At 33.7% G+C, this 72,089-nt stretch overlaps 3 protein-coding genes across 5 annotated transcripts; 2 read left to right on the top strand and 1 right to left on the bottom strand.

Moving 5' to 3' along the window:
- The first annotated feature begins 1,973 nt into the window (after positions 1-1,973).
- Positions 1,974-2,971, top strand: LOC107925397 (zinc finger protein ZAT3). The gene has a single exon (XM_041093298.1). It carries the CDS (start codon positions 1,974-1,976, stop codon positions 2,886-2,888), a length of 915 nt encoding a protein of 304 aa, XP_040949232.1. The 3' UTR covers positions 2,889-2,971.
- A 12,617-nt stretch (positions 2,972-15,588) lies between these two features.
- Positions 15,589-20,262, top strand: LOC107925447 (protein NLP2). 3 transcript variants are annotated; one of them, XM_016856135.2, is made up of 5 exons: positions 15,589-15,879; positions 16,449-17,314; positions 17,602-17,649; positions 17,741-18,761; positions 19,172-20,262. In XM_016856135.2, exons 2-5 carry the CDS (start codon positions 16,475-16,477, stop codon positions 20,056-20,058), a joined length of 2,796 nt encoding a protein of 931 aa, XP_016711624.2. In that variant the 5' UTR covers positions 15,589-15,879; positions 16,449-16,474; the 3' UTR covers positions 20,059-20,262. The 3 variants fall into 3 exon arrangements, with proteins under 3 accessions (XP_016711624.2, XP_016711623.2, XP_040968709.1); XM_016856134.2 differs by having other exon boundaries at positions 15,591-15,879; positions 16,320-17,314; XM_041112775.1 differs by having other exon boundaries at positions 15,640-15,879; positions 16,268-17,314.
- A 16,246-nt stretch (positions 20,263-36,508) lies between these two features.
- On the bottom strand, positions 36,509-58,968 carry LOC107925446 (NPC intracellular cholesterol transporter 1). Its single transcript, XM_041112787.1, has 39 exons — positions 58,815-58,968; positions 58,184-58,260; positions 57,775-57,874; positions 57,432-57,539; positions 57,186-57,302; positions 56,916-57,066; positions 55,950-56,197; positions 55,583-55,771; positions 49,640-49,716; positions 49,400-49,517; positions 48,802-48,885; positions 47,924-48,019; positions 47,711-47,812; positions 47,500-47,568; positions 46,911-47,006; positions 46,729-46,836; positions 46,476-46,589; positions 46,254-46,337; positions 45,789-45,917; positions 45,015-45,213; positions 44,768-44,911; positions 44,168-44,211; positions 43,893-43,976; positions 43,743-43,811; positions 43,567-43,643; positions 41,519-41,588; positions 41,216-41,365; positions 40,882-40,947; positions 40,536-40,680; positions 40,370-40,434; positions 40,194-40,259; positions 39,426-39,519; positions 38,982-39,018; positions 38,803-38,860; positions 38,518-38,628; positions 38,165-38,232; positions 37,553-37,619; positions 37,397-37,465; positions 36,509-36,793 (listed from the first exon to the last, which is right to left on the bottom strand). The coding sequence occupies exons 1-39, from the start codon at positions 58,854-58,856 to the stop codon at positions 36,749-36,751; spliced, it is 3,837 nt and encodes a 1,278-aa protein (XP_040968721.1). The 5' UTR covers positions 58,857-58,968; the 3' UTR covers positions 36,509-36,748.
- Between the last annotated feature and the right edge of the window lie 13,121 nt (positions 58,969-72,089).

The following is a 72,089-nucleotide window of genomic DNA, read 5'->3' on the forward strand; positions in this document are numbered from 1 at the left end:
CAACCCCGTATCAAGCTACCCTGCTTTATTGGTTGTTATATTTCTAATCCATCTCAATATTTTTATCCTCAAGCTTTATGTAGTCAGTTTGCATGTAGACATTGTCTGATATGAGCAGAATGCGTTGTGTTGTATCCTATGGACACTTTTGGTTTCACGTTCATTAATTTGTTAGTTTACAGGTGGATGGTCTTTCTATCACTTTTAAGTTTATAAAAGGTCCATTGCTTTCTTTTTGTTGCTTTGCTAGAACCATTGGTGCATTAATTTCTGATGCTAATGCCATCTTACTAAATTCAAGTCTGTTTTGTGTTCATCAGGGTTCAATATTTTCAATAAACAATTAGCATTTGGCATAAATTTACTCTGAAAAATGGTGTTATATTTTTCATTGTAAGTTCATAGTTGTATTGACTTTGGCCTGCAATGCAACAGGAAACCAGCAGCAAATCAGCATGCAGACCAGCATCCAAGCTGAACCAGATAAGCAGCAGCATTTTTTTATTTTGTTCATTTGTAACTTGATTTAGTTGCAGTGTAATTTATACTTAAAGTTAGTAGGAGTAGTTATTGATTTATGTTTGATGTTATAGCTGGTATGTCAGCTACATTTTGTTTGTAATTCTATCTAGGCTTTAGTCATGTATTAGTGGGAGCAGTTATACATTAGTTAACTGCCATATTTCATTGTAACATAAATGCTTCTGTTTTCTTGCATATTGCTTATTCAAGTAATGAAGTTAATCTTTACATCATCCGGGTTACTTGTTTCTGTTTTCTTCCTCTGCTGTCAAAACCCCAACAGATGTGATTCTTAACTCTTCCCTTTAGCATTGATGACCAGCTCAAGGCTCGACATTGCACGTTCTACATGGTGGCCATAGGCTATTTCAGTTACTAGCCAACGGTTGGCTTTAGTTTTAAAGTTATTTGGTGCTAGCAATGTCTTGCATTGAGTTACTGATGACAAACATTTGAAATAACATGAATTAAGACCCTTATTCTAGAGTTGCTTTATTATTTTATCTTTCAATAATGTTTTATTTTTCTAAAGGCTCAATAATTTCAATAATCTTTCAATAATTAATTGAGCCCCTATAATTAAATATATGATTAATTTTGAAATATTAAATAAAATAAAATTTTGAATTTGTCTCTAGTTTTAATTCATTTTTAATTATTTATTATTAAAAATAAATATAATTGTAATAATTTTAACCATTTATTAATTTTGTAATTGTTAAATAATTTTAAAAACTTCTATTATATATCATTTTTAATCTAATGTCCTTAAAAGTCATTTTCTATTTTCACCTCACCGCTACAGTTGCGTTTGAATCCAAACACACACTCCACCGCTGTTTCTAATCTCACCGCTACAATATCCAATCTCACCGCTACAGTAACTAATCTCACCGTCACCGCTGTTTTTAACCTCACCGGAGCTAAACACACCGCCCATCCAAACTAAGCCTTAATCGAATGGAATATTGTTTCATGAACTGGAAATTAGTGATTTGAACGGTTTGATCATTAATCTGATTATTAAGACATTGGTAATAATTGTCTTTTTTTTTTAAAATATAGTTATCTTTGTTAAATTTACTTTTTTTTAAATACAATTGTGACACTAGGCTATTTTTGAGGTGTGTTAAATATACTTTTGATTCCTTTATAAATAATTTTTTTTTTTAAAATAAAGAAAGTGGCATGATTATAGGGTCTACCGTATGCACCAAGTAACATATTATACTTGGTGAAAGCATTGAAGCATAACCCAAATGTAAACCACCCCATGTTTCCAACATCCTAACTGAAAAAAACCGCTCACTTGATAACTTCCCTGTCCCATAACCTTAGTAACTGCCCTCACTCCTACAAAAACACCACAGCCTCCATTTTTACAATTTTTCCTTCTTTCAACTCTCCATTGTCTCTTTGATATTTTCTTCTCTCTTTTCTTTTTACTGAAAATGAACGAAAACATTGATTCTGATCATGGGTTTCGATTCCTTTCTTCTGTTACCCAACATAACGTCCTGGACTTGCCTTCTTCTTCAAGCAATACTGTGAATTATGATCCAAAACCCCGCAAGAAACGTACAAAAGTAGTAAAGGTCGACGTTGGTCAATTCCCGACTTGTTCTAGCACCACCGTTTCCAGGCCTAAATATGCCAAAAAACCTGACCCTGCTGCACCAAAGATTACACGTCCTTGCACTGAATGTGGCAAGAAGTTCTGGTCATGGAAAGCACTTTTCGGACACATGCGATGTCACCCTGAGCGACAGTGGCGTGGAATTAACCCCCCTCCTAATTATTGCCGCCCTGTTAAAGCCGCAAGTAATGTGGAGACCTTGATGACTGAGGACGATCATGAAATTGCAGCCTCCTTATTGATGCTGGCAAATGGTTCCACCGCTAGTGAGAGCGAATGTGGTACAAGTTATCGACCCGAGGTTCAAGAAACCGAAGCTTTTTCACAACATTTGGGTGCAAATATCCGTTTCGAATGCTCGAGTTGCAAGAAAGGTCTCGCGTCACACCAAGCATTAGGGGGTCAGTGGGCTAGCCACAAGAATGTCAAGGGTTGTTTCGCGATAACAAGAAGCGAGGGCTACGATGTCAAGGATCATAGCTTTGATGAGGATAAGATGATGATGGTGTTGGGTCACAAGTGCAGCATTTGTTGGAAGTTGTTGTCTAGTGGTCAAGCCTTAGGTGGGCATAAAAGGTATCGTTGGGAGAAAAGGGATGATGAGGCATCATCACTCAACCTTTTGACAGCAAAGGAAGATTGTGGATTGGATCTGAATTTACCACCAGCTGCTCTTCAAAATGATTCATATCCCTCAGGCTTAGCTTTGGATTTGAGGTTAAGTCTCTGAAGAACTAAAGTTGTATGTGACTTGTAACCTAGGATTAGAATTATTCTGTATACTCATATATTTGACACCGATTTCCTTTTTATTTAAACACTAAACCCAACTTAGTACTATGTTTAAATAACATTTCCAAATTTTTATTTGTTTTTGATCTTTAATTCATCCAACAGTTCATGAACGTGATATCTAAAGTTGACACACTGTAAACATGGTGAGGAAGAACAAATGTTTGTTTCTTCTACCATGTAATTTCTGGGTTTCCATTTAAACACCTTGCCACCATTGATATATCTGTTATTAATAAGTGGAGTTTAGCTGAAGCAAAAGTCAACTATTCTTGGCTGATTCGAGATTTCTAAATCCAACATATAATAATAATGTTCCAGGTATCTATCTAAGCGCTTTCATGTATCAAACCACTACTACTGCATGTCATCGTCATCCTGTTTGACAGTAAATTGGTAGGTATCCACCATCATCTCCCCATATCGCCAAATATGAAAATCATTCGTCAAGGATAATAAATATATATAAAACCAAAACCTTGGGTTTCATCTCCATCAAAACTTATATTGATTATCAAAGCAGAAGAATCTCCATTTTCAAACTATAATAACAATAAAAAATGTTTTTTTGGGGGGGGGGGGAGGGGGATATCCACTGTGAATCCCTTTCCCTTTCATCGTCAGCAACAATTTTATTTTTTCATTTTTTTTTCTCCCTTCAACAAAAAAGGATAGAGTTGACTAATGAACGGCCCATTCGTCACGTAATCACTAACTCAGACTCTCCTATTGTATAAGAGAAGAATACATCACAAACAAATATTGCTTTATCCAATCTTAAATTAATTGATTCATTTGTCCATTTCCTAACCACAACCTTTTTCATATTTTTTCACTAACTCCTTTCCACTTTTAATATCAATTATCTTTCTTCTCAAATATCATCAAATACAAATTTAATCATCATTCATAAATGGGTTAAAACCTGCATATTTTTTTGAACGTTCCACTACTACAAATATATATATATATATATAAGGAACAAAAGAGAAAAGAATAGATTAATTTTCTTTTTCAGATATTAAGATATAAGGTGAATAAAAGCGGTGTCCACATGAGAATAAAGTAAGTTTACTTGGTTTTGGTCATTTTCGATAAGTTTAATTTCTAGCTCTTAATTAGTGATTAGATTAACATCAATCACTTCGAGTTGATAGCTGATAACCCCCTTTTTCTAAAAAAAAGAAATTATTAATTAAAAGTGGGAAGAAATCAACTAAAAGAAAATGAGAAACTTTTGAAAGAAAAAAAAAAAGAGAAGCTCAATTAGAAGCATATATAAAATGACCCCCACTTTTAATTGAAATGCAAAATTCAAAACCTGACAAGATGCTTGATGTCAGACATGAAAACCAATGGCTAAGCTCAAGAAGAAGAAAAATGGAGGAAAGATGTGGTTAGGGTTAGCCAACCTCAACACATCCACCATTTAAACCATATACAATAATAGAATTTTAATTTGGATTTTAAAACAGAAATATTTTGAAAGCAAGTAAGGAATAATATATAAAAGTGTGATTTGTGTTGCTTTTATGTAAATAAACAAAGGAGCAACCATGTTACAAAGAAAGGTTAAAAAAACAGGAACAATAAATAATGAGTAGCAGCTGAAGTCATCAATGGGGGTTGAGTTAATAAAATAAAAAGGGTTGGAATATTTTAGGGTAGCAGAGCTGAAGTCATCAATGGGATGTGCTAAAACATTGATTTAATTATCATAATTAAGTTTAGAGATTTGAGAATTATTAGGTAAACTTGTACTGTTTCCTGGAGAGCAAACATGGGTCTGCCTGTCTTTGCTCAAGCAATCAGATTTAAGGAACCCTTTTACTTTCTCTAAATTATGACTCAGTGGGATTCCACATCTGAATCATGATCGTAAATAAATGTTGTTAATTAATGAATAATTAGTATTAAATTGAAGCAAAGCATTATTGCTTGGATGCGGCAACCCGAGAGAGGGAGAGGTCATGTCATGGCTTCCCCAGAACGTAAGAGCCATTTTGCCGAGCTTTTCAACCATTTTCTGCATAAAAACAATGGCCCCTTCGCTCGTTGCACATTCTATTCTCTTTAACTTCCTAACTATTTCAAATCTGTCCAAAAAAACTCTGTAAATGTCTCCATTTATCAATTTCTGCACGTATCTTTGTTGTAACTATTGAATTAGTATTTTTCTTTTATATCTTTATGGGTAAGGTTAAAAATAAGACCTCATTTGAAATAATCTTTTGACTTACATTATATTATATTTTAATAATTAAGAGACATGTCATATTATTAACTCTACTTATCAGTTTCCATGTCCGCTTTATTATGATTTCTATTTTGACACTAAAAATTTTATCAAGCTTTGATGCTAATTTTGTTACTAGTATTATTTATTCATTGTATTTTAGTATATGAATTAGTAATAAATTTATTTTATTTGATAATTTTTAGCTACTTATATGACTTGTTTTGAAAAAATCAAGAAAAAATTCTACTTTTTTTTATAAGAGTTTTTTGCTTATTTTTCTAGTTTCAAATTAAAAATTGTACTCAGGGTTGAATCTAGGGATGCTCGTAGGGGTCCCAGTCCCCCTAAAATAGAAATTTTTTTATTTTTAACTTTTAAAATTTTAAATTAATAAATATAAATTTGTACTTTGCCCCCTAAAATGATAAAATTTTGATTTAATCCTTTAAAAATTATATTTTTACTATCATAATAATTACGATTTAATTTCGATCCTCTTAAAAAAATTTCCTGACTTCACCCCTGATTGTACTAACTATTTTTTTTATGTCTAGCTATTATAATACATGTGCAATAAATAAAACTTTGCCTTATATTATCACACTAGTATCAAGATTTATAATCATAAAATATCCCTATTTTAAAGGGAATTATTCGTCCAACTTTTGGATCTTCAAGATCATATTTACTAATTTATAGTATCATAACTATCTATTTTTTATTGTAAGTTAGCTATCTTAAAGAGTTGATAGTTGAATAATTGAAACTCACTTGTGTATTAGTTAGCATTGTAGAGTGACTTTTAAATACTATAATTTTCATTCTTTTACTTTATTATTTTCTTACTTTTTTTAAAAAAAATTAATTGGCATCAGAGCTATTTTTCTTAATGATTTGTGAGCATAATTGAGACTAAAAGTACTATTTTTTTTCCAAATATTTTATGTATTCAAAGATAAGAATTATCAACTTTAAACAATAACAGTAGGGACTTACTTTGAGGCTTTAGATCTTTCATAGGTCATGGAAAAGGAATATAAAAATCCTCCATTATAAAAAATAAAAAGAAAACTTATCCTAGTTGGTCCGAATCAAAAGCCATAAGAAAAAAAAAAGGCAAGAAGTCCAAGGCAAAAGCAACTTGTTTGCTATTGTTTCAACAAGTTTCACGATAATTATGTTTCTCAAATTATCCAAACAAGTGTAGGACTAACTCAAATGAAGGGATACAATGCATGCATGTGTTGAATTTAATAAGGTAATGTTTCGGAATTAGGATTTAAAAAATGGTGTAAATTGAATAGTAAACTATTTAGTAATATAACAATCATGATCATTTTTCAAATTCATGGATTTGCTAGAAGCCTATTTAATAATGAAGTTGCAATCCTTAAAATATTTTTGGATTAAACAAATCCATGTTTTTATACATTTCTTATATTTGTTAGATTTAATCTCAATAAATTTATACATAATATATGCATTTTATTCTTACCATTTACATAATAATTGAAATCTAAATGCAAATTTTCTAATTTATGTTCCCAAACGGAGCATAAAGGAATTTGAGTTGTAGAGGATAAAATTGTTTAAGACAATTAAACAATACTTATACAAATTACTTGGCATTGCCAACAAAGTACAGTTGCTTGGCACTCATTTTTTAGATTCCAAAATGGTTGAAAAAAGATCTTGTAACAGTGCTTGAAATATATGAAACTTCAACAACCGCCTCTAAAAACACAAAAGATTTATTTAAAATTACTTTGATAGAGTTGTTGCTAATCAAGCACGAGGAGGTAGGAAAGCACAAAAAGAAAAAAATGATAGAAAGACTTCGGTGACATTTGCTGAAAAGTCTGCAAACGACCAAACTCCTAGCAAGGTAGAAGTTCAAAGAAAAACTACCCACCTTGTTAGCATTGCGGTAAAATAAGTCATCCACCATATGAATGTTGGAAGACACTGGATGCAAAATGTAGCAAACGCAATCAATTTGGACATGAACATGTGTTTGCAAATCAACCTATAGAAGCACAAAGAAGCCCATGTAGTTGATCAAGACGGGGAAGAATAAATGTTTGTCACAATGTATTTTTCAACTAAAAGTTCTTCAGAAGAGCTAGTTGGTTACTAGTGGTTGCACAAATCATATGACTTTTGACAAAACTCTCTTGATGAATTTGAAGCCTTCTAAAGCCATTAAGTTAAAATAGGAAATTGTGGTTATATTTATGCAAAAGGGACAAGAAATATTGCAATTACAACAATTTAAGGTACAAAAACATAGTAAATATTTTTTATGTACCTAAAATTGATCAAAATTTAATAAGTGTTGGTCAACTACTAGAGAAAGAATTTAAAGTATCCTTTGAAGAATTTAAAGAATTTGCTATTGAAACTATGATCTATCTAGTAGTTTTATATTGAAAATTGATAATAGAAACATTAGTAACAGCAATTAACCATACATCACCCTTCAACTGTTGCTCATCATTGCCTCTACTCCCTAGGCGCAATTGATTCAATCCTACATTTATGACAAATATTCTAGAAACACTTAAGCAACTTTTCATTTTCTGCAACGTAATGAACTACCCGCTACTGTACCTTCCGAATCACACACCTTTCTCTCAATTTATAAAATTTGGTGTGTCAAGGCAAGCTATTTTGTAACCTAATTTATAATATTTGGTGTGTCAAGGCAAGCCATTTTGTAACCCATCTTTCGACTTTTGGGGAGGAGAGGAGACTATTGTTATACCTCCTTTTAGACTTGGACATATGTCAAATGAAAAACTATATGCGAAATAGCTCTTTGACTCTACATTAACTGACCTCTCCCACTTCGATGCCTTGGAGGCCAACCTTCTCGAACTTCTTCTCTTCCTCTGACCCTTGATTTAGCAAGGGACCTAAGCTACCTACTCCTTTCTAGGAGACATGGACCTTGAACTTCTATAGATAGTCCACTCACTTGGTAAGTATCTTTGACAGGCACCCGCTTTTTAAGTGTGAACACAATGTTCACACACCCTTAAAAACCATTGTATCCCACTTGAGCATAACAACCTTGTATTGCCATAACAAAATGGGCCCTAATGTGCATGTCCTTCACGTACTCCCTAATAGAAACATCTTTGCAATGACCTACCATGTCATACTAACAGACAAGAGGATCTCTCCTATAGATACCCTCTCAAACAATGGGAAAAATGATCTTTTGGAGCCCTTAAGCAATTCTTGAGCATTAATCCTCCTTAACCTTCTCCCCAACTTTCTTCTTGTCCTCTTGTCTTTTCTAGATCTCTACCTCTCAAGGTGAACCAACCTCCTCAACATCACCACATCCTCTTCCTTGTTCTACTCTTTGTTGTACATTTATCAACAATAATTATATTTAATTTAGGGGAGGGGCCCACTTACACAATGTAAAAACTAAAGTAGTTTTACACACTTCCATAACTATTTATATGATTAATATTTTAACGATACAATCGTTGAATTTATCAATATAATTGTACTTGTCATTCATGTAAAATTTCGAACCGATTTGATATCCCTATCATATCGATCTAAAATACTCTATATATTAATAAATATTCAACAGTTGAATTTTTTAAAAATAAAACAAATAGTTAGAAGTTTTAAATTTACATCAAATTTGGCATGAATGATCTACATGAATAGGCCATGAAAAGTAACAGTTGGATTGTTAAAATACTAATCATATAAATAATTATAGAAATATGTAGAATTACTTTAATTTTTACATTGTGTAAGTGGATCATTCCCCTTTATTTTAATTTTATATTAATAATTTTTTATTGAAATATGCCTATAATTTTAAGTTGATAATAAAAATGTCATTAATAAAATCGTTTTAATTATTATTTTATATTAATAATTTTTGTCATATTTATTTGAAAGAAACTTAAAAATGTACTACATATTTGGTTAAATTACTTTTTGTTATCACATAATAATTAATAATATACTAATATTTATTCCTAAATTATCTAACGAGATGCTAATAAATAAATAGATATAATAAGTTACTAATATGTTTGAATACTCTAAATATGGAGTGAATAACTTAAAAATACCCAAAATTTTAAAAAATTAAATTATGTCATTTTTTTGAAAACTTACAAGATTAGGCCAATTTAATGAAAATGTTTTCAACTGAAAACGTTTTTAACTAATTTACAAAAAAAACGCTTCTAGTTAGAAGCGTTTTTAGCGTATTTGCAAGAAAACGCTTCCAACTAGAAGCATTTCCCTAAACTGTCACTCACCCCAACGACTATTTAATTAGTCATTGGGACTAACGGCTCCCCTCTAAAGACTATTTTATTTTTCTATATAAATTTCCCCATTTCATTTTTTTCTTCAATTCAATCTCAACTCTCACTTACATTCTCAAATCTCTATCAAAATTCTCTATTCCCTCTTAATTTATCATTCAAAATTTATTTCTCTCTCAACTCTTTTTTTTATTAAAATTGTCTTAAGATTTTCGTAAAATATTTTTTTATTACAATTTATTTCGTGTTTTTTGAAATTAACAGTAGCACAATCTCTAATCCTTTTGGATGGCAAGCACATTTCTGTCGATCAATTGCAAATGGTAATAATTTTTTATTATATTTAATGTAATTTAATTTAACTATTTTCTTGTTATATTGGAATTTAATATTTTATATGTTTTTTTATATATAGGCGGAAGATCGAATTTTGAATACGTATATTTGTAATCTACCCGCTCCTCCATCACCCTTAATCGAACTCTACTAGTGAAATGCTAGATTTTTGCACGTGGCCCTTATCGGTCGGGGGTGTAAATTGGACCCCACACTTGCAAGCTTGTTGGTGGAAAGGTGGAGACTCGAGACACACACATTTCATCTTCTATACAGCGAGTGTACTATCACTCTGGAGGAGATGTAGTTACAGCTCGAGTTCACGCAGTTGATTAGAGAGATGTATACAAGCAACTTTTGGTGAGGGTTCCAAAAACGATTTATGGAGCTTGGATAGATATGAATTGGTTAAAAAGAAATTCCAATGTGCTCAATGAGGATTCGATTAAAGTCTAAAGAGAACAACGTGCTAGGACTAACATCCTTATGATTATCGGGGGTCTCCTAATGCCCGATAAGTCACGAAATCTTATCCATTTAAGATAGCTTCTAAAACTGTACTAGAGGTTGAACCAAGAAGGAATTTGACTCACAACCGTCGACCACACCGATGTGGTACACATTTTGACCGAAGATTGGATTGATTTATTTTATTTTTGTACTTGTGACGTAAATTTTTAAATAAATATGAAATGTTTTTTATTGTATCGATGTTGTACATCCTTATGTTTTAAATAAACATTATTTTTGGATCAAAATTGGTTGTCATTGTCATTTCATATTATTAAATCAAGCATGCACTAGAACAATAGAATAAAGTTGTATTTTTTTTGTATGGTATAATAAAATCTGGTGTTTACAAGTTACATCAAAATTTGAGTATGAATTAAAAAATTAATAAATATGTTAATGAGGTGTTGTCCTAATATCATTCTGTCGATGTAGACATGACGACATTGTATGCCATGGGTTCTTATACCATCTGTATAAGCTCGGTTGGTTTGACTTCTCCTGAATGTCCATGTTGTTGTGTATCCAAGTCGATGTCGGCCGACCTTTTAATTTGCGACACAATAATCTATAGAGTAAAAACTCGAATGGAGCACTCGATACAAACGTCCACATATATTCCTCTAGGATCGATGCTAATACGTTTCTCCACATGTTATACATGTGTTCTAGTTTGTACACTTCATCCATAAAGTTCATGTGATCCAAACATTGATTGTTACATGCTGTAATTGCATAAGTGCATGGAAAACGAATTGCGTCAAATCTCCCACAGTTGTAAGTTCGTTGTTTCAGGTCTACACGATATGCTCTCTCGTTAATACCTTGGTCTGGTCTATTGAACTCCATAACCCGAAACAATAGGTCTTTGCACGAGTGACACATTGGATACATACAGTTTGCTCGTGCTATAGCCTTCCTAATTTCTCTCAATACATTATTGCTGCAGATGCAACCTCCCTGCATTTGTCCAACCTATTTCTTCGCTCACTTTGGAAAAACTTCAGCCAAACAGAAATATGTTTCATTGACAACCGAGGTTATTGGCAAATGGCATGCTCTTTTCAATACGGAATTGATGTATTCTACCAGATTTATCGTCATGTGCCCATAACGTAGACCTCCATTGTACAATTGTGTCTAGTGATCGAATGACATATTAGAGAGGTACCCCGCCTCGACACTGTTAATTAACGAGCTCGTACCCTATCGAGAAAGTGAATAGTTAATCCATAATACTCAACATCTGCTAACCGGTTAAATATCAAACAATTGAAATGGTGGTGAATACATACCCATGTTGATCACTTTGCATAATTGTATTGTCCATGGTAGTTCACTGTAACATGCCTTAGATAATACCTACGGTGTGTGTGGTCTTAAAGGCTTCCCTATCGTTCAATTGTGGCCAGTATGCCATGTCCCTTGTCGGAAATGACACATATATCAGGTTGGGGCAAACATGTCTCCCCAACCTAGAAAAGAAGAAATCCCAATTGTCTATTAACTCTCCCGGCATTATTGTAAAGGCAATCATTAGGATTTTCTGATTGTCGTTCTATGCCATAACCAACAACAATCGATGGGTATATCTCCCATACATAAAGGTACCATTGATTTTTACCAATGGCTTACAGTATTGGAATGCTTGTCATTATTGTTTGAAAGTCTAGAAGAAACAATAGAACACTCAACATCCATGGAACAATCAGTTATTGTAGTACGTAGGCATCATTCTTAGATTGGTTACGCAACCTGGAACGTACCTCTCCAGTACTTGACACAATTGCCATAAATCATTGTACGACGCATCCCACCCATTATGCATATTCTCCAACGGCTTTTGCTTTGCGATCCACGCCTTATGATAGGACGACGTGTAATCAAACTGGCTATAGATATTTTCAATTAAAATCGAGACAAAAACCTTAGGACTCACTTTGATTATAGGTAGTATTATATTTGAGATCATCTCTGAATCTAATTTTGGATAATCCCATGAAATACTTGCAACAACACGAGTACGTTAAAATTAGCAATTCAACTCTTTAAATACCAAATAGTTTTGATGCAGTACTCGTTACAACACGTATATGCGGAGCTGTGTATTTCTTTATGGTCCATATCCCCATCTTCTTCTTAACAGAAGCCATGATTTTCCATGCACATCTGATGTCTCGCATTGCACACTTCGCCTTGAACTTGTCAGATCGAGATTTAACAATGTGGAAGTTCACCTTGTTCTTGATGTTGTATCACATCTTACATGGAACGTTTCCCTCTAGGAATTTCAACTCCAAACTTTTCCCTACTCAACCATGAAATATCCCGGGATTTCCAAGATATATTTTTTGAACCGATCTCAATGTTCAAAAATAATGCATTGGAAAAAATAATGCACTGAACCTATCTGAATGTTCGAAAATAATGCACTGTAAATAACTATCAAAACTTAGTTGCATTTTAAAAAAACTTGAAAAAAATTAAAAACTAAGATTTAATCAAACAAAGTAGTTCAAGTTTCGATTTTGAATCGAATTGAATTTTGCAATTCGAATAATTCAAATATACGATGGGTGTAAATACGATGCTTCTAAACATCGAATTAAATAATTATTAACTTTACATATCAAAGAATTATAAAAAATATATATATAAAAAACTTAAAAAATATATAAAAAACCCTAAACTTTAAATTTAAAAAATATAAAAAAACCTACGAAAGCCTAAATCCTAAAATCCACAAAACCATACCCTAACTTTACTTTAAAAAACAAAACTTTAACCCTAAAAAAAATGAAACGCAAGGAAAACGCTTCCAGTTGAAAATGTTTTTATAAAATCGGTCTAATCTCGTAATTTTTTTTTAAAATTTTCAGTATTTTAGATTATTCACTCCTAAATATGATAGTGTATAGATTTTTTTTCTAAAAGAATACATAAATACATAAATATGTTTTATGTCTTCTTCATTTCTTTTGCATTTTAGCCATTTTAGCCCAACTAAAAAAAAGTTCACAGAGCAATAAACTCTTCCCTTTTTTTAAAGAAAAATATATATTCATATACTGCTTGTTTAGAATAATAAAATTTATAGTTGTCTATATGATACTTTTTAGAGAAAATTTTAGAATTTTTATTATTTAAATTTATTTAATTATATTAAATAATTTTATACATCTAATAATTTTATTAATTAATAATATATGAACATAATTTATGATATATTTTTTTGGTAAAACTTTTAAAAGATAAAACCAGGTTAATTAATTTTATCTTAATATGCTATCATTTTCATTAATGGTTAAATAATATATTGATTAATTATTTTTTAATTTCAATTTAGTAATATAATAACAAATAAAGGGTTTTCTAGTACAAATTTAAAATTTTCTCAAAATTTGTCTTTTTATATATACTAATTTTTAATGTCATATGCATTACAAGTAATTTTACTATGTTCATCTATTTCATTAAATAATAGTTTTATTTCTTGGATTTACTGTAAAGTACAATTAAACTATTTTAATAATTGAAATATTATAATGAAATTCATATTTTAGAATATATTAGTTTCTAAAGCTACATGCGTTGCATGTGATTTTATTATGTCTATATAATTCATTAAATAATAATTTTATTTCTTGGCTTTACTATAAAATAATCATATGATTTTATACGTCAAATTTATAATTACTTCTTAAATAATGTGTTTTTAATCTATATAATTAGTGCAAAATAAAATCCATTACTCAAATAGTTAAACATAATTAAAATATATTAACTTATTTAGCATTTTAAATATTATAATAGTAAAACTTTTAAATAATAATTAAAATATTTTTACCATATTCAAAGTAGAATATAATTTTACTTCATATAATTAATATAAAATAATATTATTCAAAATAATAAATAATAAACATAAATAAAATATATCAATTATTTTGATCATTCACAAATAGCGCTAATAAAAAAAATCCTAATCATTATTAAAGCTCTTGTTTAAACTATAAAAAAATTGAAATATTAAAAAATTAAACTCTTCACTATTTATTTTTTTAATATTGAATAAATTCACTATAATAATTCATAATAGTTCATAATATAATTATAATATAGTAGATTAGATTATAGAGATATATTATTTATAAATTTTTATATATGAAATATAAAGTTACCTATTTTATAAATAATTAAAATTTATTATTTAAGAATAATGTAATAAAATATTTTTTATTTTTTGGTTAATGGAAACAAAATAATTGAAATATAAAATAATTCAATAAAAATATAAGTTATTTGTTTGTATATAAATTCATTTAATAAAAATGATAAAACTTATAAAAGAAAAACATATCTAAATGTCTAATTCATTAGTATAATGAATAAAAATGGTTATGTTGGTCTGTTCAAAAAAAATTCTAAACTCGTGTCTTTAAATATATTATATATTATAAATGTTGAAAAAAGTATATATATAAATAATATAAAAACAAAACAAATTATAGATTATAGTGTATAATATCTAACTCAACTCAACTATAAAAGAAAATAAAAAATCTACGCTAGAGCTTATGCTGGTTGAAAGTACATAACAAGTTACTCTATTATAAAAATTGAATCTAATTAATTAAATAGATTAATTTAATTTTAGTATTATAAAAATAAAATAAAGAAAAAATTTAACCAAGTGATTATAGTAGTTTAATATAATTATTATTTTGAAATTTTTTTATCATCTTACAAATAAAATCTATTATTTGGAGTTAAATTTCAAATGAAAAAAAAATTGGGAAATTAAAATTTGTACAAGTAAATAAAAATTTGTAATCTATTTTATAAAATAAGTAGCATACATTAATGAAATTTAGTTACATATGTGGCTGTCCGAGAACGTTGAGTCAACTGAATGAAGTTCAATTAAAGAGGGTATGGTCAAGAATCTCTTTCGCATAACCTACTTTGTTTTTAATTATTAAAAAAAAAATGAGTCCACTTATTAGATTTAAAAGCAAAATAGTACAAACACACATTAAATATATAGATGAAATGCAGGGAATCTGAGCAGGCTAAAGAACAAGCAACATAACCCCAAAATTAAAGAGAAAAAACACCCAGATTTTATGTTTTAGTTTTTACTATCCATTTTTACCCATTGTGGTAAACAAAATCTGATTGGTTGTTGAAGTGGGGTCTTATGTTTTCCATATAGAGAATACTGTTCACGCGTATGACTCCGAGAGTAGTTTTTATAATAACACCGCCACAGAGTCCAACCAAAACTGATCACTGTGTTGCAAATTGGCTTGTATTAATATATATATATTCGCTTTTGTTTTTGTTTTCTCTTTTACTTTTTAATGCCTTTTTATGTGATTGGGTGTTGTAAGAAGGAAAACAGAAGGAAGTTTCATTGAACAGAAACACATCTTTGTTTAGATTTATTAGGTTGCTTCACTCAAACTCTATAGTACACAGACAACGAAACCCAATGTACCAAACTGGGTTTATTTTTCTCAAAGATTCTTTGTAAAGTGAGTCCCTTTCTTTTCTTTCGTTGTATGTTTGTTTTTATGTATGTGTGAGGGTTTTTGCTTTTGTTTTTTCTTTTGTTTTTTTAACAGTAAGGTTTGGGAATTTGTATGAAACTAAGGGTTTTAAGAAATGGGATTCATGGTGTTTATGTTTGAGGGGGCGTTTAGAAATGATTGATAGTACAAATTCTAAGGACGATGGGTTTGATTATTGTATGGGGAAGCTGATGGTTTGACTTGTGGATTAATTTGTTTTAAGTCAACTAAAACCTGCAAGTACAATTGAGGTCTATATTTTATAGCAGTACTATTGTCCGTTTTTATATTTTAACTGTGAATGAACAACTATGGAAGGTTTCTTCCTTCTGAAATGCATTTCTGATTGCAGTTCATGATTCAAAACTAACTTTTTCTTGACGATGTTTCTGCGCCTCGGACAGATTGGGATTCTGGATTCTGGCAGAAGGAACCTTTCCTGGAAATTCCTGTTTTTATTTTTCATCTTTACTGTGCTTTTGTGTTTCGGCTCATGATGATGATCATGTTTACAATTCCAATCTAATATATAGGCTCTGTTACAAGCTAATTTGTCGACATGGAAGGCGATGGTGCTGTTCCCAGTGACTTTTCGCCCAATTCTACCTTTGTGGATGCTGCCATGGATTTGGACCTTATGGATGAACTCTTGTTTGAAGGGTGCTGGTTAGAGACTAATGATGATTTCAACTTTATGCAGCCTGCTCCTTCTACGTCTAATGATCTCAATCAGTCTATTACTGTTCCTTCTAATGCAAACTTACATCAAATGCATCAAGGGGAGACCGAAAGATCAGTTTCTCCCCCTCGTGACGGGTCAGCTGTCGGGAATGCTTCATCATTGTTACAACCTGGAACTTTTATAGTTCAAGGCACTGAGTTGGGCAGTAGATGGTGGATAGGACCAAGCGCAGAATCCGGTTCTTCTTTATCCGTGAAAGAGAGACTAATGCAGGCTATTGGATATTTGAAGGAATCTACAAAAGATAGGGACCTCCTTATTCAAATCTGGGTGCCTGTAAACAGAGAAGGCAAACATGTTCTTACTACTGAAGGCCAGCCATACTCTCTCAATACGAATTGCAAGAGTCTCGAAATCTTTAGAGATGTTTCTAAATCCTATAACTTCCCGGCCGAGGAGGATACAAAGGAATCAGTGGGGTTGCCTGGCCGTGTATTCTTGGAGAAGTTGCCTGAGTGGACACCCGATGTTCGTTTCTTCAGAAGTGAGGAATATCCACGTATTAGCTTTGCAGAGAAGTACAATGTTGGAGGATCTCTTGCTCTTCCTGTTTTCGAGCGAGCAAACGGAACATGTTTGGGTGTTGTTGAGATTGTCACAACTATTCAAAAGAGCAATTATCGTCCCGAACTTGAGCACGTCTGCAAAGCTCTTGAGGTCTACTATTCTTTTTTCTTGTTCTTCTTTATTTATCATCTGAAACTGTCATAGTTTAATCAGTTAACACTGTAATAACTAACTGTATATATAGTTTTAGGACTTGTTCTGCTTTTTATTGATAAAAGTTGTCGATAAAGTCTAAACTCGTATTGTATCTTTAGGATTTGACTTTTCATTTTAAAAAAGAAAATTAAATAGATTAAGGGAAAAAAAAAAACCTTTCAGAAGTGCCAGTTGCCATGAATCAGTTTATTGGGGTCTAAATAATTCATATCCACATGCAGGCTGTTGATCTAAGGAGCTCTCCCAACTTCACTCCTCCTAATGTTGAGGTAAATGAATGGTATCTTAAAACCGTAGTTTTTGATGGTTCAAAATTTTATCATTCGTTTCTGAGACCGAAGGAAGTTGTCTAATGCACAGGCTTGTAACGAGTTGTATCAAGCTGCATTGCCTGAGATAGCCGAGGTTCTAAGATCTGTTTGCAAGACATATAAACTGCCTTTGGCTCTGACATGGGCTCCATGCCTGAATCAAGGTAAAAGTGGATGCCGACATTCTTATGAGAACTTTTATCATTGTGTCTCCACCGTGGATGCTGCTTGCTTCGTAGCTGATGAAGAATTTTCAGAATTCCTTGAGGCATGCTCGGAGCACCACATGTTCAGAGGCCAAGGTGTAGTTGGTAGAGCATTCACGACAAACAAACAATGCTTTGCAACTGACATAACAGCCTTCAGCAAGACAAATTATCCTCTCTCTCACCATGCTAGGATGTTTGGATTACGTGGTGCTGTAGCTATTCCACTACAAAGCATTTTTACTGGATTGGTTGAATTTGTTTTGGAGTTGTTCTTACCAAAAGATTGCCATGACAGTGAAGCACAAAAGCAGATGCTGAACTCATTGAGCAGTTTTATGCAGCAGGCTTGCCAGAGCTTGCATGTAGTTGTGGACAAGATGCTGGAGGAAGAAGTGATCCTGCCTGTTAAGGAAGTTGTAGTTGCATCGGACGTTAGATCAGACAATGAAGAAACTCAATTTACGGTTTCTTCTGCAAAAGAGAACTCTCCGGAAGAGTCATCGTGGATTGCCCACATGATGGAGGCTCAACAGAAGGGTAAAGGTGTTTCTGTCTCGTGGGAATATCAAAAGGAAGAACCAAAAGAAGAGTTTAAGGTGACAACTCATTGGGAAGACACTCAATTAGAGTTACATGATAAGGAGGTACTTTCGGATTTTCAGCAGCTTCATCAAAACGCTGAAAGCAATGCTAGTGTTGAGGGAGGTGGGGGTGACTCCAGTTCTTCTGGTGGGCGTGGCATTTTACCCAGTAAAAGAGCAGGTGAGAAGAGACGAACCAAGATGGAGAAGACAATCAGCTTGGAGGTTCTTCGACAATACTTTGCAGGGAGTCTTAAAGATGCTGCCAAGAGTATCGGTGGTAGGGAAATACTTAATTAGAATTACAAGCTTCACGTTATTACTCATTCAAATAATCATATAGCTCAAGTAATGTTACCACATAAATGCAGCAATGCATCTCTTGTAGATGGAGATCGATTTAGCCTAGTATATATACATATATAAGGTGTTATATAACTTAAGACACCCTAGTTCTTATTGATACAATGAAAAGTTAATTTTCAAGATACGGTGTCCATAGAACAATGGAAGGCATCTTGCCTTCTATGATGTTTTCAGCCCGGTTTCTGCCTTTGCATTCTTACCGCCACATTTCTGTCACTGTACCTTATTTTGGATTGATATTCGCAAATGCTGTTGTCATCCATACATTAGCAGTTTGTTCCATTTTGTCTCAAAGAGAGCTTAACAGAATTCATTCTATTGCAGTGTGCCCTACTACTTTGAAAAGGATATGCAGGCACCATGGGATCACTCGATGGCCTTCTCGGAAAATTAAGAAGGTAGGCCACTCTTTAAGGAAACTCCAACTTGTGATTGATTCAGTCCAAGGTGCTAAGGGTGCCATTCAAATAGGGTCGTTTTACTCAAGCTTCCCGGAACTTAGCTCACCAAACCTTTCTGGTAATGGCCCTTCTTCGTCTTTGAAGATCAGTGGGCATTCAAAGCCATCTGAACCTCAACTTGAGAACTGCATGTTCAGCCAAGGAGCTGCTGCTCTGAAGTCTCCATCTTCTTCATGCAGCCGGAGCTCTGGTTCAAGTACCTGTTGTTCCATGGGAGTGAAACAGCATAGTACGAGTATCAGTGCATTATGTAGTTCAGATGGGTTGATAGTGGAAGACCCTGGTGGAGCACTAAAGAGAGCTCGTAGTGATGCTGAATTGCACTCGTTGAATCAAGAGGAGCCTAAGCTGCTAGCAAGATCCCAAAGCCATAAAACATTGGGTGAGCTTCCACCTTTGGAGACACAACCAGGGCCGAAAACTGGTGGCCAGAATCTACGAACCGGGGGTGCCTTCAGAGTAAAAGCAACATTTGGTGAAGTTAAAATAAGGTTCAGCTTGCAACCGAGTTGGGGTTTTAGAGATGTGCAACAAGAGATTGCAAAGCGATTCAAAATCGAATATGTCAGCAGAATGTGTCTCAAGTACTTGGACGATGATAACGAGTGGGTGCTTTTGACGTGTGATGCTGACCTTGAGGAGTGTAGAGATATATACAAATCATCTCAAAGCCACACAATCAAAATCTCCCTCCATCAAGCTTCTCATCCGAATCTAGGAAGTTCATTTGGTAGCAGTGCCCCATTATAACATCAGTTCCCTTTTGGATATATTTGATGGTCGTAGCAGTTTGTTTAGGATCATATGATTTTTATTTCCTATATTATTTGTAACAAATAATAATACATCATGAGTTATATAAGACACCATGCAATAAAAGCAAATTGGGTGGAAGGTCAATAACTTGGCTGAGGATTGTGAATGCATAATTGATATCATTTGTTGTAGTGAAAATGTTCTGCTTCGTTCAAGTGTGGTTCAATGCACTTCAAATAATAGATGGGGTCGGATCAAGGATCAAGTTTAGGAGAGGTTACAGTGCTTTTGCGAATGCTAATTTTCTTTGAAATAGAGAGTATTTCAGTTTGCAATCTTCCTCTGCACTGTTTAGACCATGGTACGGTACTTGTTTCCACTAAAGTTAGCCTTCCACTCCAAAGAAGACCATATCATTTTGAGGCCGGTGGGATCACCAATGTTTTCATTGATAGAAAACTTTCCTCTTGAGGTGGAATAAAGAGGTATTTGGAAATATGCAACGGAGGAAAGCCTTAGAAATGCTCTTAATCGAGGCTCAAGTTGACATAGTCAAAAGGAAGATAAGAAATGAGCTGAACATTTTGGAGGAATACGAAAAACTTCATTGGATGCAGAAGTCTAGGAATACTAATTTTTTTCACGCAATAGAGTATAGTGTTTAAAGAACATTGATAATGTATGGGTTGAGGAACCACAAACCATGAAACAATCTTCTTGGACCATTTCAAGAGTATATTCTATCAACAAGACACGGGTGACATCCAAAATATCAAAAGCATATTATAACACTTAAACTTTCATCATCTTCGAGAGCTTGATAAGCCATTTTCAAAGAGCAAAATAAGAGAAGCAATTTTCCAAATAGGTGGATTGATGGCAAACCTAGCTTATTCTATCAAACTTACTAGAATATTGTGGGTCCACTGACGACTGGGGCTACCTTATCTTTTCCATCCAATGGGTTCTTTCTACGAGAGCTTAACAAAACTACCATTGCTCTTATACTAAAGGGATATCCAATCTAGAGCTACAGACTTTCACCTTATTAGACTCCGCAATGTGGCTTATAAAATTATTTTCAAGGTGTTGGTCGATAGACTAAAGATATTATGGAGCTTGTCTCTCCCTTCCAGAACGCTTTCGTTAAAGGTAAAATGATTTCTGACAGTATCTAGTGGCTGGAGTAGTTCTCAATTAACATGAGCGAGGCTAATGATAGGGTAAGTAGGAAATTCATTCAGGCAGTGCTAGAGACATTGGGATTCAACTATCTATGGACCAGAATCATTTAACAATGCATAACTACGGTTTCTTATTAGGTTCTACTTAATGTCAGCCTCACTAAACAGTTTACCCCTCTTAGAGGTCTCAAGTAGGGTGATCCTATCTATTTGTTCTTTGCAAGAAAACATTCTATCCCTCTGGCCGCTTTTTTATGGAAGCGGAAGACAATGACACTGTTGCTGGTATTAAGATTGGACGAGTGGCTATTCTCGTCAATCAGCTTTTATTTCTTGACGATTGCCTTCTATTCTTCAAAGCTAATGTTCAGGCATGTTAAAGCTATCCTCACAAAATTCTGTAATTTATCAGGACAAATTATTACCTTTGAGAAATTGGAACTTTTTCTGAGCCAATCCACCAAACAAAATAAAAGAAGATGATTTTAGTTGTGAAGAGAATTGACAAGCCAGGTAAGTATTTGGGGATATTAGTAACAAGAAAGCTTTTTTCCAAGGCATCCTTGATAAAATCTAGAATAAACTAGCTCTCTTGTTTTAAAGCCCCTCTTATATCTACAATAAGATGATCAGATGTTGAGGGCCTTTTGGTGGGGTCATAAGGTTAGTGAAAAGAAACTTCACTTATGTAGTTGGGAGAAATTGCGTAGACCCATACAAGAGCGTAAATAGAGTATTGACATAAAAAGTTGATTAACGAAACTCTGCTACGCATTTACAGTTAAGACTCTAAAGGCAAAATATTGCAGGAATAGATATATTACAACCGTGGAAACAAAACCTTCCTACTCAGGGATGTTTGTACTTTGTAATTTAGGAAAAGAAATACAGTTATGGGGCGACTCGAACTTCGAGGTGGGAACGAGAAATAATGCCACATTCACAAGGGCAACTGACACGACAGCCACACAGAGCTCTCTTCGAAATTTCTTAACGAAAGATGGTAAGGCAGAGACGAAAGATCCATCAGAAGTACTTTGGGGAATGATTATTGGCAAGACATATCTAACATATCCTTCTTCTCCTTCGATAAAACAAAATGGTAAGGAAGTTTGATCACAACAGATTATTTTCTATTAAGCCTGCACATTACGCACTATGGGATCATAATTTCAATGATAGGATTACCGGTAGTGAGATGGGAAAGAAGGGGAAGGTTTTATGGAAGCTTAAGCTGTTTAAGCTCATTACATTTTTGCGGAAGATTTCTTAACTACCTCCCTATGAAGGATGAGCTTCGGAAAAGATCGATTCCAGTGGAAAGTTATTGTCCACTTTGCAATGATGATGACGAGTCCTTAGATCATGTTTTTCGTGCAATGCAACGTTGTAAGAGCTGTTTGGTTTTGAAGTTTTATGTCTTAATGTCAATCTTGACTTAGTAAAAGATAGGATATTCCGTTGGCTACAAAGAGTTTTATACAAACTTTACTTGCACACCTTGGGGTATATGAAAAGCTAGAAATGCGATTATCTTCGAAAAATCCAAACTGAACACCTGATTAACAGTTGGTCTTCTCAATTATGAATGTAAACTTTGAGATTAATAATAAGCATAAACATGGGAGATTGACAGCTCAATGTCCTTCAATGTGAAGGTTAGAGGCTAAGGATGACACTGAATATAGATGGAAATTAACCTTCAAGTTAGAAAGGAGGGGTTACTATGGGGGTGCAGCTATTCTCAAAGATGAAAGGGGCGATGCAAGAGACCATCAACTCAATCGAAGATTCAAGCCAGCATTGCTCTAATCCGTCACATTTCTCAAAATGTTTGAGCAAGGAACAAGGAAATGCAAGCTATTCAATAAAGATAAATTTTGGAGCAATATCTTTGTCGAAAGAATAAAGGTAAATTGGCAACTTGAATTGGCTTATGCTGATATACGATTTCTTATTTAAAATTGTTAAGTTTTAATCAAAGAGATTAACAAAACAAAACAAAGCAAAGAAGTTTGTGTTTGAAAGATCAAAAAACTGAAGCAAATCGTATGAACAAATTGAGAGAACAATAGGCAACTCTCATTACTTGAATAAGTAAAAATACATGATACATAAGTAGATGGATTACATTGGTAAAAAACAAAGCTTGCTTGTGCAAGTAAATAAGCTGTTAAATCAGCATAATGACATCCTAAATGACTGCTAAATCAGCTAAGAACATGATTAAATTCTAGCTGAACATTACATAAAAAGATTACAACTAAACCAACAAAAGTCAAATATTATAAAAAAGGCTCTTTAACCGAATTACACCATGGACATTTCCATGCTGCTGCTGGATTGCTTGGTCACTTGCATGCTCGTGCATGATTGCATGGTAGCATGCATGTTGCTGCTGTAGTTGCCACCTTTGAACACTCCTCCTTGGCTACTAAGCAGCTAACTCCTATATCCTTCCTTAAACATTCAAACCTTGCAACAGTCAATGGCTTGGTCAGAACATCAGTAAGCTGATCCCTCGAACAACAATGTACCAAGCAAATTTCCTTAGCCAATTCTGCTTCCCTCACAAAGTGATATTTGATCTTGAAATGCTTTGTTTTGCCATGGAACACAGGGTTCTTAGCAATGGCAACAGCAGACTGGTTGTCAACCTTAATCTCAGTTGCTTCTATCTGACTAGCATTCAAGTCATCCAATAGCTTTCTAAGCCAAATGACTTGATTAACAGCAGTAGCAGCTGCAATGTATTCAGCTTCTATAGTGGATTGAGCTACTGTTTGTTGCTTCTTTGAACTCCAACTAAAAACACTTGAGCCTAGCCTAAAGAAGTAGTCTGATGTGCTCTTCATGTCATCAACTGAACCAACCCAGTCACTATCCGAATAACCAACAAGTTTCAACTTCTTTGTTCTTTCAAACTTCACACCAAAATTCAAAGTCCCTTTAACATATCTTAGGACCCTTTTTTCTACTTTAAAATGTGCAACATTGCAGCAGTGCATGAACCTCAAGAGTAGGCTAACAACATACAGGATATGTGGCCTTGTTGCTATCAAGTAGAGCAGACAACCAACCAAACTTCTGTACCCCTTTTCATGAACTCGATCATGCTCACTTGTGCTTGACAGTTTCTCTCCTAGTGCAACAGAAGTGCTAGCAGGCTTGCACTTTGACATGCTAAATTTGCTTAGAACTTTCAGTGCAAATGCTTGCTGGCTTATGAAAATGCCTTGTTCTTTCTGGTTTACCTCCATGCCAAGGAAGTATGTCATCAAACCAAGATCTATCATCTCAAAAAATGTCTTGCATTTGCTTCTTGAAGTCTTCAATTAGCTCACCTTTGCTACCAGTAACTAGCAAGTCATCAACATACAATGACACAATCAGCAAAATCTCCTCTCCAGCCTTCTTGACATAAAGAGTAGGCTCACTTATGCTCTTTGTGAACCCGAGCCTTGACAAGTAGGCATCGATTCTATCATACCAAGCTCTTGGAGCCTGTTTTAGGCCATACAATGCCTTCTTAAACTTGTAGACCTTGTGTTCTTCACCAGAAACCTCAAATCCTTCAGGCTACTCAATGGAGATTTCTTCTTTGAGAAATCCATTCAGAAATGTTAATTTTACATTAATTGGTGTACTTTCCACTGTTTCTGAGCTGCCAGAGTAAATAGCAGCCTTATGGTGTCCAATCTTACAACAGGTGCAAAGGTTTCAAAGAAATTAACCCCTTGCTGCTGACTGTAGCCCTTCACAACCAACCTGACCTTGTGCTTGTTCAAGGACCCATCTGCATTGTTCTTAGTCCTGAACATCTATTTGACACCAATAACCTTTCTATTTCCTGGCCTATTGACTAGCTCCCAAATGTCACTCTTTTGAATCATTCTCAATTCAGCTTTCATAGCCTCTTGCCAGCAGCTTTCTTTTGCAGCTTCAGCATAGCAGGATGGCTCAACTATAGTCATGGCACACCTTTCATAGATGTCTTCCAGTGTTCTAGTGCCTCGAATAGGTGCATCATCATGATCATCTTCAGCTTCAGCTTCAATCTCTGCAGGCTGCAGGTCAAGACTATTCTGATCTTCCTCAAGCAGGCTTGCATTAGTTCCATCCCATTTCTAGTGCCCTTCTTCATTAAACTTTACATCCTTGCTTACTATGATCTTCTTAGTCGAATCAAAGATCCTATAACCCTTTTTCACACTACTGTAGCCTACAAACACCCCTGACATGGACCTTTTTTTCAAGTTTAGCCATTTTCTCTGCTGGAACCAGTGCATAGTACAAACAACCAAACACCTTCAAGTGTGAGACAGTTGGTTTTTGTTCAAACCAGGCTTCAAAGGGTGTTTTACCCCTTACTGCATTAGTTGACAGTCTGTTCAGCAAGTAAACAGATGTGTAAGCCTCAGCCCAAAAATTGTTAGGCATTTTAGCCTCAAACAGAAGGCACCTGGCCATGTCAAGAACTGTCATATTCTTCCTCTCACAGACACTATTTTGCTGTGGTGTGTAGATGGTTGTCAATTGGTGTTGGATTCCAGCATCATCACATATCTTTTGGAACCTTTGAGACACATACTCGGTTCCATTATCTGACCTTAAGCATTTTAGCTTGTGGCTGGCTTGGTTTTCAGCCAATGCCTTAAATTTACAAAAGAAGTCAGCAACATCTGACTTTTGCTTCAGAAAGCTTACCCGGCAGAATCTAATGCAATCATCAATAAACAGTGCAAAGTACCTGTTGCCATTCAGAGAGGTGGTTTTCATAGGTCCACAAATGTCTGTATACACTAGCTGAGGCCTCTCTTGAGCTCTCCAAGCTTTGTTGACAAGAAAATGCATTCTGGTCTGCTTGCCAAGTTGACAAATCTCACATACATCCTTCTTTGGTTCGATCCAGGATATGTCATCTACCAGGCTCATTTTGTGCAACAGGCCAAGTGACTTGTAGTTCACATGGCCCAGCCTTCTGTGCCACAAACTTGACTCATCAACCTAAGCCACATGTGTTTTTGGTTCTAGCTGATTCACATCTAAAATGAAGCTTCGATCATTCATGGCTACTGTTGCTAACACTTGATCACCAGCATCTTTGATCACACAAGCTTTGCCTTAAAAAATGAGAGAATAGCCCTTCTCCAGTAGCTGACCAACACTCAGCAAATTTTGGTCAATATCAGGTACATAAAGAACCTCAGAAATGGTTTTGTTACCTGATTTTGTGCCAATCACAGCCTTGCCTTTACCTTTGGCCACTATGAGCTCACCATTCCTTATTCTGACCTTGGACACAGAGGTGGTGTCTAATTCCTTGAACATGATTCTATTTGAAGCCATGTGATGAGTACATCCACTATCAATCAACCACATCTTACTAACCTTGCTCGAGCTTGCAAAGCAAGAAGCTGTGAAGACATGCTCTTCCTGTGCTTTAACATCATCAACAGTCTAATCTTGATTCTAATGGTGTGGTTGTGCTTTTGGCTTGTTTTTACACACTTTTTCAATGTGTCCAAGCTGTTTGCAGCTTCTACACTGAATTTTAGGCCTGTACCAGCAGTATTTTTCAAGGTGTGTGGTTTTCTTACAATGAGCACAAGGTGGAAACTTCTTCTTTGTAGTTTCTTTCTTTCATTTGTCTTTCTTCTCTGTCCAAGGCTTCTTTCCTTTGAAATTTGAGCTCGAGCCTGAGCTTTCTCTGCTTCTGGCTTGAAAAGCTCCTTCAGAATGCTTCTCCATTCTGTTTGCTCTTCTTTGCTCTTGAGCATATAGAGCATTTATCAACTCTGTTAAGGGAATGGTTGATAAGTCCCTTGAGTCTTCCAAAGAGGAGATTTTTTATTCATACTTCTCTAGTAAGGTTGTTATGACTTTCTCAACTACTTTGTGGTCACTAAACTCATCCCCAAGTAGTCTTATGTTGTTAACAGTGGCCATAATTCTGTCAGCATATTGCTTGATGGTTTCTGAGTCTTTCATTCTCAGATTCTCGAAGTCCCTTTGTTGAAATATGTATATATTTTAAATTTATTTAGGTAGATAAATCTTATTTGGTAGATAAGTTTTATTCATATTCTAGAAATATTTTTATTTTATCTTTTAGTAGTTTACTAGAATAAGGGAACTATTTTCTTTTTATGTTTTAGTAGTTTATTAGAATAAGGGAACTATTTTCCCAATTAGGATTAGGACTTTTTTTCTCTATTTAAGTTCAATTCTTTAGTTAATAAGAGGAGTACAATTTTATTCAAAGCTCTCTTGAAATCTTTCATGGCATCTGAGCTAGGTTAAAATCTCTAGTAACATCATGGTTAAAACAACCTTCACTGGAGATAAGAGATCCAGCAATCAAACAGAGGAAGAAAGTTTTATAGTTGAAACAACAACCGAGAGTACAATGACTCAAGAGACAGAGGCGTCTCACCTTTCTTTTCAATTGACATCTCACAAGTTGAATGGCAAGAATTATCTAGAATGGTCGCAGTCCGTAAAATTAGCAATTGATGGGCGCGACAAGCTAGGTCATTTAAATGGAGAAGTTGAGCAACCACAGGTGGGTGATCCAAAGATGAGCAAGTGGAGGTCAGAAAATTCTATGGTAATTGCGTGGCTTATTAATTCCATAGAAGCTTCCATAGGTAAACATTTTCTTTTTCTCCCAACTGCTAAAGATGTTTGGGACGCTGTGAAAGACACCTGTTCAGATTTAGAAAACGCTTCACAGATTTTTGAGTTAAAAATAAAACTGTGGAAAGCTAGGCAAGGGGAAAAAGAAGTTACTCTTTATTATAATGAGATGATGTCTCTTTGGCAAGAACTGGATCAGTGTTATAATGATGAATGGGAGTGTCCCGGAGATGGTGTAAAAGCTATGAAAAAGAAGAGAATGAAAGAGCTTATTTGTTTCTGGCTGGTTTAAATAAAGAATTTGATGAAGTGAGATCTCGGATCCTAGGGAAAAAACCGCTTCCAAAACTTTGTGAGATTTTTTTTGAGGTTAGAAGAGAGGAGACAAGGAGAAAAGTAATGTTAAAGCCAGGGTTTGAAGCTAATGATGATAATTCTGCTCTTGTAACTATTAAAAATAATGATGATAGTGAACAAAAGAAAAAACCTTGGTGCGATAACTGCAAAAAATATTGGCACACTCATGAAACGTGTTGGAAGCTCCATGGGAAACTGACAAATGGAAGAAAAAAGAATGGCAATGGTCGTGGTTCACAATCAGGGGATAGCAGAGTTTTCCAAACAACTAATGGAAATTATGAGGGCCAAAGTTCTCTGGAAGGGTCTCCATTCACTAAGGAACAATTAGAGCATCTACACAAGTTTTTTCAATCACTACAATTTCGGATGAATTCTTCTATTCCTAACTCATCCAATAATCCTTCTTCCTCTTTTGCCCAATTAAGTACTGATTTTTCTGTTTTTTTCAGTGTCAAGCCTTGTAAAACAAACACATGGATCGTTGATTCTAGAGCTAGTGATCACATGACTAGCAGTCATTTTCTTTTTTCAACTTACACACCTTGCGCAGTAAACAAAAAGATCAAAGTAGCAGATGGGCCCTTCTCGGCAATAGCTGGGAAAGGCACTGTTAAAATTTCATCTTCCTTGGTTTTACATGATGTTTTACATGTGCCAAATCTAGCTTGTAATCTCATATCGGTCAGTAAATTATCCCAGTCCTCAAATTGTCATGTTATATTTGACTCCTCTATGTGTAAGTTTCAGGACATGGTCTCGGGGAGGATGATTGGCAATGTTAAAGAATTTGGTGGAATTTACTTTCTTGAAGACGACCATCTAAGTCAACCAACAACTACTTTATGTTTAAATTTTGTTTCTGATTTTGATAAGGTTATAATTTGGCATTATAGGCTTGGACATCCTAATTTTTATTATTTAAGATATTTGTTACCTAATCTATTTAAAAATAAAAGTCATTCTTCATATCATTGTGAATTTTGTGAATTGGCTAAACATCATCGGTCATTCTTTCCACCTCAAAAATATAAAGCCTCCAAACCTTTTTCGTTAATTCATAGTGATGTTTGGGGACCTTCAAGAGTCTCGACTTTTTCAGGAAAACGTTGGTTTGTCACATTTATTGATGATCATACTCGACTTTGTTGGGCTTTTTTATTAAAAGATAAGTCCGAAGTTAAAAATGTGTTTCAGTCTTTTTATGCTATGGTGAAAACACAATTTGGTGTGAAAATAGGAGTATTTCGAACTGACAATGGTGAGGAATTTTTTAGCGACCAATTAGGTATTTTCTTAACCAAACATGGAATAGTCCACCAAAGTTCTTGTACAAATACACCACAACAAAATAGGATTGCAGAAAGAAAAAAACCGACATCTTTTAGAAGTAACTAGAGCCTTGATGTTCACTAGTCAAGTACCACGTTATCTTTGAGGCGAAGCCTAGTTAACAGCTACATATCTTATTAATAGAATGCCCAGTAAAATTCTAAATTATAGAACTCCTTTTAGTCTCTTTAAAGATTACTTTCCTAACTTTAAATTGATTACAGATTTATCCCTCCGAGTTTTTTAGGTGTAGTGTTTTTGTTCATCTTCAGAACCAAGGTAAACTAGATCCTAGAGCAAAAAAATGTGTATTTGTTGGTTATGCTTCTAATAAAAAGGGTTACAAATGTTATGATCCAATTGATAGGAAGATTATAGTTACCATGGATGTCACATTTGTTGAAACACAATCTTATTTTGATTCTAATCTTCAGGGAGGGAATTATACTAAAGAAGATTCTATAATTGATCAAGAAGAGACTAGGGAATATACAACATAGGGATTCTAATAATGGGGAAGGCGAATTTATAATTAACACAAAAATTAATGATGTTAATGTTAATGAAAATGAGGATGAAGGTGTAGAGTCTGATCATGAAAATAAAGAACAAATAAATGAGTTAATTGTTTACTCAAGAAGAAATCGAAATCAAGAAAGTGGAATCCACCAAATTCATCACCAAGAATCTGACTCGCAAGATCCTGTCAAAAGTCCAGGTAAAGCTCATAATCCAGCCAATGAATTTTCTGATTTAGATATTCCAATTGCCAAAAGAAAAGGTGTTAGAAATATTGTCAAATATCCCATGTCTAACTTTGTATCTTATAAAGCCTTATCTTCGACATTCTTAACCTTTGTTTCGTGTCTCGATACTGTCCAAATACCAAAAAATGTGAAAGATGCTTTACAAGTTCCTGAGTGGAAGGAGGCTATTTTAGAGGAGATGCGTGCTCTTGAAAAAACAGGTATATGGGAAACAATGGAATTACCTGTAGAGAAAAAAACAGTGGGTTGTAAATGGGTGTTCACAACCAAATTCAAACTAGATGGATCTTTAGATAGATACAAAGCCCGGTTGGTAGCAAAAGGGTACACTCAAACATACGGGATAGATTATCTTGAAACATTTGCTCCAGTGGCCAAATTAAATTCCATCAGAGTTCTTTTATCAATTCTGTTAATCTTGATTGGTCTTTACAGCAGCTAGATGTGAAGAATGCTTTCCTAAATGGAAAACTTAAAGAAGAAGTTTACATGGATCCTCCTCCAGGTTTTGAAGAAAAATTTGGAACTCGAGTATGTAAACTCAAGAAATCTTTATACGGTCTGAAGCAATCTCGTCGACCTTGGTTTGAACGATTCACTCAAGTTGTTAAAAAACAAGGTTACTCACAAGGGCAAGCTGATCACACAATGTTCTATCGACATTCACAAAAAGGTAGAATAGCTGTTATTATAGTTTATGTCGATGATATCATTCTTACAGGAGATGATGTGGATGAAATAAGACGTCTCAAGGAGCATCTAGCATTGGAGTTTGAGATCAAAGACTTGGGTCCTTTGAAATACTTTCTTGGAATGGAAGTTGCTCGATCAAAGAAGGGTCTTGTGGTCTCTCAAAAAAAATATGTGATTGATCTTTTAAAAGAGGCTGGGATGAGTGGTTGCCACCCAGCTGACACACCAATTGATCCAAATGTAAAATTTGGAAATAAAGAAGGTCGATTAGTTGATAAAGGGCAGTACCAAAGATTAGTTGGTAAGTTAATTTACTTATCACATACAAGGCCAGACATAGCTTTTGCAGTAAGCTTAGTGAGTCAATTTATGCACTCCCCAATGGAGGAACATGAAGAAGCAGTGTTTCGAATTCTAAGATACTTGAAGAGTTCACCGGGAAAGGGCTTATTCTTCAAGAAATCCGAACAAAGAGGAATTGAAGCTTATACAGATGCAGATTGGGCAGGCTCAATAACAGATAGAAGATCTACATCAGGATATTATACATTTGTTTGGGGAAACCTTGAGACTTGGCGAAGCAAAAAACAAACTGTTGTAGCAAGAAGTAGTGCAGATGCTGAGTTTAGATCAATGGCTCAAGGAATTTATGAAATGGTGTGGTTAAAAAGAATTATGGAAGAGCTGAGGAAACCAATAACTTCACCAATGAAGTTGTACTGTGATAGCAAAGCTGCCATTAGCATTGCTCACACCCAGTCCAACATGACAGAACTAAACATGTTGAGATTGATAGACACTTTATCAAGGAGAAGATTGAAGAAGGCCAAGTGTGCATGCCGTTTGTTCCTTCAAAACAACAGATTGCTGACATACTCAATAAAGGACTCTCTAAGACAAGCTTTGATTTTCTTGTAAGCAAGTTGGGCATGATTGATATATATACACCAACTTGAGGGAGGGTGTTGAAATATGTATATATTTTAAATTTATTTAGGTAGATAAATCTTATTTGGGTAGATAAGTTTTATTCATATTCTAGAAATATTTTTATTTTATCTTTTAGTAGTTTACTAGAATAAGGGAACTATTTTCTTTTTATATTTTAGTAGTTTATTAGAATAAGGAAACTATTTTCCCAATTAGGATTAGGACTTTTTTTTCTCTATTTAAGTTCAATTCTTTAGTTAATAAGAGGAGTACAATTTTATTCAAAGCTCTCTTGAAATCTTTCACCCTTCTCAAGTTCATCAGTTGTTACTGCCTAGTCTTGTCTAATCCTTGAAACTCCTCCTTGAGTTTATCCCAAGCCTGTTTTGGAGAGTCATGGGCCATTATCCTTATGAAGATAACATCTAAAACTCCACTTTGAAGGTATGACATGGCCTTGTACTTCTTAGCACAGTCTTCATTGTGCTGCCTGATCTGAGTAATGGTCGGATTTACTCTCAAAGGAGGTGGCTCTATGTCATTTTGGACAACATTCCACAGGTCATGTGCCTATAGATATATCTTCATTTTCACAGCCCAAATGTTGTAGTTTTCCCCAACAAAAACAGGTGGAGGAGGTGGTGAGAAGCTCATCCTTGCAGCACTTAAACAGACCAGCAAAAGTAACTCATGCTTCTTTTCTTTCAAACACGAATTAGCCATAAAACAGTGCACAACCAAGGCCCTCAAAGACAACAGGCTCTTGATAGCATTTGTTAAGTTTTAATCAAAGAGATTAACAAAACAAAGCAAAGAAGTTTGTGTTTGAAAGCTCAAAAAACTGAAGCAAATCGAATGAACAAATTGAGAGAACAATAGCAACTCTCATTACTTGAATAAGTAAAAATACATGATACATAAGTAGATGGATTACATTGGTAAAAAACAAAGCTTGCTTGTGCAAGTAAATAAGCTATTAAATCAGTATAATGACTGCTAAATCAGCTAAGAACATGATTAAATTCTAGCTGAACATTACATAAAAAGATTACAACTAAACCAACAAAAGTCAACTATTATAAAAAGGCTCTTCAACCAAATTACACCATGGACATTTCCATGTTGCTGCTGGATTGCTTGGTCACTTGCATGCTCGTGCATGATTGGATGGTAGCATGCACGTTGCTGCTGTAGTTGCCACCTTTGAAAAAAATGTTGATATCCACATGACAAGGTAAAGAGATAAGACGATACAATAAAAAGATAAATGATAGGGCCAAGATGACGGAATTTGTTTGGTACCTTCTTTTATTGGCGTAAATTTCAAATATATATTTCACATTACAAGCTTGTTTATGTAAGCATGCACGGGTTTGCAAGTAATATTTTTGTTTGGGTTTTACAGCAACAAAACTAGAAAACATGACAGAGAACAAAGCATCAAGAAGCTTGATATAATTTCTTTGCTCACAAGCATGCAACAAGAAATGAAAAACTGGTTTTCATTATCATTAACAAAGCAATACATAACTATTATAGACAATCTTCTCTATCAAGCACAATTACTCAGCATAGTAAGTTGTAATACATTGCCTACACACTAAAACAAGCCAACCAAACAGGTCATTCAGCTACCTAAATACACTAAGCTGTTATCAAGCTTGTTCATTTTCAATCAAATTAAATTACATTGCAACTAAAACAAAAAAATATGTTATTGCAGCATGGCATGCTTACAAGCTATATGTACTCAACAAAATCATCATAGCAGCATGGTTGGCCACTTTAAACACTCCTCATTGGCTTCCTTGCTGCAAATACCAATCATTTATCTGCTTTTTTTTTTAAGCTTGACAGTTTCAAGATACTTTGTTTTAAGTTGACCTTGCTCAAGTAATTTATCTTCAACATTGGCCTCATTCTCAACCAGATCTGACTCGCACACAAGACATCCCAGTCTTTTGTGCCAAAGATTTGTTCTTCAAATGGAGTCTTCTCCTCTTTCACAGCCTTGGTCGGTAACTTGCCTTCAAACGTATGTTCCCTTGTTCATTATTATTGTTTCTTTTTGCACATATTCCCTCATGTTGTGGAGTGTCTTCATGCACATACTCAATCAACTTCTCCTTCAGCTTATCTCAAGCTTGTTTGAGAATCTCACAGGGGTGAGATGCTACTACCTTATCTTGGAACTCCTCCTCCTTCAGCTTATCCCAAACTTGTTTAGGAGTCTCACAAGGGTGAGCTGATGTTGCCTTAACAAGCAGCCCTTAAAGATGTTAGGCTTTGGCAACTTCTGTCTTTCTTAATAAGCAGAAGCAACAAAATCAATGGCCCTCAAAGATTTAGGCTCATGATGCCATTTATTGGGGTTTTGCAGCAACAAAAGCAGAGAACAAATCGACAAGAAGCTTGATATGATTTACTTGTAAACATACGTGTAGCAAGGAATGGAAAACTGATTTTCATTATCATTAACATTGTTTGTACATTAAAACAAACAAGCCAAACAAGTCATTCAGCTACCTAAATATATCAAGCTGTCATCAAGCTTATTCATTTTCAACCAAACAGAAAATATGTTATTGCAACATGCACAATTTTTACAACATGCATACAAGCTATAAACAAAAATAGTTATTAAAGAAAAATAATTTTTAAAGCTATTTTCATAGTAGCATGGTTGACCGCTTTTCAACAATTACTTTTAAATATTTATACATTATCTTTTTCATTCTTCATTTTCATTTTATAGTTGATTTTTTTTTTTACATTTCACATTTCATTGACTTTTTCCTTGATTTCATTTAATGATTGATGTATAAAAAAATCATATGACCATTTTCATGAGTTAAAAAAACACTTTTTTCTTAAAGAATAATAATATCTATTAAAAATAGTTATATTTTGAAACAATAATTAAAAATAAGAATAAAATAATTTTAAGTAAATAATTATGCAATTTTGAAACAATAGCTAGGAAACTACGAAGTACTTGGAAAAGAGCGATAGGGAAGTGGGCACTTCTTTGACATCCAACTCGAAGTAATAAATAAAATCAAACACAGAGAAATTATTTACACAGTTCGGTTTCCTTACGCCTGTGGAGTCTAGCTAAGCAAGAAACATCCGCTCTCTTCAACAATTACAACAACTAAATCTAACCTATCACACATCTCGTGATGGTTCTCCTTACTTTTGAAACTTGAAGATCGATAATCTTATCACTAAATTCACCACTACGAACTCAACAAGCAAAATCACAACAATAACGGTTTACTGTCAAATTGCACTAAGGGTGAGCGTTCGATCGAATCAAGTGAAAAATTTTCGAGTTAATCGAGTTGACAAGTCTGATTTTATTATCCTAATTCGATTTGAAAAAAGTTGAAACAAATCGAGTGAAATAAAAGTCAAGTGAAATCGTTCAAGCTAAATTTAAAAATTAAACATGCAAATAAAAACCTTGTTACAATATAATTAATTTCTTGCTAAAAGCACATAAATTTAAAACCATATATATTTGAAAACTATTTCAAAGCAAAAGAGGAAAAAATATACTTTAATATGATGAACTTAAATAATTAATTTAGTTATTTAGGTCTCGAAAATTATTATTTTAGAATTTTTTTTTTAAATTTTAAATTATATATATTATTTATATTTTTAAAGAAATATAAATTTTAAAATTTTTACAAATATTTTAAATTTTTGAAAATAGTTTTAATTTTTTTTTGTAATTTTTATTGAGAGAGATCAATTTGCTCATTTTCAAAATTGACAAAAACTAAATAGATATTTACATCAATCTGTTATTCGAATTGTAAAATTCATATAAATTATTTTCATATAATTTATACCTTTCAATAAATCATCAACAACTCAAACATGAAAACTATCTTCATATAATTTATATCCTTCAACAAATTGACAACTCAAACATGAAAACTACGTTCAAACAGAATGAAATGCTTAGGAAGTGGGCATTTCCCTATACTCAATTACCAATTTCATATTTGTCAACAAATTTTAAGAGATATGTATTAGAATAAATAAAAAGGAAAAAAGAAATTGACTTGGATCTTTCCATCTAACATCACTCCTTAAACCCAGTAACCGAACTGAACTAGACGATTCCCTCAAACTAAATTGTTGCGGATAACTTTTGATTAATCCGATCTATGGTCCCCACGCATAGCAGTTCCATCTATGTTTCTGTGCAGTTTCTCATAAAAGATTGATATTTCATATTTTCTTTTTATCGCTGAATTGGTGCAAAGTCAAGCCATACCAAACTCGGCCAAAATCTTAGCTCCCACTGCTGAACACCTGGAAAAAAGGGAATCTTAAAGGAAACAGTCAAAAATATTTTCTATAAACCAAAACGTGTTATGTATCTTCATCAAGACCCATATATAATTTGTTATAATATGTAAAGGCCTGTATTAGTGAGATACTCTATTTTCATACGGTATCAAATTATAAAAATGAATGACGCCAGATATTATTTCAAACGAATCTGAGCATAGAGCGATTCAGAGATGATCAAGAAGACATTTTTTCCCTAATTGCAAAAGCTTGATATATGTATTTATAATAACACCATCACAACTCTCTGACCCAGAAAAGAAAAAAAAAAGTTATCCATTAAGATATTAACATTACAGAATTAATTATGTGGTGTGTGTATATATATATATCATTGCATACAGGATTTTTTTTAACCAACTTGCAGAAATGAGAGCTGCTCTCTTGAAACACTACCAATCAATTCAAGTGTATCTAAGCAATATTTCTTGCGGGAGGACCCATCAAACTCAGCACCACCTGCAAATTAAACGATATATAATATCAATGGCCAATATGTACACTATTTAATACGAATACAATTGTGTTGCTAAAGCAGAAGCAGCAGCAGCAGATAAACAGTGGAATGCAACACCAACAATGTCCGGTCATTGCTTTTATTTTATGAAAATTTCATTTGCAAGTCTGACGGCAACCACATTATATAGTAAGGTGTGTCAGAAGCATACCTTTGGTTTCCAGGTTACTCATTGATTAGCATTTTGGTTGTTATTTTTATAACTCACAAAACAAAACATCTTCTCAAGGATTTAAATTTTAAAAACTTTACTCATGGATAATAAAAATGCATTTTTTTTACTTATGCATGGTACAATTATTGTCAGCGTAGCACTTTAGTCATGTTTGATTTCATACTATCTGCTTTCACTTATAACAACTTTTAATAGGAAAAAAAGCAAAAAGAAGAAAATAAGTAACAAGGGTAACAACCCTTGTTAACAATCAAACACAGCCTTGCAATGAAAACCAATTAGAAATAAATGGATTGACAAAGCCAGCAAAGAATAATAAAGTCGAAGAAGATTGTGAGTGAGTCAATTAAGAAGCCTCCTGTTAACTTACTGGTAAAAACACAAGCCCATGCAAGAAGCCAACAAGAACCAATGCCAAGTACATCTGAAAGTAATAAACCTGCAAAAAAGGAAGAAAATTGTTTTTATATATTCCCTTAATCAAGGAAAAAAATAAAAATAATTGAATGATAGCAGGGAAAGGTACCACAAAAAGTTCTGATCGTGAGAAGAAAAGCACAATCACTCCTACAAGCTTCGTGAGGGTGATTCCACTGTCAAAAGAAGTCAAAATGAAAATAATCAATTACTCTTTTTCAGCAAGCAAGCTCCAACTAGCGGGTCGTCTTTACCAAGCACTATAATGGGTGTAGGAGAGGAGAACTAAAAGTTATCCAACTAATAGCTTGAAATGAACAATTGGACAAAAAATAACAATGGGAATGAAAAAAAGCTCTAAATGGTGAAATAGAGAAGATTTTCAGATATCTCTAACTTCTATTCCTGGTATGTTTGGGAAAGAAGTTTTAATATGTTAAGTTACTTCCCTCCACACCACCACCCTCCAAAATCCCTGCCTTCCCCAGGTCCCCAAGAAATAAAAACAAATAGATAAATAAAAGGAAGAAAGACTTGTAAAGATAAATTAAGATAGTGCCTCAGATGTTCATAAGAGATAAAATTCACTAAAAATAGTTCCTAAAAGAACAGTTAAATTGATGAATTATCCTTTATTTAGCTTGTCTACGGTGTTTATCTAGTCTTCCAACTGCTATCATTGATACCACACCAAAACTGGGACACTGAAATAACAATAAACCTGAATACAGATGCTCCAATGGTACTAAGAGCCTTCTTCATTCTTTGATCCCTATCCCCATTACTGACCTGTTTAAGAGACGCATAGAATTCTGAAATTAATAAAAGCCAATGTGCAGTTCCTTGTTTAATATAATAATTGCCTTACTGCAGCTGCATGTTCCAGGAGAACTAGAGTTCAAGTGGAGGTTAAATGTCAAAATTAGGCAATGTATACATTTCTTCTTTTTACCACAAAGAAATCTACAGAAACCATAAGGAAAAAAAAAATTCCCACAGCCATGTATGATACAAGTAATGCAGTTCCATTACCTACTCATCCCATACTACACTGAGTAAAGGTTTGATACTAACCAAGAAAGCATTTGCTATATGAACACAGAATTCAACAGCAATCCCAATTGACATGATAAGGTTCACAACTGAGACTGCATTGAGCTGAATACCCAGAATTGCCATAACACCCTGCAAAATTGGAGAGAAAGTAAGTTTTTTTGTTTAAGGAAAAAAAAAACATAATTAGGAAAAAGGACACCAAAAGTTACAGAAACTTTATTATATTTTTAATACAAAATGGGAGGAGAAAGAAAAAGGCTGAAAAACGACACAGTATTGTAAATTTCAAGGCAGAAGATATACCATGAGATCTACAACAATCATCACCAACACCAGTACAATGATGGCAGAAATCCACAAACTGCATTTAAAAAACCAAAGAGTAACATACTAAAGTTAGAGAAATCCAAAACAAATGGGCAAAAAGAGATTTAAGGAAACAGACAAATAGGCTAAAAAGGGACCAGAGAAAGAATTTGAACCTGGATGTGAAAACCAGACAGACAATAAAAATAGCACCTGTAATTTAAGATACTCTGTGAATTTTCACATAGAGACTCATTCAGAGAACACATGAAGTATGCATGTCTACACACACACAACCTCTTCAGGAAACAGAATAAGAAATAAAAGAACAATGAACAAAAGAAAAGGTGAACATAGCAGCAAAAGCTAAAGAACAGAGCATCTCATAAAATGAGAAAAAAAAATCAGATCTCTTTCAAGAATGATGATGTGAAAGATGATACAAACTCCGTAAGTTAAAACAGTTGCTAAAAATACCAATACTTAGTAATCACATCCAAAAAGGTGAAAATGAATTTTACAAAATATAGATGCCATGAGAGAGAGCAGAAACCAGTTCTTTGAAATACAACGTGGTTGATGGATGCAAAATAATCAATACAGCATAATGGAAAACCTACCTAGCGCAATAGCAATATTTGTCAAAGCAATCGTCCAAATATCAAGATATTGCTCAAAGAAAATATAGAAGACTGAATAGGGAAAGATTTGCATCTGCATCAGATTAACATCAGCAGAAAAGTGAACTTGGTGTTAGGAAAAATATTGTTGCAATACAAAAACAAGTGATGTGAAAATGTCAAACACAAAACCAGCAGCACGAGGAAGATATTTGTAGAAAAAGAACTGTGATCATATCATTAAATTAGTGGGTTCTTTCTCCCCCTAAAGGGTCTCCTTTCATTAAACATGTTCCCCTTAGAAGCCCGTTAATCAAGTTATTGTATTTCAATAACATATCAAATCTGAAGTCAAACTATGCACTCAAGTGGCATTAACACATAGAAGACAGAACCACCAGTAAGAATGGTTCACACTCCAAATAAAGAAACTTAAGCAGAACATATACATTATAAGAAATTAATTTGATTAACTGCCATAAAGTATGTCATGGCAGTCAACATGAAAGACCAAGAAATATTCATGGCTTCATAATGAAGAACATAAAATGTGCTAAAACCATCTCTATAGCAGGTCAGCATTAGCAACAGAGAGTGTGATGAGCCAAACACAAAAATGGAAAAGTGTTCTAGCCACTAACATTTCCCTGCTTGTTCCATGAAAAGAAAAGCAAACTTGCATCCAACCTCTTGACATGAGAACTTTAAAGCTTATCTAGGATCAAGGAAGCCAAAGTAAACTATTAATATAGCATGATTGATTAAAACCTTCAATGAATCAGAAATTCTTGAGCTAAACTCCCTTGCAGCTCGCAACGCATTGACATAGTCACCCTGAGGAAAATGACGAGATCAAAGCAAAGTGGTATAATTAACTTAAGTTGTATTAGAAATACTCAAAATTCATACTGAGATCAATCAGTCAACTAAATACATAGGCCTACTTGTCCGTTAAGTGGTGTGTGGTAAGTACGAAACTCTGATGCTTTTATTACACCACTCTCATAACCTGTAAAGAAGTGTACAGAAAAGCAAGATAGGCCTCTTATTATCTCATAAGAGCAAGAAAACAAAGTTTAATACGCATAGGAAAATTTCCAATCTACAAACCATTCAAATCCACACTGCTAGTGTAAGCCCCATGACCACCTTTGGCACAATCAGCAGATGGGAGAGCATTAAGGAACCAAGGAAGCTTCTCTATGAATTGCTCTGTAGATGGGCGATCATTAACCAAATCTGAATGGCGGAAGCACTGGAACCAACTAAAAGAATGTTAGCGCTCGCAATCCTTTTAGTTTAATACTTGGAATAAACCTTGAACCTTAATAACAACTCAAATGTACATATAATGCATAAAATATATATATATTTATTTCTGTAAAACATTTCTAATTTATATGCTACTCCTAACTCCACAGACACACACAAGGAAGAGAGAGAACAGGGACAAAACCGTTGTACAGTCTTTGCAGACTCCGCCTAAGCCACAAGAACCTCCATCTGGTGAACAGCAAGGTGGCTGGAAAGAGTATTTTCTACTTTAGTAATCCAGTGATAATCATCTAAATAGCTCAACAAGCTGGAAAAAATACATCAACTTCATGCTATGCAAGCAGGATATAACTGTTTAACAATTAAACAGAAAATTGCATTTCACACACATTTAGATCTCAGCATAAGAGGGAACAAGAAAAAAAATGTTGAGCTTGAGTTAAGAACTTAATATCAATAAAAAATCCATTTAGCTAACATGAAGGAAACTAGCATGTAGCATATGAAGTACTAACTTGATCGTCTGGTGGACAGTAAGATCCATTTGTAAACTTCCGACAACAACCAAATGCCTCAGGTGATAACCATACAAGAAAATCATCAAGCCATGAAGCAGCTGGCTTAGCAATATAGCTTGATTCTGAAACCAATGATGCTCTTGATATCTGGCCAAATGATAAATTGTTTTGTTTCAGATAGGGTGTCAGAGAGACAGACAGATAAAATAAGGCGTCAACCAACTCCAAGAAAACATGCATCCCAGAGTGCTTTGATGTTAGCATTATATATTATAATGAAAGCTACTAGAAATTCATTACCTCATTCAAAAGAGAGTTAGAATCACACCGGTTGATGGAGCATAACTTGTTTGTATCTCCTGATTCCAAGCTGAGTGGAAAGGCTCATTAGATCAAACCACCGTATGGATTGCGAATAAAACCAATAATACAGATGCGTTTACAAAAAGGATTTTGGCATAAAGCTTTAGAAGAATATTATAATTAAGCTTGGATATTGGCAGTAAACTTTACTCCACTAACTCCGTGAACACATTACCCATTAAATAACTAAATTACCAACACCTCTCACAGAACATCATCCATTTTCATTTTGGTCTTATTACAAGTAAATTTTTCTGTATTTTTTAAAATATATATCCAAAATATAAAACAATTAACAAAATCTATATTACAACTATAAACTGTAATTAACTAAAATTTGCAATCCCATGAAAGAAATCATTCTGTTAATTATCCAAAAGGCAACTATAAACTTGTTTGTACCTCTTGATTCCAAGCTGAGTGGAAAAGCTCATTAGATCAAACCACCATATGGATTGAGAATAAAACCAATAATACAGATGCGTTTACGAAAAGGATTTTGGCATAAAGCTTTAGAAGAACATTATAATTAAGCTTGGATATTGGCAGTAAACTTTACTCCCCTAACTCCGTGAACACATTACCCATTAAATAACTAAATTACCAACACTTTCTCACAGAACATCATCCATTTTCATTTTGGTCTTATTACAAGTGAATTTTTCTGTATTTTTTAAATATATATCCAAAATATAAACAATTAACAAAACTTATATTACAACTATAAACTGTAATTAACTAAAATTTGTAATCCCATGAAAGAAACCATTCTTGTAATTATCCAAAAGGCAATGATGACTGAAATTTGAAGTTTCAGCATTTTAGCTGCAAACTGCAACCTGTAAGGGATAAAGAATTGATCCTGTACTACACAATTACCCTTTCTTCAGCATAGCTTTACTTACCCAAAGGATAAAAATTTGATCAATCATGTCTTTCCTAGATTGTTCTATTGCTTAGGGCATGTGTGTCCGGTCCATGGTTGACCTTCATATATCTAACGCCAGGTTCAAGGCTTCTGAATAAAGACAGGCAGAAGGCAGCAACAAGATCCAAGAGAAATCCACCTGCTTCCTTTAGAGCTTATAGAGAGAAACTGAAAATTTTTTGAGGTAGAGAAACATTCAACCTCATGCATCAGGCTTGGACTCCACTATCACCCAAGTTTCTAGACTTTTCTGACCAAAGAACTCAAAAGCTTTTCGGATAGGAATGCTTTCACCCTCACTAGCAGGATACTAAAATAAAAGTTGAGTTCAATGAGACAGTAGCACACAGCCAGCAAGCAAATCCTGACCTAATAATTTGACACTTGAACTCCTAGAAATCTAAACCTAATCCTCATAGAAAAGTATCCATTTCTAATGCCCCATAAACGAATACAGAGTTGAACAAATTCTGCCAAAATCCCACTAGCAGAAGCAAGAATGAAACTGGAATATCTCTCATCTACCTTTCTTGCTTTTCTAATATTGATAGTTAAAAGATCATCTTTCACACCCAAAAGCAGTCTCTCTCTTATGTATGTATGTTAGGATCAAACTCAGATAATTCACCTCAAGCAATAACAGTTTCTTCATCATGAAGAAGTCAAGCTCTCTTTCAATGATATCTCAAGTTAGTGATCCATATGAAAGAGGCGAACAAGTCTTATCACACAGCCCAAATGAAAGTGTATTTGCATGCATAGAAGTGTCTGTCTAAACTCTAAAGTACACCAGTTTTTGTGTATCAACTGCATTACGTGAACAATAACAGAGCTTACGTCTGAGATGTCTGACCAAGGTTAAATCATGTATGCTGATATCATGCACATCATTTAGGTAATGGTAATGGCATTCTTCAATCTCATGGACACTGCTATTGCATGGTGACATTCACCAGTTTGAAAACAACATACAGTACTTACTGAAGATTAGGTAGAGGGGGAAAGCAAGTATCAAACTGGAAAAAAAAAAGACTTGAAATAATATACAAATCGATACCTGTAGTTGTAATCCTTAACAACAAAATATAACGGTGGTCCAATTCTGAGATATTCTGAGATATTGGTGAAGTATCCCTAACACAAATATATATTGGCCAGTAAGAAAGAAGGATTGACAAGGAAAGATACAACACACCAGCATGAAAAGGAAATATCAAACCAGATGGATCAAACCTGAAGATAGGAGTCCCGAGGAAGAACAATTTGTTGCTCCAAACCCGAGTCAATCCTTGTGGAGAGCGCCTAAAACACAAGTACACAACTATTTAAATGATGAAAAATCAATTAGGGGGAAATAGTTGACACAAAATGCAAATAACTTACAATGCTTGCCAAAGCAAAAGCAACAAAGACGGCAACTACCACCACTTTGACACCCCGAAGTCCAAGAAAGGGGGCATGTATTTCCTACAGTATCAAAGGGTTTCAGGAGTTAACACGAAAGCATATAATAGGCCATATACCATTTGCTGTGACAGTTCATTAAGAAATTCGCTTGCTATAAATTCGTCAAGACAACACAATGAACCCAACTTCCAACCAATGGATATAACAATGCCTTGGATATAATTCAGAGCTAGTAACTTTGAATATCTTACTTGCATATATTTTGTCAAAAGTCCATATCCTCTTGAGTTCATGCCTAAATTCATCAAAATGGTTGGTCAGTATAAATGCTGGATTACAATGTAGAAGAATGTTCACATAAAAATTTAAGGTGTGCTTGGTTGAGTGGAAAAGTGAAAGGATTGAAAGAGGAGGGGGAAAGTGGAAAGAAAATTAATTTTGAGTCTGCTTAATAGAAAGGAAAAGTGGGAAGAAAGAACATAAGAAAGATGACCATTTTTCATCCTAATGCATAAGAACAAATCCTTACAGATTGGAACGATAAGAAGAGAGAAAATGAGAAAGATTGAAGTTAAGTGTACATTTTACAAGATTATGCATTTTTTAGAATCTTCATTTTCTTTCCTACAAATTTTCAACTCAAGCAATGAATGGAAACAATTTTTTTTCTTTCCATTTTCCGTTCTTTCCTTCCAAGCACAGTGATGGAAAGAAAAACATAATTTCTTTCTACTTTTCTTTTCCTTCAATTTTTCACCTTTTCAGTTTTCCTTCCACCCTACCAGGCAAAGCCTTAGAGCTGTACTAGACATTCAAAGCAAACAATACATAATGAATTCATAAACAACAACCTTCATCAGACTCTTCAGGAGATGATGGAATTTTTATGCACGGAAAACAGTCAATCCTGTTATCTTCAGCCCTCAGACAGTCGAAAACTATCAGTGAAACAAAAGCAGTAACTTGTAGAAGGAAGTCCAGCAAAACAGCCAAAGCTAACAAACGAAAAAAAAAAACAGAGTCAGAGAGATTAAGGCCAAATAAGGAGTTGATAATTTAAAGTTACAAGATAATGAATGTAAGCACAAGTTATTAGACCTGCAAACAGGGAAAAGACACGGCATGCTGGCATAGGAGTGAAACCTCCAACTGCAAATGCAAGAATCTCAGACAAACTAGCTAGGGTTATGGATGGACCGACTTCAACCAGGGCATTACTGATTCGTTCCTCTAAAGGTAACTCCAATGGTTGGCGTTTTACAGCATGAACCAGTATACACATGTTATCCACTCCAACCTAATTAAAATAAACAGAATGAGAAGTGAAAAAGAAATATATCAAAGAATTTATAAACTAAAAGCACATAATAATCACTGCCAAACCCTAAAAATAAAAAATCATATAGAATGTCTAACGGGATGTATAAGTTCACATTTAAAGAAAGTGGGCAGCATATTAGAGACCAAAATATAAAAACTAGGGACAGATATCTATGACAAAGTGTATTTATAGTCTGTTTTCTATGGTGCATTAGAATGGACACATGTCTGCCCCCTCAATTACGACCACAAATTGAGAATAAAGCCATCATAAGAATACAAGTTTCGGTTTCAGAATAAATAAACAGTGAAGTATTGACTGATGGAATAAACTGTTCGATGTATGCATATGAATGGAAACCTTTGCTTTAAATTAGTAAAACCCAAATGTAAAAAACTCAGCAGGTGTAAAGTCTAAAAGACTTGTTGACAGGGAGAAGGAGAATAGGGATCAACTCAGGACTACTTGTTATTATAATCTAGGATGCAAATTATCTCATAGAAATAACTAAAACAAGAATGCCATTTAAAACAATCTGATTGAAAACTTACAGCCAAAACCAAAAAAGGTATCACTTCCATTATGATCAATGTTGACTTGACCCCGAAAGCACTGAAAAACCCAACAGATCCAAGAACAGAGAGCATGACGAGAACAACTCCTGAAAGACCAAGCAAGACCTGCAAAACGGTAAATGAATGGTAAGCTACAGAAACTTATTATTGCCCCAAGGACAAGAAAATTTATTCAATTTCAACAGAAAATAGCTTATGACAAGAATCTATGTCACATGGACATAATATACACAAGAAATATACAAAGGCATGCATGAGGAAATTTCTGTCTCTATTGATGAATGTACCCATGATGAGTAAAAGAACCCAGGAATACCACAACATTAGGCACTAGGTGATCAAAGAGACATATAGTAGACATGGAAAGTGCTAACAAACCAAACAGTTTTTAGTGTGCATCAAATTAAATATAAAGAAATAGTTAAAAACTTAGAAAAATACCTTGGATGAGATATAGAAAGTAGATAGACGAGATGCATCTCCCAATGTGATAGATATGTAAGCAAACATCACAAGATAGCTTACCTGAAATGAAATTAAATTAGGAGGAAAGGGAATACGAAACAAACAAATATTTGACAAGTAAAAAAACAGATACAGAAATAACTAGAATCATTTCGGAAAAGTTGACTGCTGAGAAAAGAACAAGTTCCAGTAACTTACCGCAATTGTTATAATATCAGCGGTGCTCTCCCTTTTCAGTTCTTCCTCAATTGAGCTTTCAGATGAAAATGAAAGAGAAAGATTTCTAGACTGAACTAAAGGTAGCAGCTCCTCCTGTCATGTCCATACAACCATCCAAGAGTAAGTAAGACATTTTCCCTCTGACTGCACAATTATAGCAGCTCCTCTTGATAATCCATACACTAGAATATCCACATCCAAGAGAATGTAAGAAACAAATGAACAGTTGTACCTTTGCTAACTTAATAAAAGCTTTTTCCCAAGCCACTGCCTTCCCATTCCCATTGCCTGCTTCATCAATTGCATTATTAACTGGGTAGGTCACAACAAATGCAGAAGCCTGAATTTGAAATGAAAGAGTATTAAAGAATAAGTATGCACTCAGAAAGGCAAGAAAGGATAAAAAGCAATTACCTCGGAATAATTGATCCCAGAAAATCCCCCTAATGCAGTGCTAGGATCAAGTGGAGCCTCAAATGCACTCAAACAAGTGTCTGAAGAAGTGTAATGCTGAAAGAGGGGAACAAAGGAGACAAAATCAAAGACATCATAAACATCCTAGTGAGAATCATCATAAATATAATGCTAACAGTAACAAGCATAGGTGTTCCTAACTTCGAAGAAAAGTAACTATGTTAAATGACATACAACAGATATTTCACAGTGTGGCTGGTTATGGTGGGCCTCAAATGTTCATCTATGATCAAAATGAAAAGCCTTCATAATCATGACATGAGCTTTGTCGTTTTAAACTGAGCAATCAATCCCAATTCCTGCCTCAACCTTAAGGCAAAAGCCTCAAACCAATTGACATCATAAAACAGAAGTAACATCGGAGTAAACTTAAATCTGACAGGAAAAGAAAGGAGGATGGATTCAATAGAATTGCATGCCAACAGGGAAACATCTGATTTCTTCCATGATTATCCAGAGACAACAAATACAAGTACAAATGCACATGCCCACCTACACATACAAATACATAGAGATAAAAAATAATTACCTGAAAACAGTACTCAGCATGTGAAACTCCTCCATAGTTATCAAAGTTTTCCCGATCGATCTTGAAATACTAGTGGAAAGTCAAGTAACAAAAACAAAGATGATTATGCTTTAGTAAAGCTAAGAGGTAACTCGAATTCTTTTTACTTAATTTCAAAAGGCACTATAGATATCTTGAACCCTGAGACTCGCAAATACAAATGCAAGAAAACCTGTAGAACACTCTGAGTAGCACAATCTTGGCCAAGAGGCTTCAAGCAAATATCAGTCAGAGACACTTTCGAACCAGAATATGTTGCACGAATTCCATCAACCTGTCAATTTTCAGCAAGAACAGACAAATAAGATGATGCAAACAGAAAACAAAACATGTGATGTCTCACTTATATCAGTGACTCAGAAAAGTAGCAATAAGTGCATTGTACCTTCTCTTGAATTTCAAAAAGCAATTGGATGTTATCATCTGAAATAATACTCGGTGGCTTCCCATGTGTTTTATCAGGCAAAGTGGCTAATATAAGCTGGATAAAAAAAAAATTAAGTTTCAGAAAAATGTCATTGCTTTAATATAAATTTAGATGGTGTCTCAATTCCATTAAACTGAGATATAAACAAACAGATAAACAGTGAGACAAAGATACAGAAATAGAGAATGTGTGTCAGTTAACAAGAATATATATATATTTATTCTCCCACTCAATCTTCAACTTTTGGCATAGAGAATTCGATCAAGTCAAAAAGTGGAGAAAATTTTTAAGTATAGTTAGATCAACTTAAACATTAAAGTCTTGAGATATGAAATTAAACTTGAATGCTCATGCCTAACCTTTCCGTAATGATGTTCAATCAGCAAGTAACTAAAGTGATAGCATCTACCTCACAGCTTATATAATTGTCAGATGAAAAAAATCCCTAAAATATGCATTACAATTTTATGTGTGTGGCTTTCTAGGTTCCTCCACTCAGATGTCCGTTTTCAATTTGACATTTAGTCAGGCATATTAAGGCACCTTGTAACCAAACAGACTAAGATGACGTTTAAGCTTAACTATATAACTTTTGTCACCTATAATTTCCAATTCGAACTTTCTAAAAGAATCTTAAGATAAAGTCTACTAAGGAACAGAGCTCAAGGAAGGCAAGAAATAGTTTCTCTCCTCTTTTATACAGGATATAAAGGCAAATTAATTGTTGAAAGCATTTATTCCTTCCATTATTTCAGGAAGGAATGGGGTAGATGGATGGGGATTGAATATGGAAAAACAAATCATATCATAAATGAAGAAAAACAAATGAAAAGAACCTGTTCAATTCTGTAGAAGGGCGCAAGGTGACTGTCAAAAAACTGTTTCTCTTCCGCTGCCTTACTTCCATGGCCTACCCACAACTATATGATAACATCTGTCAAGGCTTGATAGTATGTAGAAGAGCAATGGTATAAAGCAAACAGAAAGTATGATCACACACAATACATGTCCTCACAGCTTATCCAAGGGGCAGTCAGGTACCAAAAAGATACTTTAAGTTCAAACAGCTTCTCATCCAAATATTTAGGAATGGAAAAAATATATGGAAAAACAATTTTCCTTTCCCCTGTTTTAGAATCGATACAAGAAATTGAGCAGACAAATGAAAAGGGTCTACAATGGGCTTAAAACAGGAGAATTACAAAAGCACAAGGAATCAAAAGAAGAAAGATCTAATTACAGCAAAGAACTATTTCTAGTAAAATTGAAAAAGATCTGTTTCCTGACAAATGTTGTCACAAGATTGTAACAGTCCCCACCCCCACCCACCCCAACTGATGGACTAGAAAAAGAGAAAGGCACAAGAATAAGATTAGAACTAAGGCATTGATGATAACTCACAATAGTTTCTAGGATAAAGATGAATTATCATACCTTCTCTGGCCTTGTCTCTACTTCGATACGTATGAGACCAAAACATAGCACAATAACAACTGCCAATGATAAACACAGTACAAGTGTAGGATTTCTAGCAACCCATTTTCCATAACTCCTGGACACAGCAAAACCAAACATTTAGCACATGCTATATATTTAATTATCTAGATATATGCATATGCATGTGCATATTCTGCGTTCGCATGTGAGACAAAATCTAATTATGCACATGTTTACCTGTAAAAGCTTGACATATATCCTTGAATAAAGGAGAGTTGTGCCCCATTTTTCAATTGCTCAGTCACCCCACGTCCCTGATTTCAAGATAAAGAGGCACATATTACATCTAAACCTCAAAGTCTACCCAGTTCTTTTTAAGAGGACATATAACAAGCTGAATAATAAAACAGGAAAAAAGAAAAACCCTAAAAATCATTTTGAATAAAATGAAAAGCAACATTATACTGCTAAACCAATATAATTGCATTAAAAAAGCAAAGTTTCAGCAGCCTACTAGGACATCTTATGAAAAATCCAGTATTTCAATAATCATCATTACTCAACAATGGAGATCATTTCCTCAATGCATACCAAATGCTCAGTTGGAGTCTTGGACAATCAAATATTAACAGATCAGGGACAAAATCATGAGTAACTGAACAAAGTTATGAGTTTTATGCTAAAAAAATCTCAGAGTTTAACATGAGTACTGAACGTTGAAGAAACAGGAGAGTGACAACATATAATCCCAAAAGATACTAATAAAGTCTGCAAACAGACAATACACATCCCCAGCACTTAATAAAACAAAACATATAATCCCAAGGATTTAGGCAACCAGACATAAGTTCTTAGGAACTGGTTCCTGGAAATAAGATAATTGTTAAGTTCAAAATGAAGCCCTTGACTACTTTAACTGATGCCAAAATGCCAATAATATAGAATAGTAATATTAGACGGTAATGTTGGAATTCCTAAGATTAAGGACAGAAAACTTACCTTATTACTAGGAGTTCCCTTGTAAATAGAAACTAATCTCAGTCACTGATTCTTAGGAAGTTACTGTTTTTTAGGGATTGTTTTCCTTGTTTGTGTTAATTCCTCTCTTTATAGGTGTAAACTAATTAGCAGAATAATAACAATCTTTTTCTAAGTTTCTTCATGGTATCAAGAGCTTTAGGATTCATTCGATCCTGCTCATTCGTCTCTAATCTCCCTTCCTAAAAATCCCTCCGGTTTAGTCCTCCTCCCATGGGTGATGTCAATGAAACTCTGTCTGAAACTGAGACTTCACAAATAACTCAGAATGTCAATCAGGGAATCACTCAAGGTGAACTTAATTCCTCCCTTATAATCACCAATCATCGGCTAGATGGGAAGAACTTCGTGCAATGGTCTCAATCGGTCCTTATGGTGATTCGTGGTCGTGGCAAATTAGGATACATCAATGGAGAAATTCCACGACCAACCACAGCTGACCCGACTTATGCCACTTGGGAACTCAACAACTCGATTGTAATGGCTTGGCTAATTAATTCGATGAAAGGTCATATAAGCCGCACCTATCTCCTTTTCAAAACTGCAAAAGACATGTGGGATGCAGTCAAAGAAAACTACTCGGATCCTGGAAACGCCTCTCAAGTATTTGAGATAAAGCTTAAGTTAAAGGACATCCGACAAGGGACACTCGAAGTAACTCACTACTACAACAATCTGAAAATTACTATGAGGCAGATTGGGGTGAAGGCTTGGAACATACCAAGTTTATGACTCACCTCAACAATGAACGTCTTTATGAGTTTCTAGCAGGACTGAACCGTGAGTTAGATGAGGTCCGTGGCCGAATTCTGGGCAGATCACCTCTCCCAACCATCGGTGAAGCATTTGCAGAAGTTAGAAGAGAAGAAAAGCATCGTCTTGTCATGATGGAAGACTCAAAGGAACCTAAACATGTGACAACTCTTGGCAACCGGCCTACTGAGACCTCTACCCTCATCTCCAGAGGTCCACAGCCACAAAAACCACATACTGGAAATGATTCTGGATCAACCAGACCATCGTGTAACCACTGCAACCGTGTTGGTCATACAAAAGAAAAGTGCTTCAAACTCCATGGCTATCCTGAAAAAAAACAGAAGGATAATAAGACTGCCCTGTTATCCTCCACTGCTGCAGATGATTTTCTCGATGTTCGCCTAACCAAAACCCAACTTGAGACTCTCCATAAGATACTTGGTACTTCCACTGCTCATGGATCTCTAGCCACCCAAGGTACTGCCTTCAATATTGCCTTTGAATCTAATAATCAATCCTCTTCGATACTTGATTCGAGTGCCTCCAATCACATGACAGTAACTCCACTTTGTTTCACACCTACACCCCTTGTCATGACAAGTCCCGAATCTGCATAGCTGATGGTTCTTACTCACCTGTGGCTGGAGGAGGAAAAGTACAAATAACAGAGAATTTTTCTCTCGATAAAGTCCTACATGTCCCAAACTTGTCCTGCAATTTACTTTCAATCAGTAAACTTACTAAGGATGAAAAACTTCTTGCTAAATTTTTCGCAATTGGTTGTGTGATACAGGAACAGAAATCGGGGAGGATGATTGGCACTGCTAAAGTTGATGATGGACTATATGTTTGGAATAAAGACAGCACACAAGGAGGATTGGCTCTATCCACTTCAAAAGAGGACACGATTATGTTATGGCACCGTAGGTTAGGGCATCCAAACTTTTTGTATTTGAAGAAACATCTTCCGCTGTTATTTCGAAATAAAAGTATTAATTCCTTGAAGTGTGAAATTTTCCAATTATTCAAACATACCCGTGTGCCATACCCATTAAAACCATATATCTAGTCCCAACCATTTGCATTAATCCACAGTGACCTATGGGGAGCCAGCCGAGTAAAAAATATTACGGGGGCTAGGTGGTTTATAACATTCATTAATGATCACACTAGGGTATGTTGGGTCTATCTCCTCAAAGAAAAATCTGAAACACCCAAAGTATTCCAAAATTTTCACTCAATGGTTCGAGCCCAGTTCAACTCTACCATACATACTCTCCACACTGACAATGGGAGAGAATACTTTAACTCTGTCCTAAGCCCATACCTTTCTGACCAAGGCATCATACACCAAAGCTCTTGTCCTGACACTCCTCAACAAAACGGGATCTCCGAGAGAAAAAATCGACATCTCCTTGCTGTGGCTCGAGCCATTATGTTCACCATGAATGTTCCCAAATACTTATGGGGAGAGGCTGTCCTCACTGCCTACTATCTCATAAACCGAATGCCAGCAAAGGTCCTCAATTTCCAAACACCTCTAAATATCCTTCTAAAGTCCTTTCCTCTATTTCGTGTTCCTAATCTTCCAGCCAAAATATTTGGTTGCAAATTTTTTGTCCATAACCACACAAAAAGGCTATAAGTGTTACTCACCAACCTTGCGCCGAATGTTTGTCTCTCGGGATGTTACCTTCTTTGAAAATGAACCATACTTTGCAACATCTCATCTTCAAGGGGAGACTTTCAATGAAGATGAGACCCTTAATACTCTCCTCATTATACCTCATGATCCTACCACTACTATCACAAACAAGCCTAACAACCAAGGTGCTATGGTAATCCCAGATTTAAAGACTGTTTCCCCTGTGCAGCAAGAAGTTAGCCCGATCCTTCCCAATAACAATACCACCACCGAAGTACAACAGCCGCCTGATCAAGGAAAACAGCAAAAACAGGTTCCCGAAATACAGGTTTACTCTCGACGGAATCGTTCTCTTGAAACTGATACAACAGTGCCAATTGCATCCCCAACCGAGGACTGTTCTGAAACAGAAGTCTCACCTCCGTCACCATCCATCTATCTTCCAATTGCAGTTCGAAAGGGCACAATGAGCTGCACTCAACACCCTATTTCTTGGTTTGTGTCCTATGGAAATTTATCTAAGTCTTACAAAGCTTTTGTGACTAATGTTGATTCTGTAAAAACTCCAAAAAATATAGAAGAGGCTCTTGAATCAGCTGAGTGGAGACAAGCTGTGATGGAAGAAATGAAGGCCCTCAAAAACAATGAAACATGGGAAGTCTCGGATCTACCTAAGGGAAAAAAAACAGTAGGATGCAAATGGATCTTCACTACGAAATTTAAACCCGATGGCCGTATTGACCGATACAAGGCTCAACTTATGGCTAAGGGCTTCACTCAAACTTATGGTCTTGACTACGACGGACGTTTGCACCGGTTGCCAAGCTAAACACCATTCGAGTCCTCCTATCTCTTGCTGCCAACCTTGATTGGCACTTGACTCAATTGAATGTAAAAAATGCTTTCCTCAACGGGGAATTAAGTGAGGAAGTGTACATAGATTTCCCACCCGGGTTTGAAGAAAGCAAAGGCCAAGTGTGTAAGTTGAAGAAGTCCTTGTATGGGCTGAAACAATCTCCACGGGCGTGGTTCAGCCGATTTGCAAAAGCTATGACCAGTAGAAATTATATTCAAGGGCAGGCAGACCACACCATGTTCTACAAGCACTCGGAAAAGGGAAAATGCTGCATCCTCATCGTTTATGTGGACGATATCATATTAACAGAAGATGACTCAAGCGAAACTGTGAGGTTGAAAGAATTCCTTGGTACAAAGTTCGAGAGACTTGGGGAATCTTAAATACTTTGTTGGTATGGAGGTAGCAAGGTCCCAAACAGGTATTTCCATCTCCCAAAGGAAATATGTTCTTGATCTACTGTCAGAAGTTGGTTTGATGGGCTGCAAACCAGCCGAAACCCCTATGGAATTTAACCTTAAATTGGGAACTAATGAGGATGGAGAAGAAATCGACAGGGGGAGATATCAACGACAAGTAGGAAGACTCATCTACCTATCTCACACCCGTCCAGACATAGCCTTCAGTGTAAGTGTTATCAGTCAGTACATGCATGCCCCGAGAGAGAAGCACTTGGAAGCTGCATATAGAATATTAAGGTATCTGAAAGGGACTCCTAGTAAAGGCCTGCATTTCAAGAAAACTGCCAACCAGAATGTGGAAGTCTACACTGATGCAGACTGGGCAGGTTCTGTTAACGATAGACACTCTACAAGTGGCTATTGTAGTTATGTTTGGGGTAACCTCGTGACGTGAAGAAGCAAAAAACAGTCTGTTGTAGCATGCAGCAGTGCGGAGGCAGGGTATCGAGCACTATCTCATGGTATATGCGAAGGAGTTTGGATACAAAGACTTATGGGGGAACTAAAAGTGCCTTACACAGGCCTATGAAGATGTACTGTGACAACCAGGTAGCAGTCAGCATAGCACATAATCCTGTGCATCACGATCGCACCAAACATGTGGAAATAGATCGCCACTTTATAAAAGAAAAATTACACTCAGGAGAAGTGTGCATCACCTACCTACCTACTAGACAACAAGTTGCAGACGTGTTAACTAAAAGTTTGAACAGAAACATGTTTGAGGAACTTATTGGCAAGCTGGGTTTGATAAACATCTACACTCCAGCTTGAGGGGGAGTGTTGGTATTCCTAAGATTAAGGACAGAAAACTTACCTTATTACTAGGAGTTCCCTTGTAAATAGAAACTAATCTCAGTCACTGATTCTTAAGAAGTTACTGTCTTTTAGGGATTGTTTTCCTTGTTTGTGTTAATTCCTCTCTTTATAGGTGTAAACTAATTAGCAGAATAATAACAATCTTTCAGGTAATAAAGCTAAGTTGCAAAAAAGAAACACCCAAATATTGCAACATTTCAAAGCAGAAAAATATCATATTGTAATCTCAAAATCCTAGATGGGAACAGGTAAACAGAATTCTACTTGTAAGTGACAGTAACAAAGATGTTAAAATGAAAAGGAGGAAGGAGTTCAATGAGAAAGAGGGAAGAAAAGATATATTTAGAACATAGCTAACATATTGCTATTTTTCATCAATTAAAGATTGGCAATAATATAAGAATACCAATTGCAGCAGACAGCAACACAACCCGTTGGAACTCCTAAGAATCTTTTTTTTTTTTTGAAAAAATAAAATTGAACGCTACTCAGGTTCAGAAAAGGTAAATTGCTCTTTAATGCAACTCCCAAACTCAAACTCACCATACTATGAGAATGTCCAAGTCAACCATGTACTGATAAGGGAAGTAATAATCATCATTTACCTCCAAAGCAAGGTTCACATCATATTGCATGTTAGACAAATTTGATTCATCTTCATCTGCTGACTTCAGTAATGGTTCCCTGTCGGATGCAAGTATCCTTTCTCTTTGCCGATGAAACAATGCCCATCCGAAAAGTCCCAAAACCAATATGATATATGCTATAGCTAATGCAAAGTCAATACATCTTACCTGCAAGTGACAGTCAATATCACTATATATACAGAACATACGTCAATAAAACTTTTCACAAATGGAAATTAACTGATTCAGCCATGAGGTTTAAGTGTTATGCAGTATGCACTAGCGTCGTTAAGTCATTTAAACTAAAACATAATAACTTTATCTAAAGGAAAGCCATCAATTAGACCTTAATAGGTCCAATAGTTATTGAGCAGTGATCTTTTTTCGATGGTGAAGGAGGTTCAGAATTGGAGCATTGAGGTGATGAAGGACAATCGCCACAAGAGCAGCCAAGAGAGGTGTCACCACATGAATACGTAGAAACGTTCATCAGCTCCATTCCAGATAAATCAGGAACAGTAGACTTGAAATCAATAGCATAAGGTGAACCAGGAAACCCAGGAGGAGCTTTCTGACCAATAAAATCAAACCACTCTGGAAAGAATCAACATATTAATAAAATACTATTGCAGAACAGCTAAAAGTCATAAGCAGGTGATGAAAATATACTACAAAGGATTCGGCTGGACCACACATAATATAGAAGGAAGTATCTTCAATTATAGTTTTAACTAGTTTCATTAACAAGAAAAATGCACATTGCTTCCCAGCAGCCAAATTCTTTGATGTGAGAAGAACCATGAGTTTTATGGGTTTAAGCAGGTCGCTAAAAGAAGATAAGTCAACCTCCATTGACTTAGTGATGTAATCCAACAAACTGTTCATTCTTTGGTAAAGACTATATATTCCAACTCTATCTGTAGCATAAGTTCTGTCCATCATGAAGTGACATAACTGCAGGAAATGAATGAGACCAACCCATCCTTTATTATCTTTCACCCCAAACTTTGCAGAAAAAAAAAAGGCAAAGACCCAAGAGGAAATCCATAAAGTTCAGCTTTTTCAGGAAGGATTTCCTCCAAGCAATCAAGAGATAATACCATTTTATTTTGAACTTCCTCCATACTGCTTAATTCACTCTACAGAAAAATCACTTTTGTTTTCTATGCCAAGACTGTTGATTCAGAAAAGAAAAGATGCTTAAATCAAATTTTAAATGTATAAATAATACTCAGCTAATGGGTGTCAGATGATACTTGGCAAACTGTTTTGGCAATATAAATTTTCAGCCATGCACTTAACTTAAATTCACCTTTAAAGTTTGTTGCCCCAGCTCCTATGAACTGAATGGCTCGTGTATTCATGGTCCCGAACTTTACCTCCTTACAGGAGTCATAAAGCCCTTCTCCAAAAGCATCAGATACAAAAAAGTCGATGCCATCCACTGTCAAGTTGCCATTAATCTGACAAATTAATAAAACAATGGGAATCAGTTAAACAACGTTAGACATATAAAGTGGAAAACAAGAGGTATGTTAAATCAAAAGCATGGAATGGCCTTTGCTCGTTAGCCTGTCCTAACCTCTGAAACGGAAGTCACATTGATGAATAGACTTTGATTTGGAGAGCATGAAAGCTCGCAGAAAAGATTTAAGAAGTTCCTCAAGCACGCTGGACAACCAACAAGGAAAGGAATGGCCTGACAAATAGCACACGTTACAGATAGTGGGAGAAAAGCAGATTAATGGATACAATACAGCAGATAAGCTACAAGCACCCCCAAAAAGAAATTATACCCTTACCCTGGGTATCATCATAAAGGTTTTACCTGCTGAACCTGTGCCCGCAATGTGTTAAACTGATCCTCTGTGCAACAAACATTACCGCTTATTGATGGACACAAACTTTGAATTTTGGCAGAAAACAGCTCATCAGGCTGATAAAGCATGAAATAAATGTATAAGGAACATAAGAAGAAGAAGAAGAAAACAGTGTCAGAACAGCTTTAAATTTTGGCAGAAAACAGCTCATCAGGCTGATAAAGAATGAAATAAAGATATAAGAAACATAACAAATAAAACATTAAGTGACAGAAATTATACTTGAAGGGAAAACAATCAGAGAAAACAGAGCAATAAAAATGTAAAATGAACAAGCAAGAAGTTGCTCACCTTCACAGATGGAGAACCATATGGGCAATTTAGAACTTTACCATCACTTCGTTGTCCGCAAATATCATACATTGCACAATATTCTTCGGAATGCCTCTCCCTGGCCAACAGACCACAAGTGTTTCAATTCAAACAAAAGAAAATGAGGCAGAAAATACCACAACCTTGTGACAAGAAATTAAAATTAAAATAAACAAAAAAAAAGAAGGTTGCCATCAGAGATTAATCAGCTCTTAGTAATTGCAAGACCTGAAAAATATTCTGGAGGATAGGCTCAATAACTAAACATGCAGTCCAAAAGAACTAAAAAGAATTGTGCTGTAAAAAGCTGGGAATTGTACACAGCACATATTAACCAAATCGCAGATATTAAACACACATCAAGCTTTGAGACTGAAAAAAGCGTTACCCCGAAGTGAGATAAGAAACTGAAAAGCCACCAGAATCAGTCTTCTCTGCGCACAGTCCTTGCATCAATAAAATTAACTAGAAAAAAGGAACAATTTAATTAACACAAAGTGAGTATAAAGGGCTTCTAACACTGTACGAACAAGCTTCTATATCCATTTCAGCCAATTATATATAAAACTTCACAGTTTGAACAAAAAATACTGAGGTTCTAATTTTTTGAGCAAAATCTGATATTCAAAGTCAAACGCAAGTCGATAAAGTTACAGCTCCATCTTGTAAGCGTTTGGCCATCCTTTTTTCACTTCAAATCAAACAATAAACAGCTTACAAATAATAAAAAAACGAAGAAACACCATAAATAGCAATAACGGTAAGAATTGCACCATAAATAGCGGAATACCCAAATGAAATCTCAAGTAGAAACTAAAAAGTTCCAATTCAACTACGATATAGTGAACCCATTAGCGCCTTGTAGCATAGCATTGTAATTTAACAACACAAAAACAATTCATTCGGAAAAACCAAGAAATCCATGGTCACGGTATCATCACAAAAAAGGAACCCTTAAATTCAATAAAAAGAGTTGAAGAAACAGCTTGTCAAAGTAGGATCAAAGAACAGGTTCTTGCCTGTAGAAGAGAAAAAGCAGCGAGAAAACTGGGAAACTTCATCCTTAACTTTACAAGAACGAAGAGTGAGGTTTTAGTTAGTAGATGAAAATATAGCAAATTTTGCGTGATGACTTAAAAAGGACGAAAGCGAGGTAGGAAATTGCCATTAAACAAAGAAAAATACCTGTACAAAGACACAGTCGTATTTATTACACATAATTAACAAAGGACAAATTAATGTAGAAAATGCCAAAATGGTAAACTTTTTTATTTTTATAAAAAATAAAACTCCATAGGAGTCTTTATGCTATAACTTGATTGCATTTTAGTTATCCTAGTTAAAGAAATAGCAAATTGGTATATATACATTATAGAAAATAACAAAATAGTCCTTCAGTTAAAATTGTGCTAGTAAATATTCATTTTCGTGTTTTATATTAAATTGGAATAACAAATTTAATTTTTAATATTTATAATTTTACTCAATTCGATCTTTAATTTTTTCTTTTGGAGCAAAGTGGCCATCTACCTATCATTGTTAGCCACACTATTTTATTTTACGTGACATGTTTAGTAAAAAATTTAAAAAAGATAAAATAATAAATTTAGCTTATAATGTTTATTTCCTTTTTTCATTTTTGTCTTAATTCTTTTTTAATCAATTTGTTCATCAACCTTCAAATTTTAATGAAATTATTTTTTTGAGTGAAAAAGTTGAATGGACCATTAAAATTTGGTTAAATTTTGTTATTAGCTATGTATAAGTTATGAATTTACCCCATATTTTTTAATTTGGTCATTTTCAATCTCTAGAATTTTATAATTTTAAAAATTTTAGTCCTAACCAAATGGTAACTATTAAATTCATTAAGTTATGTTATTTTCAAAATGTGATGCGGCAAATATATTACCACATGTGTAATATCATGTCAATTTGTTTTTTTCATATGTTAGTAACAAATATCGGTAAATAGATTTAATAATTGCCATTTGCATCGAGACTGAAATTTTATAATTCAAAAAATACAGTGGCTAAGAGTTATCTAGTTGGAGAACATGGACTAAATGTGTAACTTTATGCATAATATAAGACTAATAGCATAATTTAACCAAACAGATTTAACTACTATTGTTTAGTCATGACTAAAAGTTCAAAATTTAAAAAGTATAAGAACGAAACTTGATTGGTTCAAAAAGCAAAATAACTAAATTTGATCAAATCAAAGACATGTACTAAATTCATAACTTATGCAAAGTACATGGTCTAATAGCATAATTTGACCTAAAAAATTCCAACGATACTAAAATCGCATCATGTGTGACAATCCTTATGTACATCATAAAAAATAATTAAAAATTCTAAAAGTTTATAAAATCTTTAAAAAATTAGCCATGTTAGTAATGAAGCGGAAACAGGCTACCACAAAATGTTAAAATTTTAGTAGTCCAATCAACTTTTTTATTGAAAAATAATAATAATTTGACTAAAATTTGAAGGTTGAGGGCTAAAGCAATATAATAATAACTAGACTGATAGTCGAACTGAACAGAATTTTGATATTTAAGTAATTTTTAATACTTTTTATTATTAGTTTTGTTATTAATTCTATAAGGTAAAAATAAGATAAAAGATATAACGTTGTAAATGGTTTTAAAATGTATTAAAAACCAGAGAAAAATGCATAACTAAATAATAAAAGGGGAAATATTACTTAATTAATGATTATTCAATAAAAATTAAGATAAAAAATGTGATCAGCTCATGGTTGAAAAGGTTATTGCCTTCTTAAAGTTCAACCTCTGTAACGCCCCTAACCCGAATCCGTCACCGGAATAGAGTTACGGAGCATTACCGGAGTTACCGATTTATTTATCAGATATTTCATTAATCCGATATCTTTTCTTTTCCACGTTCAAGTCTCGTATTCAAGTCATTCGGATCTTTATAAAGAAATTTGATCGTCGTTTTCATTTATTTCGTGTTATAATACATTCAACTAATGCTCTAAACAAAATTATCATTTTACCTCTAAACTTTTAATTAATGACGATTTCATCCTTAGGTTAAAATAAAATAAAATTATTGCAATTTAATCCTTATTTCCAGCCGTTATTCTCACACAAATTGATAACAACCTATGAATTCTATAAAATGTCAGAATTTTCCATAATTTCAACACTTTTCAATTTAATCCTTAAAACATGTTTTTCCCTGATCTTGAGCTAAATTAATAATTTCATTCAATTTTGTAATTTAAATAATAAAATAATTCATTTCATGCAAATTGGTCATTTCTAACATTTTTTTACAAAATTGCCCATAAAATTTTACTTTTATTCAATTTAGTCCATGAGCCTAAAACATACAAATTAGCCATGCTAGCTGAATATTCATACATATTTTCTTCCTCCTCCTCTCCATTCCACATCCTTAATTTATATAACATGCAACAAGTAACATTATCAATAATTTCACTATTTACTTATGTATATTCAAAACTGTCCATTTGCGTCATAGTCACTAAATTATTTATATCTTAAGCTACAGAACTCGAAATTAAGATCCGCTAATTTTCCCTGAAACTAGACTTACTTATCTTATTACCATAAAATTTTCAGAATTTTTGGTTTATCCAATAAGTACAGTTTATTCTTTAAAGTTTCTCCTGTTCTGCTGTCTGACAGTTCCGACCCTTCTTCACAAAGAATTAATTATCTCATCATACGAGATTCGGATGATGTTCCCACTTATTTCTATTGAAAATAGACTCTTTAAGGATTTTAAACATATAAATTTAATCCCTTAATTATTTTTATCCAATTTTTGATGATTTTCCAAAGTCAGAACAGGGGAACCCGAAATCATTCTAACATTGTCTCACAAAACTTATTATATCTCATGATTTACAATTTCATTGCTTACACCATTTCTTCTATAAGAAACTAGACTCAATAAGCTTTAATTTCATATTTTATTCATCCTCTAATTAGATTTCTACAATTTTTGGAGATTTTTCAAAGTTAGACTATTGCTGCTGTCCAAAACTGTTTTAGTGCAAAATGTTGATTTTCATTTTGCCCCAAATTTCACAGTTCATACAATTCAGTCCTTACTTAATTAACCCCTCAATTAAACTAATTTTCTCAATTAATATTTTCCCTAGACATTATAAGTTATTTCATAACTATTGAAATTCAGAATTTCCACATAAAACTCTAACTTCAAACTCTTTTACAATTTAGGTCCCAAACATTCACTTTCTATTCAATTCTTTCAATAAAATCAGCATATAAACAATTTAAAGCTCTAATTCTATATCAAATCATCATATACTTCCAGCACATATTCATAGAAACTTTCAATTTCTTTCATAGAATCAAGAACTAATGAATTCAACAAATGGACCTAGTTGTAAAAGTCACAAAAACACAAAAATTTCAAGAAATAATCAAGAATTGAACTTACTTGCAGTAAAAATATGAAAAACCAGCTTAAGGGAACTCTTCCATGGTGTTTTTGCTGATGAGAATGCAGAAAAATAAAGAGAAATCTAGATAATTCCACTTTAGTCCTAGCTTTATTAAGTAAATTTTGCAATTTTCTAATTTTGCCCTTATTTTCTTGGTGATTTCATGCTATTGCCGTCCAGCCCAAATAGACCTTGGGTCTATTTCCCTTTTAAACCCTCTTTCTTTTATCATTTAAGCTATTTAATCATTTCCCACAATTTTGCATTTGATACAATTTAGTTCTTTTTGTTCAATTAGCTATCAGCACTTTAAAATTTATTGACGAAACTTTAATACTAACTTATTAACACTCCATAAATATTTATAAAAATATTTATGACTCGATTTAAAATTCTCGAGGTCTCGATGCCTCGTTTTCAATTCTAATTATTTTAATATATATATTGTACATTTCACTATTTCAAAATTTTTCCTAACTTCACATTTAACTTATACTCACTAAATTAATAATATTTCCTACTCATTTGTCGGATTTAGTGATCTCGAATCACTGTTCCGACACCACTGAAAATTAGGCTGTTACAATCTCGATCTTGGCATTGCTGGGCATGGAAAAAATTGTTAATGCTTAGATCCTTGTTACCTTCCTTAGGGAGTTTACAGGTGGATTTTAAACTTTGCAAGGTATGAGAAATGTTGAGGCAAAGAGGGGAAAGGTTACATGTCACAAGTTTGTATGTTGGGGTGAAGCTAAAAATCTTTTTGAGGTGGTAAAATTAAATTGTATATTTTTACGATAATAAAAATATAATTTCATCATTTTGATAGTCTATATTTTTATAATTTTTAAAAGATTAAATTAAATTTTTATCATTTTTGGGGTCAAAATATAATTTTATTATTACTAATTTAAAATTTTATAAATTATAAATGAGATGAAATGAAAATTTTTTCATTTTAGGGGAAACCAAAACCTTATCAACTCTCTTACTTCAATAAAGTGTGGGATGATGGCATGAGGATACCAAACTAATCCAAGGTGTATTCTTTGCAATGAAGAGGACTTAGAAACCAGACATCATCTTTTTGGTTGTTGCTCTTATTTCAAGTTGTTGTGGGATTGTATTTTGGGCATGTGGTATGCGAGTGATTCATCATTTTTTAGAAAAGAATAGAATAGTGGATGGGAGAGCTCCTAGGCAAATTCAAGTTCTTTTATTTTTTTTATTCAACTCAAATTCAAGTCACATCACATCTGAGGCGATAAACATTAATCATTAAGTCAACATGAGATGTTCAAGCCAATTCAAGTTTTGTTGATACAGATTAAAAATTTAATAGCAATAAGCTTGTGGATATAAAAATTGTTATAAATGTTTCTATCCATATATTTAAGGAGTGGGGATTAAATGTAAATAGATAAGGGTTTTGACTTTTTCTTAGTTGAATTATATGTATCAAAATATTACTTATTTTTTTGGATGAATAAAATTTTACTAATCCAAAATGTCAAAAAAAAAAATATAAAAAGTGAGGAAAATAAAAATAATGTAAAAAACTACTTAATTAAAATTATCTTTGGAAAATTAACGATTATTAATAAAAAATATAAATATCTAAACAAGGATATGAGAATATATAGAGAGACAAAGTTCGTCTTAAAAAACTAAAAATACATTAATTAATATAAAATTATTATGAATATCTTATTAAGTGGATGTCTATCAATATCAAGATAAGTTTTAATAGACTTTAAATTATAATAGTTATTAGAATTAGATCTCTACTTCATTTATACTTCTTATATTTATAAACAGAGACTTTGAAGAAGTATTGTTATTATCCCATTGATCAATAAAATACGTTCTATATTGCTTCCCATATTGTCTTTGTTCTTTACGCTCTCTATCTCTCTTTATTTTATAACAAAAATAATTTACTTGTCAATGAAAAATAAATTTTACTTTTGTTTGTCTTAGGTTACATTTAGTGTTTGAAATGTTATGTTTTAATCAATTACGTTATTGTATTATAACATTTTAGTCACTAAATCGTTAATTACAATTAAAGGCAACACGGAAAGCTAACGTGACATGTTAAATCATCATTTCAAATGAAAACTTTAAGTTAAATTATACAATTAACCCCTATATTTTTTTTCATTTTAAGCAATTTATTTTTTTCTTTTATGTTCTGTTAACTTTCTTCTTCTTTTTTCCCATTTTTTTCCCTTCACTTCAGCTTTTCCCTCTATTTTCCTCTCTTATTCATTTCTTTTAATGGAGTTTTTCTATGTTTTCCATTTTTTAAAACTAGTTCACAAGCTCACCTCACTCAAAAAAATTAAATTGTTTAAAAAAAAGTATAGGGACTAGTTTTAACAAATGGAAAATATAAAACAACTACATTAAAAGAAATGGAGAAGGGAGAAACATAAGAGAATGAAAAATAAAGAAAAGTTAAAAGAACATAAAAGAAAAAAAATTAAATTGCTCAAAACGAAAAAAATATAGAGACTGTTAGCTTGAGTAATCAAACCGAAATTGCCAAAAGAGGGATGAATTGGCCTTTTAAAAATTTGGTGGAAGCAAAGAGAGAAAATGAAATAATGAACACAAATATTTAGAATAGTTCGGCCTCAATTGCCTACCCCACTATCTTAACTTTCCACAACTAAGTATTTTCCCAAATTCCTAATTTATTCAACCTTTGAGGACAATGTTCAACCTTACAACTCTCTTAAGACTTCTACCCAAATCTTAAGATAAAACATCTCAAAACAAACTAAGAAATAATCCTTACACGATCAAAGTGTTTGCCAATTAAGCACAAATAAACTAAAATACACTTGAACTAAGGAATGAAAGTAAAGGATCACAAGTGTATACAAGAAAATTATGGAAGTATTGGGCACAAAGGTTGTTTGATTAATGATTTTGCTTGAATATGCTTTCTTGTTATTGTAGGATCTTTAGAAGCTGGTATTTATACCCCTAATTGATTTCCAACAGTTAAGGTTGTTGTGGTAGTTAATAGAGCCGTTGGGGATGTGAAAACCAGAGCATTTAATACACCTGCAACGATGAGTATCGATACCGAATAAAAATGTATCTATAATTTTTTGCAATAAATGCTAAATTCAGTGACCGTTGGAGTTTAACTATCGATACTAAAACAATTTTATTGATACTTTATGAACTAGTATCGATACTGTATCAATATTTTATTGATTTTGTGAAAAACAGAATGTCATTTTGGTATCGTTTATTTGAAGGGTATCTATATTTCAAAATTATTGATTCTTGGCCAAAAAGGAATCGATACTAGGTGATCTGTAAGATGAAAAGAATGAATGGTAGTGAGCAAGAAAAGGACAGGGTCCGTAGAAATGGCGAGGCGTGTGATAGTCCACCTGCAACAGTTGTACGGTTATCAATTCGGCTAGAGTGAGGTCATATGATGAGAAGCTCGGAGGATCGAGTGGAGTCCACCACCCTGTTGAAGAAAACTCGCCTAGAACGAGCAAGGAGTTTAACTATATTTAGTTTAAATTTTCAAGTATTACTCTTGCAAGATAGGGTTCATTTATTTATATGTGACCTAGTGAAGGATCTCACTATGTTCATTTGAACTTACAACAATGTGGCTGATGTTAGCAGGACTTGTGAGGATAGTTGAGGACTTCGAGAAGGAACCTAAGCCAGACAGTGATAGGATCGGGATTGTGCAGTTAGAGTCCTGCACATAGGAAGAGGGTACCATTAGAGGTTTCACCTCAAGATCAATAACAATAAAGCCAGATAACGTCATTAGAATTTGGGTTTTTTTGGGGATAGTTAGCCTTAGCTAAATTTTAAGAGTTATTTTGTAAACAAGTAGTCTGTATAGAGACAAAAACCTTGAGAGACCAAGTTTCGAATAAACTCAAGGCTTTTGTTGTAATAAGTATTATTGTTTCAATATAGCCTGTATTATAATAATTAGCCAATAGAATTTAGGATAAACTAATGTGATTCATTTGCGATGCTCCATACTCGAATCTGGCGAACGGGTCGAGTTAGGGCTATTATAGGTTCCTCTTAACTATCATCCACGGTCCGTATGCTTCTATTTCCTCCACTTTGTCTTCATCCACCATCGCCGCATCTGCCGCCAGAGATTCTCCATCACTGGAGGCACACCACCATCTGTCCTTAGACAAGATTCCGTATTTGAAAATATTCCCTTTACTTGTCCATATCATCTACACGAGAAACAAACTGTTGAAAAATACTCATACTAAACTCGTTGGAGTATTCCATTAATCAAGACATAAGAAACCAACGGTTTATCGAGATTAACGTATACCACCATACGACCGAAATGACCCCATGCTCCATTATCAATATTAAAATATAGTTTGACAACTTTCCCCACCATCTCTCCAATCTCCCATAAAATCTTCCTTTTATACATGTGCCCCGGAAGCCTTAGAAGACAGACCCAAGGCATTACAACACTTGGAAAGGGTTGTGCAGGGTTAAAATCTATAAACCACGGTTGTGCCGTCAAGTATTGTCCATAAGTGATTCAAAGGCCTTGAGAGAGCACCTTTTCAAAATCAATATTATTCTAAAACTTAGCCAAGAAATAACCATTCTCAATGTACATAAAGTTAGAACGGCATAGAGGGTTTCCAAAGATTTGAAACCCTATTTTAGATAGCTGCATACCTAATGTTCTGACCTAAGAGCTTAATCACTACTGTAGTAGCCATATCTTTGACCAATAAATGGTGAATCCTCTTCGAAAAATCAATCGAAGGAAAGCCAGTTACAATCAATCTCGTGATGTCCCTTTACACAAATCAAATTCATCCTCCACTTCCACCCTTGTTATTACGATCCCCCTCTTCGAGCCAATAGGGCCTTTTCCCACCAATCTCTCTTTCTAAGATAAAGGTGGATCAGGGACCAAAACAACTGCCTCCACAACATTCGAATCAACACATTGCTTCCTAAGACAAGCTCTCTTGGTAGAACAATCCTCAATAACTTCTCCATCCAATTTTCATATTATAATTAACCTTGGACTATGTATTTGTTTTTCTTGATTGAAAAAATTGGTACAAATTGATCTATTATACTTTAGCTTTAATCTATTGAATTAGACTTTTTTTTATTAATAAAAGAATCAAAACGAGATTTTTCTTAATTTATGTTTTAACCATTTAAGTTAAAAACGATAAGATAAGATTAATAGATAACATGTCAAACTAGGCATTTCAATAAATTTTAAATTTTTATAATTGTAATTCGAATTCAATTTATTTTTGGGAAAAGTGAATATTTAACCAATAGGTTGCAAAGATAATAACTCTATTTTTTAGCCTTATCTATTCTATGAGTTCTATAAAATCATTATCATAATTAATAACTTGTTTTTCAATACATTAAAAATCATAACATTTTATATATATTTAGGGATAAATCTCAAAATTATATATGAAATTTACTTTAATGTAAAATTTTATACATGAACTTTGATTTTGTGCAATTTTATACATGAAATTTTGATTTGATCAAATTCTTACAAATTATTAACACAATTATTGATATAACATTATTTTACGTTTATATACATTACGTACACAAATAATTATATTTATACAATATAAAAAAAATGATGCATTTATTTATTTAAATTTGTATGATTGAATCAAAATTAAAGTTTTATGTATACATTTGAACCACAATCAAAACTTCATGTGTATAATTACACCAAATTAAAGTTTATTTATCAAATTGCACATTGAATCAAGTTCATGTGTAATTTTAAGATTTATCCATTATTTAATAAAAAAGTATTATTTCAATTATTGTATTCAATCTAAATATCCAATTTGAAAAGTAAAAAGAATTGTCAAATGACATCATTCATTGACTAATGTAGGACTTAATAGTATTAAAGGCCCTTGAAGAATTTCCAAAAAGAAAAATTAAGCCCTTGAATAATTTCCAAAAAGAAAAATTAAGCCACTCTAAATTTTTTACATTCAATTAAGCCCTTAAACTGGTAATTTTGTCTAGTAAAACCCTTGGACCAATGTTAACTGTTAGAAACTGACAACAATTCTAATAGGGCCAACAAGTCAACCAATAGATGTTGACATGGTGATCCATGTTAGCAAAAATTCAAAATTCAAAAAGAAAAATTGAAAATTCAAGTTTAGAATGAATCCAGACAAATGATTGTCTAAATTTAATTGAATTTGGACACCCATTGATCTAGATTTACTTTAACATTATAAAAATAAAAAATTATTAAAAATCATTATTTGATCGTATAATCTCATAGAATAATTACTGTGGCCAAAGTAAGTATTGTTCTAAAATTTTAAAATATTTTTATTTATTAAAATTTTTGGTTTTTTTTTTATTTTTGTTGATGTACAATGTCACATTAGCTAATGGTGTTGATGTGTTTCATCACGTCAATATTTGCTAGTTGACTCAACAACCACGTCAGAGTTCCCATTAATTTCTTATAGTCAACATTGGTCAAAGGTCTTACTAATCAAAATTATTAGTTTAGGGTCCAATTTGTTTGAAGTTTTATGTATTTAAAGAATTATACAAATCTTACATTCCCAAAAAAAGACCTTGAGACCCTTGTATATAAGCTATTATACTTCATTGTTCTAGTAAGAACCAAATCGAGAGGGTGGACTCATGCATTAAGCATAAAAGGCTAGTGTAATGTACACCTAAACCCTTTTGTTTATACTTTTTTTACTAATTTTTTAAGAGTCCAAAAAAGTGATCTTCTTAACTTATAACATTTATATTTACCCAAACTACAATATAAATAAGATAAAGATAAGGCAGGAAGGAAATGAAATAAGAATTCAACCCATAACATCTATGTTAGCTTTTCTGTCTGAATTAGGGGTGAGTATTTGATCGAGTCAAGTTGAATCGAGTAAAAAAATTTTGAGTTAGTTGAGTGACAAATCCTATTTTAGCAACCGAACTCACTTTGAATTTTTTTTCGAATCAAACCGAATCGAGTCAAAAAATTTCGAATCAAATTGAGTCCAGTTAACGAATCCTATTATTTATACTTAATATTGCATTTAGATGGACCGGTTATTTAACTAGTAGACAAAGTACAATATTATTTAACTACACAAACAATATAATGATTTTGCCTTTTAACTTAATGGGTAAACATTTATCAAAACGGCGTAATTTTGCCTTTTAACTTAATTATTTTGAATTTTTACTTTTAAAAAAGTAAACATTTATCAAAACGACGTAGTTTTATCTTTTCTTATTCGAATTTTCAGATAACTCAAATTGTGTAATTCATATTCCAGTTAAACCGAAAAACTTAAATTTTTATTCGAATTGATCCGAATAACTTGATTAACTCAAATAACTCGAACTATTTAATTAAAAATTTAAATTTTATCGAGTTTTTCGAATCGAATCAAATTTTGCTCACCCTAGTCTGAATGCATTCAAAACAATTCGTTTTCTAGATAATCCTTCTAGAAGAGTGGGATTAGAATAGAATAGAACAATTTTTCTAGTTACTTTGTTCTTTATTTCTATTTGAGAATATCCTTAGGAAAAACATTTTGTTTCCACTGAACTTAAACAAGATGTAAACGTCTCTGGTAAGCCAAAGTTATCATTTAATAGCTATTTTGCTTCAATCAATCCCATAAAAATTGAAGATTTAGTTACGATTAGAAATAGACTTTTCTATCTTTATCCATGGATCTTTTCCTCATACTTATTCAATTGGAAGGTAAGTTAAAATTATTTAACCAGTTTATTCTTTACGTTCTCTTTCAAATACTCTTTGTTTCCTTAAAAGCTTCCTTCTACAATTTTAGTTGAGTATTTAATTAGTTTGTTTTTTCTTGTTCCCTGTTTTCCTATTGGTTAACATAATTGCTTGTTAAATCCTAGGGAATACACAAATCCATGAAATATCCTTATGAATAGTGATATTCACACCTCAAGCAATAATTCTAATATTCTAAGCCTTTGGTTTTTAACAATCTTAAGGATATTTAGATGTTGTTTGCATTATCGATACTCATATTCGTTGTTGCCATTATTGTTGTAATGCTACTTGTGTCATGTCTCCATGAAGGTACCATGTGCCTACTTTTACTATCGTCTTGCTATATGTATCTCAATTATTTTGATATTCCTATTGTTTGATATTCTCATGCAACAACAACAAGTATTACAAGGGGTAAGATCTAAATATTTCTAAAAGACTATAATTAGTTTAATTTTGGAAAAATAAAATATTGATCGCATATAAAATGTGTTATTTTTATGCTTAATTGTTTGAATAAAGCATGAATCTATGATTTTATGTTGTATGAATTCATTTATTATTGTCAAAAAATAAGTGGACTTAAATTGAAGTTTAATAAAATTCTTAATATAGTAATAATGTGAATTTACTCTAAACTTGATTAATATTAGTTTTACCTTTAATATGGGTTGGATTAAACATTGATTTTTTATATATAAAAAACCAAGGTTTTAATAATAAGATATGCATTTCTAACTATGATAAGAATTTATTGGTTATCATGTTATCATATTTGATTGAATATGCAAGTTTTATTTATTTAGTTTGAATTGCATGTTTATATAGAATTGAATAAATATATATGTGTGTGTGAGTTGAATTTATTTTTAAACGTGATTTATAATGAATATATGGTTACAAGCCCAAAATAAAATTTTGAGAAATAAGAGGAAAAAAATGAAAATTATTTCGTGGGGAAAATCCATAGTTGATTGTTAGAAAGAAGTGTAATAGTATGAAAGTGCATGTCTAGGAAAGATTCAGGCTAGGAAAGACTTAGTACTTAAGATTCTCATGTACACCACCTCTCTTTAGGAGAAACCTACTTTGTTTTATTCATCAACTATGCTCACTATTCTAGTATCCAATTATGATGACAAATTGGGCCACTATATAACTTTATGTAAAAATCAATAATGGAAGAATGGTAACCCTGTTAAGCCAAATGTCAATTTGGTCAAAGCAAATGATATAATCTTGTGTTGATTTCTCAAGTTGATATTTTGACTAATGTGAAAGAGTAGGAGATAGATAGTGGTTGTAACACCTCGATACTTGACCCGATCTCTGAGTTCAAGCTACAGGATGCCACATTTATTGTCGAAGCAACTACGATCATTTCTCATTAATTAAAAACCGTTATACATTCAAATACAAGTAAATCATGCATATAATATGATAAGTAGCCATTTTTGGGTTTTATACGAGTTTACTAAAGCTCTATTGCTAACTCTAGGTCAAATTAGTCCCAAATTGTAAAGATTTTAGAATTCCAGGTTGATGTCGCGACTCTCGAGGTTCCTCCTCATGATGCAACTCACTAACATAGGCTTTTCGTGACATCGAGTATACATCATCACGATGTAATTTGCTAGTTGATCTTGTCACGACGTTGTGAGTATGTCGTCACGACGTGACTTACTATTTCCCAAAAGGATCAATTTGGAACAAGTTGGAAAGACCTAAAATAACACTCAAACATCCCAAATACAACTAATTTAACAATAAACAGATTGTATTCAAGCCAAAATATACGAAAATGGTACTTTTAGATAACATTAATCTACCAAATTCCAAAATCAACCATTTACGATAGAAAACCGACTTAAACCTAGGTATATGCCATATACTCATCAAAAGAGAACTTTAAAAACTTTGCTAAGTTAGGAATCACCTCATGGATGTTGGGACTACTTCTCATATTCTGAGGATCACCTAAACCTT

The sequence above is a fragment of the Gossypium hirsutum genome, chromosome A01 (genome assembly GCF_007990345.1).
Source record: "Gossypium hirsutum isolate 1008001.06 chromosome A01, Gossypium_hirsutum_v2.1, whole genome shotgun sequence".
NCBI lineage: Eukaryota > Viridiplantae > Streptophyta > Magnoliopsida > Malvales > Malvaceae > Gossypium > Gossypium hirsutum.

Excerpts from the sequence above, each read along its gene's own strand:
- LOC107925397 (XM_041093298.1), top strand. The coding sequence starts at position 1,974 with ATGAACGAAAACATTGATTCTGATCATGGGTTTCGATTCCTTTCTTCT.
- LOC107925447 (XM_016856135.2), top strand. The coding sequence starts at position 16,475 with ATGGAAGGCGATGGTGCTGTTCCCAGTGACTTTTCGCCCAATTCTACC. Across the intron at positions 17,315-17,601 it reads ACGTCTGCAAAGCTCTTGAG|GCTGTTGATCTAAGGAGCTC; the intron begins GTCTACTATTCT and ends ATCCACATGCAG. Across the intron at positions 18,762-19,171 it reads TGCTGCCAAGAGTATCGGTG|TGTGCCCTACTACTTTGAAA; the intron begins GTAGGGAAATAC and ends ATTCTATTGCAG.
- LOC107925446 (XM_041112787.1), bottom strand. The coding sequence starts at position 58,856 with ATGAAGTTTCCCAGTTTTCTCGCTGCTTTTTCTCTTCTACAG. Across the intron at positions 45,918-46,253 it reads CTTTCTATATCTCATCCAAG|GTCTTGCTTGGTCTTTCAGG; the intron begins GTATTTTTCTAA and ends ACCGTTTTGCAG. Across the intron at positions 39,520-40,193 it reads GAATTTCTGATTCATTGAAG|ATGCAAATCTTTCCCTATTC; the intron begins GTTTTAATCAAT and ends AATCTGATGCAG.